The sequence below is a fragment of the Rousettus aegyptiacus genome, unplaced genomic scaffold (assembly GCF_014176215.1).
Source record: "Rousettus aegyptiacus isolate mRouAeg1 unplaced genomic scaffold, mRouAeg1.p scaffold_m13_p_1, whole genome shotgun sequence".
NCBI classification, from domain to species: domain Eukaryota; kingdom Metazoa; phylum Chordata; class Mammalia; order Chiroptera; family Pteropodidae; genus Rousettus; species Rousettus aegyptiacus.
Window position 1 is genome coordinate 15,087,086 of NW_023416284.1, and position 72,089 is coordinate 15,159,174.

The 72,089-nt window shown below is 37.3% G+C and overlaps 1 protein-coding gene across 1 annotated transcript; it reads left to right on the forward strand.

Annotated features, from left to right (window-relative positions):
• The first annotated feature begins 1,141 nt into the window (after positions 1-1,141).
• CLIC4 (chloride intracellular channel 4) lies at positions 1,142-59,371 on the forward strand. The gene is made up of 6 exons (XM_016124582.2): positions 1,142-1,384; positions 31,871-31,980; positions 39,747-39,872; positions 45,622-45,728; positions 54,970-55,151; positions 55,922-59,371. The coding sequence occupies exons 1-6, from the start codon at positions 1,313-1,315 to the stop codon at positions 56,084-56,086; spliced, it is 762 nt and encodes a 253-aa protein (XP_015980068.1). The 5' UTR covers positions 1,142-1,312; the 3' UTR covers positions 56,087-59,371.
• Positions 59,372-72,089: the final 12,718 nt, after the last annotated feature.

Below are 72,089 nucleotides of genomic sequence, written 5' to 3' on the forward strand. Positions count from 1 at the left end.
TCAACCTAACGCAGGAAGTGGGAGAAGCTGAGGCAAGTATTAAAGAAAATCAGAAGAGGGAACAAATAACTGTTTCCAGAGGGGGTGACACGTGCCTAGGCACGCAACAGCAAACCGGGACATGGTGTACCAGGTTCTTGGCTCAAAGAACCACGGCCCCTGTTCTCAGTGCAGTTTTTCTGGTTTGAGGACCCCTACATCAAAATTGTCCTGGTGTTGTTAAAATGTGCATTTCTCCTTTCTCTCGAGGAGAATCGGAGAATTGGATGAAGCAGGTCTGGGTGTCCCACCCAGGTGAATCTGATGCACACTCAAGTGTGTCAGGTGAATGGGGGAAGCAAATTGGTCCGGGCAGGAGGAACATTGACAGTAGTTTGGGAGTCCCATGACCTGCAGACAATGAGGTTGCAGTTCAAGACTAGGCTCTAGGAGCAGAGGGATCTTGTCCCTACTGTTTATCACTCCAGCTGGGAACACAGTAGGGCCTCATAAATATGTTAATACGCTAGCTTCCAAAATAGAAAGAAAGTCAAAGGGAAAAACGAAGACATCAGAGGAGGGAAAACAATGTGTTTCTAAGGGGATGAAAACGTTCCAAAAAGTTGTTCCGGAAAAGGCAGCTGCGTCTAACAGAGTCGGGGAAGAAACTTCAGTAAAGGGCGATGAATCCTGGGGGCTGCAGCTGGGGAGAGGTCAGAAGGCGCCTTCTCGCCTCTCCAGGCCCGCTGAAGGCATGAGGTCACCTGGTGCAGCGCCAGCAGCAGCTGCGTGGCCGCGCCCGCGCTGCCGCGGGAGGCGGTGTCAGGCTCCGGCCCCCGGGGGAATGTTCCCTCCCGCGCCCTCGGGAGTCGTGGCTCCGAGTCCTCCCTCTGTCCGCGTCAAGGCCTCGTCCCAGGGCCTGGGTCACGCCCCCTGAGCTGCCTCCAGGTGGTCTGTCCTCCGCCCCTGCCCGAGGCCTCGCCCCCCCACCCCCGCCCCGCGAGGTCGGGCTGTCGGGTTTCCTCTCTAGAGTTAAGGGACGCCGGCCTTGGCCCCGCCCCCAACGAGGTCCCGGCCCCGGGCCCCGCCCCCGCCCCGCCCCCGGGCCCCCGCCCCCGGGCCCCGCCCCGCGGCTTGAAGCGGCTCGGGCTGCAGCCGCCTCGGAGTCGCGCGCGAGGCGTGGGGTGGTGCTGAGCGGCCGACGCCGAGGCGAGCTCGACGCTGGGACTGTCCGGGGAGGCGCAGCGCAGCGCAGCGGGAGCCCACAGCAGAGCAGCCCCGGAGCAGAAGCAGCCGCCGCTACCACCGGTTGTAGAGCCTAGCCGAGCCGGCCATGGCGTTGTCGATGCCGCTGAACGGGCTGAAGGAGGAGGACAAAGAGCCCATCATCGAGCTCTTCGTCAAGGTGAGCGCTCGCCGCCGTCCCGCCCGGCTTAGTCCCCGGCGCCTGCCCGGCTGCCCGGGGCGGCGTCCCTGGGTGCTCCTCGGCTCCTGCGCCCCCGCGCGGCGCCCCGCACCCGGGGCGGAGGGAAGCGCTGCTCCTGCGCCCCCGACCCATTGTCTCGGGCCAACCCGCGCCTTCCTGTCGCCGAGGCCTGTCTAGGGAGCAGGGGTGGGACCGGGACCCCCGAAAGCCAGCACTCCGGAGTGGCGGTCACCTCCTCCAACAGCGCGGGCTCCGGCGGACGCCAGACAGTGGTCCCGCGCCTGGGTGGAACGAGCCGCTCCCGCTCGGGCCCCGGAGTTCCCCGGGACCGGGCGGAGGGTGGGTCCATCACCCCCTATCACCCACCCCCGCCCCGATCCTCCGTCCCACCTCTCCGCCCTCCGAGTCCCAGCCGGAGCCTCCAAGTCAGCGGTGAGGTGATGAACTGAACTTCTTTGAAAGGTTTCCGAAAGAACATTTCTCTCTCCGCTCGTATGAAACTGTAACTTTAATTTTTAATGCAGTTTTACTTTTTTTTTTTTTTTTTTAAAAAAGGAGCAGACATTCCTGGGCTTCCGGAAAAGCCCGAGATTCCCAACTTGGGTTTTCTTGTCTTAGGTATTTTACCACCATCTGGTTTTCTTGTTTCTCAAGTGCAGAGTGTTTTGCATGATGCAACATTTTGGCTGCTCCCCTCCGTGTTGCTGCTTCGGGAAAGATTGTGTGTGCCCTTTTGTTAAAAAAAAAAAAAAAAGCGACGAGGGAAAGAATTCATAACTGGCTTGGGCCTTAAAGGGTTGATTTCCCCTCTAGTCTCTTCAGTTTTTATATCCTGGAAGTACCTTATTTGCTTACAAAGACTACCTCTGTCCCTTTTTTTCTGTAATAATTTCCGTTTTAGCAAAGGAGAGTAGAAGTTACTAACATCTGGATCCAGCTGCCTCCCTCAAAACTTCTTTAAAATTCTCGAGATTCTCTTAGTTACTTTTAAGCAGGCTCATTCAAAGCTGGGCTCTGAATTGGAAAGCTAACAGAAATCCAGAACAATTTTGTTCTGTTTTTCCTGAGTTTTTATTTTCAAGAAGGGAAGACATTGAAGGGTGTTTTTGAGACATGGAGCGGTCGAATCTGCGAGTGATCAAAACTGTGCTTGTTTTAGGATTTTCTTTCAGTTATCTGTTTCAGGAACATTTTGGTCTGGGGAACTGAAGCAAGAGACTGGTGTAGAACCTCCAGAATATCTTCAAAGAGTCTCACTAACTTCAGATGGCAGATATATTACTCTGAGGTGCAGGGAATGTGGGAAGGAGCTGAAATAAAAGGAAAGGGAGAGGATGGGAAGGCAGCATGGAGAAGGGCTAAGGGTGGGTCAGAGATCTGTATTCAAAATGTTTTACTGAGCTAGGGATAAAAAGGAATTTCCATAAGCTCAGAAACAGTATGTCTACTAAAAATCTAAAAAACCCATGATAATTGGTGAAACTTCAGAAGGAGCATAAATTTAAAATCTGATAAGGATACTATCAGTAATAGTTTCTTTTTAGTATTGTACTGGCAGTCCTAGCCAAAACAATAAGACAAGAAAAAATGAAGTGTATGAATTAGGAAGAGATCAATGCTTAATGCCCTGCTTACTATATTAACCCTTAAATTAGGAAGGGTGTGGCTCATTGTTTCCCAGATTTGAGTCACTTGCATACCCTTTCCCAGTTTTTCATATTTGTGTTAGATGGGTATTACTATTTACTAAATACAACCTTCTTTTTTTAAAAAAACATAGCTTTGCCTTAATACTTGTGAAACTATGAATTAGGTATGAGGATTCTATTTCTTATAAATATATGATAGAAAAATGTTTGTGAACCAGCTAAAAGCATCCTATTTACCACTTGTAAGCCTTTCTCATGGGCCTTGGTGGCAAAGAACCAGAGTTCGGGTCACAGTTCTTTTCTCACTGGTTGGGTTATACTCTTGAGTGAGTTGTTTTTTTTCTCTCTGAGACTTATTTTTCAGTTTGTGAAGAGGTGAAATGTTTTCAGCTGCTCTGTATTGGCAAAAATTTGTACCAATATAAACTAGGGTAGTTGTTTCAAAGGGCAAAAAAAGTGCCAGATAAATTGTGGTAAAGAGTATTTTTCATTTCTTCTGAAAACCTATGTGTGGAAAATGCAAATGGGAGGGAAATACCCTAATAAATATAGTTATTTTGAAAGCAGTGAGGGGACAGAGGCCTGGGTTCTCCAGTGAGGTGTGTTGAACAGTGTTATTTACTTTGCTAAAAGGTATCTGTTTGTAGTAGAACACTATTATCTAGACTTCAAGCACAGGAGTGAAAAGATATTGAGCCTACCTGTTTAAGTATCTTTAAATTTAAGGGAAATCCGCTAGGGCCTTCCTTCCCAACTAGCGTGACTGGACTCAAAGCTGTAATTTTTTCTTTGTGAATATTGTTTTTGGAATTTGCCTATGAGCCCAGTGACTTCTCATCACCTGTATAACAGCATTTGTTCATTTTCGTGTGTTTACCCTAACACCGAGAGGATAGGACACATTTCCAAATAATAAAAGAAGCTTATAAAGACAGTCATCCACAACAGTTGGGGATGCCCAGTTTCCCATTCTGAGGGACCTGGTAGGTGTATATATTTTGGTAACACCAGCCCCAGTGGGGAATGACCAACAATAGGGTGAAGTTTAAACCCTTTAGCAAGGGCATAAGGTCTTACCTGACCGCTGCCTGGATCTGTAATCCAATTTGTCAACTTAACTAATTGTGTGTTCCAAGACACATTACTTAAACCTCTCTGTGCCTCATCTGCACAGTTGAAATATTAATAGCCAACCTCGTGGGATTAAATTAGTTAATATATGTGGCAAGTAATAAGCTTAGAAAAGTGTCTAGTACACAGTATATAAATAAATGCTAATTGTGTGTTATCTTGTATGTACATATTTATACAGTTGCCCCTACTAGATAGACAGTAAGTTCCTTGAGGGTAAAGTCTATATTGTTCTGAGTGCCTGGAATAGAAGAGAGTACCAAATAGTTGAAATGAGATTGTTTCCTCCTTTCTGACCATTTGCTATGAATGTGTGTTTGCCGTGCTTTGGAGTCGGGAACTACTATACTTAGATCCTGATGGTCTGAGTCTCAAACCTTGGCCCTTTCAACTTTGCCTAGACTCCAGTCTCCAAAACTCCATGTGGTTTTATCTACTCATCTTGTTTCCCACCTCCATTATTTATTACTTCTAGTATTTTCATGTATTTACCATAATTTCCACCAATATTTCTTCTTGGTTATGTTCAGAATTTGGAAACCAAGATTTCTGTATTGGATAAAAGTAAATATTAACTGTTGAACCACAAAACGAGAAGTTGAAAAGAGACTGGAGTTTTGAATTTTCCTTTTGCTTGTATAAACCCAACTCTACGGACACTGCTGCCTTCCCCACCCCCCACTAGTAGCTTTGGTATATTGCGATGATATTCCTGATCTTTGTTTAGGAAGAGTCTCTCTGCAGGTTTCACTTTTATTAGCTGGAATTTAAACTCGTTGGTGTGCCATTTTGAATTGGGGCAATCACTGTTGATAACAGTAACTAAGCTGCTAGGATTGGGGTTGTGGGTAAACAAAAAAAAAAGAAAAATCTTGTGCAAAGTGACTTACCACATAATAATAGCTATTTCTTTTGAGTGATTTGACAGGATTTTTAATGTGCTTGGACCCTGGAGCCAGACTACTTGGCTTGGATCTGGCTTCCAGTAGTGTGTCAGGCAAGTTCATAAATTCTCAGTATCTTAGTTTTTTGACTCTAATATCAGGATAATAATAATAATTTTATAGAGGTACTGAGGGGATTAACTGGTAATCTGTGTGGATTAATCAGGGTGTTCTAAGCTGCGGTTATAATCCACCCCAAACAATGGTTTAAATAAGATTGAAGTTTATTTTCTTTCTCACCTAGCAGTTCAGTTGAGGTGTCCTAGATGTTGGTGTGGCTTTCCTTCTTAGAGTTATACAGGGATTAGGGCTCTTTCCAGCTCCTTTTTCACCAGTCCCCAGAGTATAGCCCTCTGAGTAGTCAAAGCTGGCGGCAGAGAAGTCTTGGTTGTGGCCAGTGGGGGGTGGAGAGTATAGAGGAGGCACATTTCTCTAAAGGGCCCCAACCAAGTTCTGCCTGTCACTTCCTTTCGTATTCCACCAGGGAGAACTTAATCACATGGTTTCATCTAACTGCAAGGAATGCTGGGAAATGTGATCTAGCCATATTCCACCCTATGCAAAGCATTAGAAATAGTGCCTGGTACACAATAAACACCTATTTTTTTGTTGTTGACGATAGTATATTCTTAAATGTATGCTTCAGTAGTAAGATTCAGGGGATTCTCTAAATCCTTAAAATTACATAAAATAGTCTATATGAGTCTTTTAATTCCCTGCAGATTCCTATATAGCCCAAAGGTTAAGAATTATTATTCTAGGAATATAAATGTTGGCATTCTGATTGTCAAGCATAATTCATATAAGCAAGGTATAGAAGAAAGGTTTGGGCTAGATGATCATTAAAGTCACTTCTATATGATTATCTGTGACTTTTAAAGCATTTACTGGCATAAACTAAATGCCTAATACTGAGTTAAGTACTATGGTAGATACCAGAAATTATTAAATATTTCCTATCTTTAGGTTTATAAATTTTATTGGAAAGAAAACAATACAAGATGGTATATGCTTAAGGAGTCAAGTGTGGTTCACATTAAGCTGGGTCTCGAGATATGGGGAAAGATGGAAGTAGGCTTGAACTTTACCTTGAAAAAGTGGGAGAAATAAGTGGATCAGGAATAGCCAAGAATGGGAATGTTAGTTGTGATACTCCTTTGTAAATTCCTTATGCAAGAAACAATACGTAGATTGATTTTGAAAGTGGAAGGAACCAGGAATGATTCAAATCCATAGGGCCAGGGAGACAAGTTATTTAAAAGTTGAGGATGAGACTTTTAAAACCTAACCTAGATTTTTGCTAATACGATATTCCTACCCTTGTTTATTGTAACAGCACTTCCCTATTTTTTTCAACTGCCGTCTATTCAACAACTTCCAAGTGGCATTTGGGAAGGTGCAAATGGATCATACAGATGGGTAAACTCTCAGCTGTTTTTCTAGCATAAAGTGGGAGTTCTTTATGTTTTGTGTCAAGGGCAGGCTTTAACCTCCTTTTTAAAACACACACACACACACACACACGAACAAATGAAATATATTTTCTATAGGAAACGATGCTGAGAACTTTGTTTTGATAATTGAACAAAAAACTAACTCAACATCAATCCGTACAGTGTTACCTTGGGTGTAATTGCTTTGCCATTTATTTTGAGGTTTCCAGAGGGGAAAATTCAGGAGACAGAAATGAAGGTGAAAACATAAGGTTAGTGGGAACTCTATTGCTCTGTTTTGTCTGAGCTGTTCCTGAAGATCTAACGATGCTACTCTTGGCAAAGGGCAATGTGATAATTTTGGTTAAATGTAAAAATCTAAGAGAAAGGAACCCCAAATGAGGAAGAAACAGACTTCTGAGCCAAGGGGACTGAACACATGAGAAGCCTAACACATTATGAATAATAATAGAGGCAAAGAGGAGGACCTGACTGTCACTAAAAGTCACATTTGGTTTTGAAGGATGCTTACAGAGGTGCCTAGAAACCAGTTAAAGGGTGATGAGCAAGACTTTCCCACTTCCTGTTTCTCAGTGTTCTGGTGTCTCCTGAATGGGGAATTAGTGAGTCCATCCATAAAAGGGAAATGTGTTAGGCAGGATGGGAAGTGTGATTAAGACTTGAATTAAGATTTCAGTCAAGTAAGGGAGTAAGTTAAGATGGGTTTGCCCATTTAAGAGGCTGTAGTACAGAATGGAAAGGGAGTTTCTGATGAAAATAACATTTAAGTCATGATTACAAACCATCCAAGTATGATTAAACAGAAATCTAAATTTAATTCAGGGCATCAGTTTGTGAATTCTCTTGGAACTTTTAATCCTGTTGTCTTTTTGAGACTTGGCTTTTATCCCTCAGTGCTCAGTACCAAGTATTGCTACAAGGAATATCAATTAGCCTTATTTGGTTTCTGTCATTTTCTTTTATTTAAAATATAAAACCAAGAGACTGTATTAGTCTAAATTTATTAAAATAACAACTTACTGTAGATCAATAAGACTATATTTGACAGTTATACCAAAGATGGGCTAGGAGCATCTTAAGTATTAACGTAGATATTTTGAAGACGTAACAATATTAAAACCAGGGTTAGGTTCATCATGCATACGTTGTGTTGCATAGATACCCCCCGACCCCCTGCTTTTCTTAAAGCTGAATATAGTGCGATTGTAAGCAAGGAGAAAAACAGGTTTTCTTCCCCTTTTTTTGTAATAAAATTGTTATTTTCAACTTTACATGTGAAATAATTCATTATTATGAAAAGCATTTAGTTTTCGTTATAATACAATTGTGAAAATGTCAATCATCTGTAACTGAAGTATTGAAATTTACCACCATGTAGCATAGCTATTTATTGGTATGCATGAGAGAAGAAAAAAAGAGAATCTGAGCAAATATTGGAGAATCCAACATCAAACAATTAGATGAAGGCTGCAGTAATTAAGAACTTTTAAGGGTATGTAAGTTCTATGCATGTTTTCCTCCTTTAACAACCAGTTACTTTATTGTGGATGTGGAAACCAGGTGGTAGATTATTGGGGCGAAGTTCATTAAAAAGTAAAGACAACCAAATTAGCTTGTTGTGCCACTTAGGAAAGTGGAAGAGTGGTAGCCACGAGACTGGACTGCATAGACTAATCAAGAGAAAAAGAAGGTGGTTAGACGTAAATGAAATTTTGGCCTTGAATATACCCAAGATTGAACGGAAAGTTTTCAAAGACATAAACTTATGAAGAGTGTGAAGTTTTATATTACTCGATGTTCTATGTTATAGCGTATCTTAGGTTACACAGGAATCTAAAATTTTGATTAAGAAATGTTTAGGGCTTATTGATTCTTAATTAAATCATGTCAAAAGTATTGTTAGCCATCAATATCTTAGATGTTATTTTTAACATTTATAATTGTCAGCAGGACTGTTGATTGCGAATATACTTGAAAAAAAAGCTTACCATAAGTAATAGCTAACCTCCAAATTCGAGAGGTAATTTTCTTTCTGCTTTCTAGTATAGTCATTTGTATGTATGATGCTCTTTTAAAAATATTTTTTTCATTTATAAAAAAAAAACTACACATTTACTGTAGACAACTTAGAAAACCGAAAAACACAAATAAAAATCACTGATCCTTCCTTCTAGAAAGGTGGCTGATGTTACTATTTCGTCATATGTCCCTGTCTTTTTTTAAATAAACTTTCGTGAATTATTGATGAGAATTTATGTGTAATATTTAATGTTCCTCATGACAGCAGAATACTTGGATAAATGAAAAACAGAAGTCCACTTTAATGTGATACATGTATTTAGTGAGTTGGTTTTCATAAAGAAAATTTAAGTTTCATCAAAGAAATTCAGATTGTATCTGGATTTATCTTTTTGAAAGGCACTAAAAGAACATTTACCCTGTTTGATCTTTGCTGGAGGAAAACAAGCTTTTATGTTGTGAAATCTGCCAACACTTAAAATTGTTCATAGTATCTTTAAATGGTTTGAAGTTACACCCTCCCTTTGTGCTCTTTAGGAGAAATATGTTCTGAAAATTTAAATTAATTTTTTTAGTGTTAATTTTCCCCTTGAATTATCTTTGTAGTAGGTAAGATATGCCCATTTTATAGTTGGAGGATATAAGACACAATTTTTGCCTTGAATAGTATAGGGATCATGATAGAAACAAACAGTTGAATACTTTCTAGACACTGAGTGCTGCAGAGAGAAAGGACTAAGAACAGGTCCCTGTCTTCAGGGACCTCACAATAGCCTAGTGGACAGTCAGGAGAGAAGATAAGCCATGGTATATGATAGCTTTTTCTATAGAATACAGTGACTTTTTGTCCCATATGCTTTTTAAAAATCTAATTGTTGTAAGACTTTAAGAATCGATTTATGTGGCAACCTAAATGAGATTTTTGACTTAGAAATGAGGGCAATGTTTATGTATGCTAACAGATGAAAGGTAGTTTGTTTACTGAATCTACTAAGTATGATATAGTAGCAATTGTTCAAAGAAACTTTCATCCTTTTACTCAATAATTGTGTTATATGCTATCATTTTAATCTATCTAAAGTAAAACTGTTACTTCTTGTCTCAAATCTTAAATGGATCCTACTTTCTCTGGTTGTTTATTAGTTACAAACTCCTTGATCTGGAATTCGGAGTCTTTCAGAGCATCTCAATTTGTGTTTCTAGTCTTACTTCCCACTGTAGCAGCAGATTTACCTCATAATCTAGCAGGATTCGTCCTGAACATGCCCTGTACTTCTCTGCCTTCAGGGAAGATTTTTGCTCGTGTTTCTTCATCTGAAATATTTTTGGCTTCTTCAACCTCTCCCTCTGCCTCCAATTTCTGTCTGCCAGAATAATATTCTTTCCTGCAGTAATTTAACAAATGTTGAGACACTGGTCTGGTGGCGTGGATACATCAATAATCACTGTAGCATTTATGTTTAGTTGGGGGAGGCTAACGATAAACATATGTCTACTAAGTGATAAATGCTATGAAGAAAAACGAAGTAAGGTAAGGAGTATAGAGAATGATAGGGGGCGTTATTTTCTCTTTAACAGGACATTCTGGTGGCCATGCAGAGAATAGCATCTATATAGGAAGGCAAGGGCAGAAGCAGGGAGACTAGGAGATCATTTAGTAATTTAGGCAAGAGATGATGGTGACTTGGGACTAAGGTGAAAAGTAGCCTGTTTCTGGATCGATTTCTAAGGTGGAGATAAAAGGATTTCCTGATGGATTGGATGTAAAATGTGAGAGAGAGGAATCGAAGATGATTCTGAGATTTTTGTTCCTAATAACTAGAATGATGGAATTACCATTGAGATGGGAAGGCTAGGGAGAGCTGTTTTTGATGAGGAGATCAGAAGTTTAGTTTTTGACACAAATTTAAATGTGTTAAGACCTCATCGAACCTATTTATTGTTTAGTGGGAGAAGCTATATTACAGAAATACACAAAGACAGTATGTACTTACATTAAGGACACAGGAACAGGATGTCTTGAGAAAGAATGACAGGAAACTCAATTTAGATGGAAACTCAGTGGGGACTTCTCTGAGAAATGGCATGTAGGATGAATAGTAATTAGGAGAATGAGGGATAGAGCCTTCCAGGCTGGAGGACTCAGCATAGGTAAAAGCTGGACATAAATTCAAGTTGAGAGTGCGCCTGGAATAGAGAGAAGAAAAATGAGATGTAGAGTAGGGAATAGATGGGCCACATCATGGAGGTCCTTGTACATCGTGAATTTTGCCTTTAGTAAAAAGAGTAGTTCTCAAAAGGTGTAAATAAGCAAGGGAATGTTATGGTTCTATTTGCATTTTTAAGGTGAATCGTCTGGCCACTCTGAAACGTGAAGAGAGGCAAGAGCAGAAGCAAGGAAGACCAGTTGGAAGCCATTGAAGTCAGGAAAGATGATGGTGGCTTGAATTAGAGTGATGATAGAGAGAAGAGAATGGATTTGAGATAAATTTTTGAGGTGGAGTCAGGAAGATATTGAAGAAGGAATTGTGTAAGAGAAGTGTGAGATTGACATGGGTTTCCAGTTAGAAGCACTGGTTGATAAAGGTGCCTTTTATTGATATGGAGAGGGAGCAGACAGTATTCAGTTTTTGACTTGAGTTTGAGATGACTGAGATGTCAAGTGTGTGTGTGTGTGTGTGTGTGTGTGTGTGTGTGTGTGTGTGTGTGATATTTATGTGTTTCTTAAATGTGTGAGATCATTCCGTGGATGAGTAAAGAGTAGGGAAATGCCTAGGACCAAATTCTGAGGAAATACTTTTAGGGACTTAAGAAACTGGAAAAAGGGAACAGGGAAGAATTGCAATAGAGCAGTAGTGGGAAGAGGAAAACGCCGAGAATGAGGTACCAAAGGATCTGGAAGAGGGTTTTAAGGAGTGGCCAGTTGTGTCCGGTAAGGAGAGCATTTGATTTATCAGCCTGGAAGTCATTGATAACCTTACTAGTAACAGCTTTGGGGAAGTGGTGCTGGGGAAGCCATAACAGAGTGGGTGGAAGAGTGAATAGGAAAGTAAGAGTAGATTCAACATGTAAAGCCAACTCTGTGAGGAAACTTGGCTTGTTCGGAGAGACGCGTTGGTAGCTGAAGGGGATTTATGTCAAGGAAAGGCATTTTTTTTTTTTTAATGTGAGCCATAAGAGCTATGATGTTGGAAGGAACAGTATACACCATCATGTTAGAGGGGAAGATGTTTCCCACGAGTCGTCATAATTCACTGATCGGAGGCCTTTTTCACTGCTAGGAAAATCTGGTTCGTGTATGTTTAGAATTGATGCTGATTCCCACTGACTTATTTTTTTGTTGCGTTTCCCAAATGCAAGAGATAGAAGAAATATATAGAAGAGTATTTTATACTTAATGGAAATAATATAAACATTTATGGGGTGCTCGCTATGTGCCAGGCACTATGTTAACTGCATGACGTGTATTAATGTATTTGATTATTCAATAAACTGTTTGCTGAAAGAGTATACAGAAGCCCCCCCGCCCCGCCTTTTTTTTTCTTGCACAGTGTTGATTCCAGAGGAAGGTGGTGTGAAAAGAAGTAAAATATGGTATGACTGGGGAAAATCAATTAAATTCACAGAGCTATTTATACAAGAAACCAGAGACTAGGCTGAAAGGGCGATGCAGGTCACTGGGTTCAGTTCATATTTGCCGTTTTGATTTAGTGCCTCAAAATGACTCTTATTTTAGATCGAAATGAACAGATTTATTTATTTTTTCCTTGCGAAATGGAAACGATTGAAGGAAGAGTCCACGACTGTGTTCTGGCCCGGAGTGTGCGTCTCAGCCACTGAGATGAAGAGTGGCATTCATCGTCCAGCCAGGACGATTATAGTGCTAGATTATAGTGTTGTCTTGGTATTGTTTGTAAAGGTACTTTCTGTATCTTTTCGAGATCTGAGATTCCAAAGTCAGAACCAGGGGATGATTGTTGACTTGAAGTATCATTTTTATTCTCTGTGTAGCACTAAATAGTCTATTTCAGAGTTGAAGATGGTTAGAATCAATATTTCAAGTAGTCAATTGAGCTGTGTTTGAAAGAGTGGATCTTAGTGTTACGTTGTTGTCATAGCGTAGTGGTTTAGAGCATGGTCTGTGGAGTCAGTGTTTTAGTCGAGGTACTACCTTTCGCTAGCTGCCTTAGTGTCTCCACTGGGGTAATAGTATCTGCCTTGGGCTTTTGTAAAGATGAAAGATGTTAATGTAAGAAAAACACTTAGTGTTTGACACATAGTAAGCATTTTCTTCTTAGTCCATGGGCCTTTTGAAATGCTGAGTTAAGACCGTATTGGCCCATGGTTAGTTATATATTCAATATATGTGGTTTCGATCTCCGAGATACTACTAAGAGAAGCATCTTGCCAGGCTGCCACTACGAACAGGTGGGGGAACTTTCCATTCTTTACCAGAACGGCAGGCTTAGTGCAAAAACAGTTTAAGATTAGACTTAAATTTATTCCTGAATTAACTTCAGTGAACCATGATCCAGTTGACACATACTAGGTAATAGATAACTAAAGGACAGTCAGATTGGACTCTGCCATCTTAGACCATCTGCCTCAGCAGCTCTTTCTGGACTTGTAGCTAAAGCTGAGAGTCCATTATTAGTAAGAATATTTTTTTCTCTTTCTTTTTTGTGAGAGCACAAAAGAAGTATAGAATGATCTATGGCATATAGGATCTAGTGGTTCTACAGAAGTTCTTTTGAATTATGAATTTTTCCATATATATATTTTGTTAGCTCCCTCTGTTAACTAAATTTCACTATTCCTTGCTTTTTATGCTCTTCGCTTATAAAGTTGAACTGGTCATATATATCACCTGGCATTTATCTAATGCTTTCTTTAGGGGATATGCAGAGGAAATACAGGAGAGATTAGGTTCTTTCTATTTAATTTGTAGCAAAAGAAATTGAATTAGTGTCTGTATACAGGTTTTATACTTACTAATTTTAAGGGGTAAGGGTCGAAAGAGTTCAGGTTTCCTAATTCCTCATTTATTTCTAGATTCTAAGATTATTGTAATTTTTAATTTTTTTTTTTTTTTTTTTTTTTTTTTTTTTTTTACCTTATCCCACAGTGGGATGATGATAAAACTTTAGAAATTTAGCATGGCTGTAATCGATAGATGATCATAAATGATCATCTTTAAAATTCTTTCTTTTATAATAATGTTGTAAGTTTCTTGAAACTACTTAATTTATTCCTATATAAGATAGAATACACTGATACATAAAAATGAAAAGTAGGTGTTTGTTTTTCTGATAATGTCAGAATAATAACCATAAATTAAATAGATAGTATTGAGTGTTCACTGTGGTCCAGGCAAAGTATGCCAAGCCCTTTACATATGTTAGCTATTTAATCCTCATATAAACTCTGAAATAGGTGCTATTAATACTATTTTACACATGAGGCCTAGAGAGGTCATTGTTTGCGTGTGGTTGCAGGGCTAGTAAGTAGCAATACTGGGATTTGTACCAAGGTTTTTGTGATCTGGAGCCTAATTCTTAACCACTCAGCTTTTTTATTTATGTTCTTTTTCTCTATTTGAAACTTGAATTTTTTACCTACCAGAATTTTGTTTTCACTATTTGCTGTTTTCAGTCACTCTGAAAAATAAAAAATAAAAAAATTATGAGACTATTTAAGGATATTTCTAAAACACAAACAGTGAGCCAGCCTAGTTGGTTCATTAAATGAGTTTGGTTGCTTTCAGTTCTGTCGGTTAAATTTGAAAGGAAACTGTGAAATTTCCATTACCTCATTTCTGTGCATTTTTGGGGCTTGGTTAATTAGTATTTTGTAAAGGACTTTAAAGGAGTTATTTATAGACTTGTAAAAGAATTTAACTTGAACATCACATATTTGATTTCAGGATTATTTACCAATTTAGAAGTGTCAAACCGATCCAAGTTTAACAAAAAGAACATACTAAATTTTTAATATTTTTCAGTGTATGTGTGTTTTTCTTAACCTCTCCCTTCAGAGGAGCCTACACTAATCTTTGCATTGTTGATAGAAAAAAAGCAAGGAAGTTTCTTTTTGTGGAGAGAGGAAATGGCTGTTAGTTCGGGACTTTATCCATATTAGGCATAAACTAAATATAGACGTGTAATCCAGGACTGAAGTCACATCTATAAAGTTTCTTAAGCAGAGCTAATGAGATCAGCCAGTGCTTTGGGATCTGGGTTTTGTTTTTCTTTTTCTATTTTTTTCCTTAACTGTGGTCTCACTTAAACGGTTACCGAACTATTTATTTCTGTGGTCTGCTTTCCTTTGTCCCTCAAAAAAACACAAACCATTTACAAGGAATACTTCTTTAAAATAAATACACAAATAAAAAAAATTCTGCTTTGTGTAGAAAGAGTAGTTGCTTATGTCTCTTTGAGAGAAGTTGTAAATATGTTAGTTTCTTTAGTTTCTTGACCCTGTTATCATTTTCCTTTCAACAAATTTTATTTTAAGTTCGTTTTATTTCTAAGTCTTTTTAATACATATTTTTACTGTGAGGCTAGATTTTTGCTGTCCTGTGTAAGAAACATGATTTACTTATTATCTTCTTGGTTTATTCAGTTTTTAACCAGTAAGTTAAATCTCATTGTGGCTAGGATTCTTCTGATGGTTGGTTTATAGATATTGGAGAAGAGAGAATGAAGGAATAAATCTCCTGTTTATGGCCAGAGCACATCTTGTTCTTGAATAGGGACTTTTAAAAGCTAACATATCATTTCAGGGGTTTTTAGTCCATGAAATCAAATGCCCTCCTAAATTAATGCTAAATGTCTTCTGAATCCTTTGACCCTGTCTGCTCCCTTAGCAGAGCTAATCCTTCCTATTGTCTGGAGTGCTTCGTGCATTTGCCTGTTCTGCCACTCATCTGAATAATTTTTCATCATACCTTTGTCCCAAGCTCGAATGTGAATTCTAGGAAATCAGGGATCAAGGACTATTGTTTTTATCTTTTATATCTTCCGCCTAACACAGATCTTGTATAGGAGAGAGCTCGTTATTAATTCAATAAATATCTCTTAATGTTTGTCTCTGGGCAAATTGGTATGGGTAGTCTGAAACATGTAAAGAGCATTTTCTGTATTCTGTATTACCTCATAGTAAAACACCAGAGATAAAAATAGTATTCAGTTATTGAACATGAGACATGTAATTTGGGTTTTTTGACTAGCTGCTCACAAGAGAAATAGTCATTGACCTAAATTTAATAACAGATTGGGTTAGAAGTCTAGAGTTTTCAAATGATATAAGTGGAAGACCAGATTTAAGTTGTTCTCATCTGTAAAGTGGGTGTGTTTCTTAGAAATGATGTCCTGTCTAGTCAGGATTAATTTCATGTATTAAAGTAGTCTTAGTCTCCGTTGTTTAGGCCCAGATGGAAAGTTGGGACCTGAGATTTCGAAGTCAGATCCAGGTAATTCAGTTCTCATAATTAGAAGCAGTTTATTAGAAAACAAATAAAAATGGAGCCAATAAAAAAATCTCAGTGATAGTGGGGGCAGTTTGCCAAATAAACTATTTTGAGTGAATTCTTTTACTAGAAAGAATATAGTATAGTTTCGAATGAACCACCTGAAAGACAAAGGGAAGATTTTGTTTTGTCTAAAGTAAAATAGATACAAAACTATTCTAAGTTAGAATTTGCTTTTATCATATTTAAGACACCTGTGCATTGAAATGGTAAGTAAAAATTTCAGTAATAAATAAGCTATCTTATACTATTCAGATATTTAAAATTTATTTTAGGTCAACCACGATGATAGACAAGAATTCTGAATGTTAACTTTCCACAGGTGTAATATGTTGTTGAGTATATAATTTTAAAATACACTTCTTTTGTAATATATTTTAATGAAAATTTTAAACATGGATAATTCAAAATAAAAAGCCAGAGATTTATACTTTCATGTTTATTGAGTGTTAATATTTTACATTAAAATATTCTGTAGCATTTTTATGACTACAGTTTTTCATCATTTGCTTTTATCTTTATTAATTCACTATTCATGGTCATTTAGAGGTCCAAAATTTAGCTGTTAAACAATACTGTGTTGTAAATATAGACAGTTTTCTGTGTATAATCATATTATGTAATTCTGTTTTTAAAGTTCCTCACATATCTCATTTATCCTCTGAATTCTTTATTATCCTTTGTCCACCTAAAGGGAACTCTCTTAGAAAAAAGAACTTTCTGGGAAATTTAGATTTTTTCAAAGGGAAAAATTTGATTTTTGATTCCGTTGCTGAACTCTTGGTGAAATTTCTAGGTCTGGGAACTCGTTGATAAAGAGATAGGGCTCTTACCCACTAAAGTTAGGTAGCTGCCATAGCACAAATTGGGGACGGAGGAGTATTTTTCAAAGACTTTATTGTTTTCTTTCTCTCCCAGGACTCTTTGAGTCTAGTTTATAGTACTGCATATATATTTTTAAACTACCCTTAGGGAAAGTGGCCTGCTGGGTTTTGACTTGCATAAAATTTTTACTCTCCGCTCCCCCAATGTATTTGGCTTCAGCTGATAAAAAAGGGAAGCCTCTGGCAGTTAGTGAATTTATCTTTGGTTAAAAGATGTTAAAAGAATGAGGCTTTAGACAGTGAAAACATTCGAAGTAACTTTTTTTATGTGACCGAAGGGAGAATTGTAAAGGATGTATTTTTTTTTAAGTAAAATACTTATGCCTTAATATAGTAAACACATATTAGTTTTCTATATTCCTGAAGTGAACTCTTTTAAATGTCAAACATTTAAATTCTACTTGGTTTAACTGAAAATGTCTTGATTTCACCTAAATTCTTTAAAGGTGTTTTTATTGGATATAATACTTTGTAGTGATTTTTGTCATTTCGTTATTTTTATTTCAGTACCTGAAAAATGTTCTTCATGTTTTCTTCCTCTAGTATTTCTGATAAGAATTCACCTGTCATTCAAATTATTCCTTTGTATGTGGTATGTAGTTTTTATATAGCTGCTTCAATTTTTTATTTTTCTTTGCTTTTTAGCATCTTAATTATGCTATACATAGGTATGACTTTCTTTGTATTACTCCTACTAGATGTTCATGAAACTTCTTGAATCTGTAAATTTGTCTTTATTTGGCCATTATTTCTTGAAAAATTTCTCTGCCTCATTCTCTCTTTCTGAGACTTTAGAAATACAGACATTTTGATATTTTCCAATTAGTCTTTGATGCTCTGTTGATTTTTTTTACTTGTTTTTTCTATTCTTCAAATTGAGTAATTTCTTAGACTTGTCTTCACATTAATAGACTACTTTCTTTCTCTTCTCTGTTCTACTGTTAAGACCATCTAGTGATTTTTAAAAGTTTCAGATAGTGCATATATTTTTAGTTCTAGAATTTACATTTCGTTCCTTTTGTGGGCTCTTTCTACTGAGATTTCCTATCTTTATCATGAGCATATTTTCCTTTATGTCATTGAACACAGTTACAAAAATTACCTTAAAAACCCTTGTCTGCAAATTGCAGCATCTGAGTCAGTTTAGGGGTGTGTCTCTATATTTTTCTCTAGACAGTGAGTCATGTTTTCCTGTTTCTTCCTATGGAGAATAATTTTTGGATTGTATTTTGGTTATTGCAAATGATAAGTTGTAGAAACTTCGGATTGTGTTATGTTTCTCTGAAGAGTGTTGATTGTTTTTTTTTCTCTTCTAAAGCAGGTAGTTAATTTAGCTCAACTCAGACTGCAAAACTGTCTCCCCTGTGGTGGGTGGCAGCTTAAATTTGAGTTCAGTTCTTTTAGCTGGCCTACTTGGAGTCCACCCTGTGCATGTCTGTGACAAGGGTCAGCCAGAGATCTGGACAGTTTTATGCAGATTTTAGCCCCCCTCTCCCCCCTTTTTTTATGGTGTTCTACCTTATTTTCCTGTGACAATGTGGCTCTGAACTCTGTCCTTTAGTTCTTTGAGCCAGCAGGATTGTGAATTTTCCATTAGAGTTTTAGCTGCTCTGCATGACACAAGATTACAAGATAAAAATTGCGGAAACTTGTCCAGCGTATTTCCCTTCTTCCAAGTGTTCACTCCCCCTCCAACATCTGTCTGCTTTTTTGGTTTACTCTCCAGTGCCATCAGCTGGTTGTTTGGTCTAGAAGTTATCATTGTTATGTGGGCAGAGGGTTGATCCTGTGGAATCCACTTGCTCATACCAGAAGCCTCAAATTGATTTTTAAAAATTAACTTTATAATTTTAGAATAGTTTTAGATTTATAGAAAAAAATGTGAAAATAGAGAGTTCTCAAATTTTAAAAGAAAATATTTCTAAAATATTAATGCTTCTTTAACTTCTTTTTTTATTTAATACATTTTTTATTTTTTTCATTTTTTATGGTGACATTGGTTAACGAAATCCAATAAGTTTCAGCTGTATACTTCAACAGTAAGGCATATATATATGTACACTGTGTGTTCACCTCCCATAGTTAGATTTCTTTCTGTCACCACATATTTGACCCCCTTGACCCTGTCTACCTACCCCCTCCCCTCTGGAAACCACTAGTCTATTGTCTATGTCCATGAGTCTCTGCCCTGTTCATTTGTTGTTTTTAGGTTTATATCCCACATATAAGTGATATACGATTTTCAACTTTTTCTGTCTGGGTTATTTCGCTTAGCATAATTATCTCGAGGTCCATCCATGTTGTCGCAAATGGCAGTATTTCATCTCTTCTTATGGCTGCCTTCTTAAAATGCTGAATTTAACTGCCTATTAATGTCAGCATTCTGAATACACACTCAATAATGCAGCACTGGCCTAGGGAACTACTGAGCTGTGTAAGACTGTTTTTGCTTTTCTGCTTAATGGTCTCGGCCGTTACGCTTTTTGAACAGAGATCTTCTTTGTGTGTGTGCATACATGGGTGCGTGTGTGATTTTGTGTGTGTTTTCTATTCCTTTGCCATCTTAGCTCTATTGATGGAACCAATTTCCTTTCCTTTTCTGTTTCAAACTGTTGTGGTTTGCTAGTCAGATAAACTTGTTAAAATGTGTTTGAAATAATAAGTGATTTTTGAGAGCTTGAATATTGAGTTGATGAGTCAGGTATGTGACTTTTAGCACATGGACTCGGTGACCTTAGTATTGGTTGTTCAGATGCTTTTTCTCTAGACACATACTGTTCAGTATGGTAGCCATTAGTCGTATGTGGCTATTGAGCGCTTGCAGTGTGTCTTGTTTGAGTTGAGATGTACTATAACTAGGGGTCCCATTGGTCTGTGGCCTGTTAGGAATGGGGCCACATAGCAGGAGGTGACCGGCAGGCCAGTGACCAAGCTTCGTCTGTATCTGCAGCCGCTCCCCCGCGCTGGCATCACTGTCTCAGCTCCGCCTCAGATCATCAGGCATTAGATTCTCATAAGAGCACTGGTCGCTGGTGCCAAAAAGGTTGGGGACCACTGCTACGAGTATAGAATATACACAAGATTTTAAAGATTTGGTACAAAAAAAAAGACCGTAACAACATTTTTGTTGATTACATGTTGAAACGATAGTATTTTAGCTATATTGAAGTAAATATTTAAATAATTTCACCTGTTTTTCTTTAAATTTTTAAAAATAAGGCTATTAGAAAATTTAAAACAACCTCTGTGGATTACATTATAATGGCGGTAGTTCAGGTAATTTATCTTGATAGGTAATGTCCATATGAGTGAGATGGTGGTTGCAGCATAGGAATCATTAGACTAAGCAGGTGAGGTTCCAGCATCTCTCTTACCTTGGTGTAAAAAACTGCAACAGTGGTTAATAGCATGGACCTCAGAGTTCAAACTTCACTTCTGCCACTCCTCAGTTGTGTAACCTATGGCACGTTACTTAGTTTTCTAAATCTCAGTTTAGTTTCCTTATCTGAAATATGAGGAGAACAATAACCTAACTTAATATGGTTATTGTGAGGATTAATATATATATAACTCACTTTCATATAACACATATCAAGTGAGAGATAAATTGCTAAATGAAATGGTAAGCTATTAACTTGTTTGTGGGCAGTTTCAGTGACATTTTTATTTATTGTAGTTGATTCTTATAGGGAGTAGAATCAAGGTTGATCCGAACAGGAAAAAGGTATACCTTTGGCCATCTTTTTTTCTTTCTTTCTTGTCATTCAGTATTTTCAATTTAATTGCTTATAATTTGTTCCAAAGAGATAATAGACTTTGTACCTCCTATTTTAGGCTTCTGATAAGTGAATGTAAACATTCTAGCAGAACTTGTTTTCATCATGGTTCTGTTATGCTTAGATGAAAAGTCTGGTCATTGTATATCTGACACTTTGTTTTAACAAACAATATTGGCTGAGACGGTTCAGATTTGATTTTAGTATAGATTAGAGCCTTTGTTTTCATTTTCAGCATATGCCTCGAATATGTAGCAGAACAAAAGTACTCAGTAGAATTTTTCTCAACTGTCATTTCAGTTAGTAGTTTCGGAATGGCTGCTTTGCATTCAGCATTTTTTCAAGCAATCCTTTTTCAAGGATTCAGAAGCAGTTCTATTGTATTAAGTAATTTAATATTTTGGCAGTGATTAGGGACAAAATAAAATTATCATTTGTAAACATTTGGAACATTGTCCTTTAAAAATTTTTTAAATTTAAAGAGAAGAAAAACAACATTACAGAAGTATATAAAATTAATTCCCTTTGTCCCTTTCTTCCACAAGTTTGTCCTGAGGTGTAAACAGTGTTAATTTTGGTTTGTAGGCTTCCACACCTAGAAATATATTCAAGCCAAGGCTGCAAGCTCTATGGTTGTTACCTCTGGAAGGGATTTCCCTTTCTGTTCTCCAGCAGAGTATAGGCACACTCGCCCCCACCGTGAGGCTTTCTTCTACCCAGTTGCTCAAACCAGAAATCTGTGATTTATTTCACTTTCCACATCCAAACCATGCACAAGTCTTTAGGACTGTACCTTCCTAATTCAATTCAATCCATGCATTTTATTTCAGACTGCATTCCTTCTACCTAATCCAAGCCATATTCCACTGGAACCACTACAATAGGTCTCCCAGCTTCCATTCTCTATCAGCTCGATGCCCCCAGCACTGTTTTCCATGTATAACAAGTGTTATTTATGATCATAAAATGGAAATTCGATTTTACCCTCATATGCCCCCACCCAGCAAAATCTTTCAGTGGTATCTCATCACCCCATTCTCTGACACCCTCCATGAAGTCAGGATGTGTTTTCTACTTGGCACCTAGTTTGTTACTGAGCACTTACCACATGCTGGGCATATTTTAAGAGATTTTCATATATTAACTTATTTAATCTCATAATAACGCTATGATATTCCCCATTTTACATGCAAGGACACGGAGTCCCTGCTTGGTGAAGTAACATGCCTAATGTATCACATGGTAGAAGAACCTGTATATCAAATCAGGCGCCCTGCTTCCAGAGCCCTTGCTGTTAACCATTTTGTTAAATAATTTCTTTCTACACAGTAGGTACTTGGTAAACATTAGTTAAATGAATGAATAAATTGTTCCCTCTATAAGCATAAAATTCAAACTCCTTAATTTGGTCTAGAAAGTCTTTCGTGATCTGGCGCCTGCCAACATCGCTTTCCCTGGTACGGCAGTGTAGGTACGCTGGTTGTTTTCATGGCAGGCTCCTCATTCTTTAAGTCTTAAGAGATCTTCGATGACCGTCTTACCTAAAGCAGGTGCTCCTTGTCTTCGCTCTTAGTACTTTGTTTCCCTTTAGGCACTTATTGCAGTTTACAGTTTTATCTAGATATATTTATCATCTGTTTCTTCCACAAATAACCTTTCATGAGGTCAGGTCTGTCTGTCACCTTCACAGCTGTTTTCCTCAGTGCCAACTCTTAGTGCTGAGGAGAGGGTAGGTCCTCAGTGAATATGTGTTACATATTGAATAAATATCTCTGAGTCCTAATACAAGGAGGTATTCTGTAAGATATTCTGTGAATGGGAGAGAGCCTGTAGCTTCAGCCTCAGTGGCAAATGCTACTCAGACCACTGAAATTCTTGAGCAATGTATATAAATGGCAGCCTATGGAAAAGAGAATGAATTGTAAATAAACCAGAGCCCTGGTATGGCTATTATCTCTCCTTTAACTTATATTGAAGTTTTCGTATTTTCATTCTTCCCGATAGTCTTAATTGGAGCTAAGTGGCAATACTGGTTTGGATGCTTATGATTGTAATAGAAAGCTCCACCTCAAATCGTCTTTCACCACTAAGGAAATGCAGCTAACGGAAGGAGTCTAGGAGGATTGCTCCATGGATAGTATGTCAGGTTCTGGCTCCCTTATTCGTGATTCTCTTGGCTTTGTCATCTTTGGTGTTGGTTGTAGCCTCAGGCTACTATTAAGTTGGCCACAGCAGCCATAGCTTTCATGTCCAAGGGTTTCCTATGCTGGTGTCTTTGACTTAAGAGCAAGAAACTTTTCTCTGGAGACTCTTATCGTGTTGTTGAACTGGGTCCCATGATAACACCTAAGTCAATGGCAGAGGAATGGAATTATTATGACTGGTTTAGAATCCATCAGGATTTACCCCTAGAATTGGGGATTGGGTCATCATCTCCCGTGTCCTTTATGGGAGAGAGGAATGAATGCCTGATCTAAAATAGGACTTATATCAGAAAAAAAAAAAGTGGGAGAATGAATATTGGGTAGGCACCTATCAGAGTTTGCTGCAGCGGTTTCTGCGATTTGTTAGCTCTGTCCAACAATGATTTTGAAGACCTAATTTTTGAGAAAAAATATTAATTAGGAAGGTTTGACTTAATGAGTTTTTTCTGTACTAATAACCAGGAACACATTTTCTATAGCTCTAGGGCTTTCATTGTTTGCAATCAATAAAATGCTAATAAATAGTAAAGGAACTGCAGCAGAAATTGTCCTATGGAAAGATTAAACAAAAGTATTTTATCTCAATGAGTTTACAGTTTGCTCAGGAGATACTATGAATAGTAAAGTAATAACACATAGTAACAGTGTAAGAAATTACAAGGCAAGTCATTAATTGTTAAATAGGTGACATAGACTTGTTACTTCCTGGGAGTCTGTAAGAGATGCAGAATTTTGGGTCCCACCCCTGATCTACTGAATCGGAATCCGTGTTCTAACAAGATCCTCTGATGATTTTTGTTGACATCAGAGTTTGAGAAGCTGGAGTAGAAGTGGAGAGGACCAGGTAACTGGTTTGGGCTAGAGTGATCTAGAAAAGTTTCTTGGAGGTTAGGTTTGAGCTTGACCTGAAGGATAGGTATGGCAGTGGACATTTCAGGTGGAGTTTGATAATGCAATTTTAATCACATAACTGTCCAGACTCATGCGGCCTTATTGTACAGAATGAGTGGAGGGCACAATGATATGAGTCCTCAAGAACATTGGTGAGAGTCATCCTGGGAAGGGAGGAGAGAGAACTTTTGCAAAACCTCACTTATAAAAACTATTGTGTGTGTTTACAGATTAAAAAAAAATAAACTATCTGCTTTATGAGGTAATTGAATCATAATTTGGTCATTTACTAAAGGAAACAAAACTTTTAAAACTACTGGGAGATGAATAATTTCTCCTATTAGAAAAGTGTAACTATGGATAGTTGTGGGTGAAGGAAAGTGCATTAAAAACTTATTTTACAAAACCATGACATTTTGTTACAACAGTTGGCTAAAATGCATATTGTAGCTATTACTTTCAACAATGTCAAATGTTCAGATAGGTAAGCATGATAAACTTTGGCCATACTTTTAGTCGCTCCCTCCTTTTTTTAATTTAAAAATAAAGTGAAAAGACATTTTTTTATAGTTTTGAATGATTTCTCAATTTACAGTGATTTAGGCTAATGCAAGAGAACATCAAGTCTCAGAAGTTAAATCACCAGCTCAGGAGGAGCCATGGCAAGATCAAAAAACAAACTCACGAAATTATGAAACTCACAATTTTGTGACACTTTTGAGGAAATGTTTAACAGGTGTTATTTCAATTGTGATAAGGTGTGTATGTGTGTGCGTGGGGGGATATTTTGAGTTTCGTTTTATCCTGTATTGAAATTTTTCACTTTTACCATGTTCTCAGATTGTTAGATTATTCAGATTAAACTTTGTAGACCATTTAATGCAAAGGTAGGAACCACGTCTTCTTTTGTTCATCACTGTTGTTTAATGTAGGTCCTCACGTGGTTGATGAGTGAGTAAAAAAATATTTTTTTAATTTTAAAAGATTGTTTTTTTATCTGCTCTTGGAGATAATACATAAATTGTATAATAAAAGTGAGTTATAATATAATTAGAAATCATTAGGGTGGAAATGGAAACTAGATTAATAATTTTAAAAAATTATTTGGAAATAATTTCAAATTAACAGACAAGTAGCAAGAGTAAGAACAAAGAACGCCCTTTACCCAGGTTTACCTGTTAATATTTTACTCCATTTGCTTTATTATTTTTCTTGTCCGTTGCATACAGAGTAGCCCTTTACCCCTAAATACTTCAGTGTGTATTCCCGAAGAGTGATGATATATCCTGCATAATATTAATTATCAACTTCTGTAAATCAGTCTCCATCCTTCCCCACATTCCTCCCCTTTCCAAAATAGAAAATGAAAACCCAGAGAGGTTAAGAGACTTACCCGTGGTTATATAGCTTCAAAGTGGAAAGTCTAGCTTATTTTGCAAGTCAGGCATTGGTCTTTGTCCCTAATATCACAGCAGAACCTTTTCTTCTTTTCTCCTGACAAGTCTGCTTATTTAGTAGTATAATATAGTAACTAAAATTTGTATTTGTTCTTCTAAACCACATACAACGACCCCAAAACGTAAAGGACTTGATTTATAAAGGACTGTAGGTCACCATAACTGTCCTTGACACAAGCTCTTAGAAACATTAACGTTGTACTGTTTTGTACTGAAAGGTACTTGCCTCTGCTTCTTAGTGTGTGTGGAATAATAATGTTCTTGTGTTTGCATGTTCAGGTTTTAAGGGGCTTTAGGCTGGCTTGGTTTAAGTCTAGATATGCCTAAGTTTGAGGTAGGATAGTGAGGCATTCCTTTAAAGTGTGGGAGACTTGTTATTTACCAAATCTGACTCTAACAAACTGGTGACCAGATTGCTGGCCTATGAATAGCAGACTCAGAAAAGCATTATGAGGAATTCAGAGTTTAACCACAGAGTAAACTTCTTTCCAGTCTTTATTTTTTGGCATGTTTTCTTCTATGTCAGTGTTTACCAAAATATGGCCTACCCACCAAATGTATCAGAATTAAAATTGCTTGAAGTGCTTGTTAAAAATTGGAAATTTCTGGACCCTATCATAAACATACTGAATCGGAGCGTCTGGAGGTGACACCTGGTAATCTGTGTTTTAAACTCACTTCCTTGTGGATTTTTATGTATCTTGAGATTTGAGATCTTGTGCCTAATTACATGTCTTTCATCTTCAGAGCTTTTCTACATTCATTTTATAACATGTGTTTTACTTCATTTTTATATGTTTAGAGTGAAAAGGTTTTTATCTGCTTGCCTTTCCTTTAAATGAAAGATTCATGTGCATAATACACATACTAAAAAATGTGAAAAGGTAAACAACGAACCACTCCTTCATTCCCTGGTTTTAGAGTATCGTGATGTTCTAAGACCTTTAATGTACAAACTCATTTATTTCCGCCCAACGATCCAATGAGGCAGGTCATGTTATCGTCTCCATTTTGTAGAAGAGGCTTGGAAGATGAAATCACTTTTTCAAATTCAGACAGCTAGGAAGTGGTGGAGTTGTTCGGGAGTTTGGCTCTTAACCACCATCTGCCGAGCGAGAGGATATAAGAATTAACTAGAATAATACATGCAAAGAGATAGTTTGGGGAGAGTTCACCTTCATTAAGGTAAAATGTTTTATGTGAATTCTAACAACCTGGCCTGGAGTTTTATCTAACCATAGTATTTGGGTATCTGCATGAATTTTCAAACTAATCAGTTCCCCTCTACATCGCACAGGCTCTTGCTGGAGAGTAGAGTTCATGAGTTGGTGATACTGAGCAAGACTATGGTAGCAACTGAGATCTTTCCAGTGTCCTGCCATTGGCTGTGTCTTATTTACATAGGCAGAGCTTGGAATAGAGTAGTTCTTCCATTACATATCCTTTGATTTTATTTATAGAATTAGCGATACAATGCGATTGTGCTGGAAAACGATATAATCTTTGCATGGCCAGAGACTTTTTACACCTCCTTGAGTAAAGGATATTTTGCTTCACTCCATTTAGTGGATTATTTAAACTTTGTATAGAAAATATTTCTTAAAGCATAGGGCCATAATATACGTCATGTGAAAGAACTTAATGTGGAGGATTATTAGATTCTTTCCCTTCTCATTTTCTGGAAAAAAAAAAAAAAGTACTGTAGGGATTCTAATGACTAAGTGCTTCAACTGAAGAACAGATTGTTAGGCCTTGAATTCTGTGTATGACATCTTTAAAGTTAGGTAACATTTACTAAACTCTTACCATCTGCCAGGAACTGTGTGTATACCCTGACTGATTTGATTCCCATAATAACAAGGTGTAGGAAGTTAAGTTTCACAGATATTAAGTAATTTGCTGAAGATGACACAGCTAATAAGTAGTGAAGTCAGGATTCAAATCCAGGTATGTCTGATTCTAAACCTTGTTATTTGCCATATACTCTGCAGACTTTGTATAAGAAAAACAGCTTTTAAACCTTTAGACCCTAGACCTTGGTTCCAGCATATTTGTGTGTAGCAAAAACCGAAGGAATAGACAATACGAGCCAGGTGACTGGCCATTTATCATTTTGTTTTGTGACTTTTAAGTTAGTTTAAATTAAAGCAAGCCATCTTGCGTATTCATACAGCTAATTTAGAATCTACACTAAAGGTAAACGAGGTCTTTTGAGTTCATTCTTTTGGTAACACATTGTTCTATATATTCCCTAGAAAATGTGTCGGGAAATGATTTAATGTTCAGGAGCCCATTCTTATCTTCAGGGGAAGTTTCTCTTTCCCATAGTCATCACCACCCCTCGCTCACAGACTCATAAACACAAAGAAACAGAAGAATGAAGCTCTTATGTGTTTTAAGATCCGACTTTCTATAAACTGATTAAACTAGATTTTCTAACTGAGCAGTTCCTTAACCTTGCTTTAGTAAAACATTAAAAAATTTACGGCATCTACCACTGACCCCTATTCTGCAATGTAGGAGTTAATCCAGCAGTTTCTGATTAAAGAAATACTGGTATTGGGCAATTCAGGAATTACAATAGAAGTCCAGAGGGAAGAGGGTGGGGAATAGCTGAGTGTGTGAGAAGAACCCCAGATAACAAGTTAAACAAAACTACCCCTTTTATAGGAACAAAACCTAAAAGCATGCTACCTCGTCCTTTACCTGGAAATTAGTGGTTATTTCTGTGTTAGTGGATGTATTCAAATTTTTGCTTCATTTGGGTTTTCTGACTTTAGAAATAGGAAATATTATAGACACGTATATTTATAATATGAAATCTTAATTTTAAAACTATATATTCTAAATTAAAATCTCGCCCAGTATGTGTGTATTTTACTTGTAATCTGTGTCTATATATTTTTGAATCAGCTTTACTGAAATTCATATGCCATACAATGATCTTATTTAAAGCGTACAGTCATTGATTTTTTTAGTATATTCCCAAAGTTGTACAGCCATCACCAATCTAATTTTACCATTTCAAAAAGAAACTCTGTACCTGTTATCAGTTACTCCCCAACCCTTTTTCCCTCCTTCCCTCCCCACTACAAGCTCTAGGCAACCAGTAATCTACTTTCTGTCTGTGGGTTTTTCTATTTTGGACATTTCACATATGGACACATATACTATGTGGTCTTTTGGGACCGGCTTCTTTCATTCAGCATGATTTTTCAAAGTTCACTCAAGTCATAATGGCAGGTATCAATACTTCATTGCTTTTTATTGTCAAATAGTATTCCATTTCAATCTTGCTTTTCAAATATAATACTTCTGAGAGACTTTTGCTTCTAGTAAGGTAGTGAGTTTCCTCTTTTATTGTTTTTTGTTTTTCCCTGCCTCATACATCACAGACTTGGAGCTATAGAAACACCAACCTGGATACTAACAAGCGCAGACAAGAAAAGTTTCAACAAAAGTCGGCTCTTTTTAGTCAAAGAATCAGGAAGGGGGGCTGCCTAAGCAAGACAAAACTTTTAGCCAATAGCTGCTCTACTCCAAACACCTCGGAAAAAAAGCTGTGACCCTTTTACTTACCCACGTCAGCAAAGGCCAGATGGTTAGCCTAGACTTCCACTCTGTGGAGGTGGTCTGTAACTTAGATCCTTTACTGTTGGACATTGGGTGGTCTCCAGTGTTTTTTGCTGTTAACAAACAATGCTTCAGTATTCTTCCCTCTTACTTATCTTTGGGTATCTGTATAAGTCTCTTAACAGAATAAATATCTAGTTGTTAGATTGTCGAGTCAATAGAATGCAATAAAACCTTCAAAAATGACTGTTGGATCACATAAAAATATGGAAGTATATAGGAAGGATTACATTTTCAGTAAACCTTTTTCTGTGTTCAAATCGGGTACTTGCTATTCTGTCTTCTAGTTCAGTGACTCTTTCCTCTGTCATCTCCTTTGGGCTATTGAGCCTATCCTCTGAACTTTCGATTTCAGTTATTATATTTTTCATTTCTATAATTTCCACCTGGTTCTTGTTTACATCTTCTCTTTGCTGAGGCTTTCCATGTTTTCATTTGTTTCAAGATTGCTCATTGAAGTATTTTTATTATGGCTACTTTAAAATCTTTGTTAGATAAGTCTAACATCTCTGTCATCTTGATGTTGACATCTGTCAATTGGCTTTTTTTTTCATTTAGTTTCAATTGAAACCTGGATATTTTCATAGTATGTTATGAAACTCAGTCTCGTTTGAACCTTCTGTTTAAACTTTTCGGACACTCAAATAAGACTTCTCTGACAATACTCTCTCTGGAGGGGCTTGGGAGGAGAGAAGGGCAGTGATACTGCCTTGTTAAGGCCAGGGGAGATGGAAGTCCAGATGACTCACCTGGCCTCCATTGATACCCAAGGTAGAGAGCCTCCTCAGTACTGCTGCGCTGGGGTGTAAGTTCCAGTTTCCTCTGTGGTCTCCATTGACTCCCCAGTTGAGGTGATCTCATTACCATCAGCCCCTCTGGTTGATGGAGACAGTCCTAACTACTCACTACTAGACCTCCTCTGACCCCCACCCTAGCAGCAAGGGAGAGGAATTCTTTGTTCTGGCTGGCAGGGTTGTACACCCTGGCTTCCGTGCTGGTGGGGAGCATTACAGCCTCCAGAGGACTGATTACATTAAATTGGGGTTAAAATACAAATAGTAGAAAAGATATAGTGTGATCACATTTTTAAAAAGAAAGAAAGTGGTATGTATATAGAGAAAAAATCTAGACGAATAAGTAAATTATTTGAATGGTTCAAGGGTAGGGGAAAGGAACTCTGACTTTCTATAGTGTTTCAGTTTTTATTTATTTTTAAAATAAATGTTTATATTGCTGTTAGAAGCAGTAAGAAGCAGTTCTTTTAAAATTGATAGTTTTGTTAGATAATATTTATTGTTAGACATACTTACGTGTTAATTTTTATTAGTTATCAATAAAAAACTGAGTGTAGAGTAAAGGTGTTCTGATCTCCAGTGTGTAATGCTTTATGCTATGCCATGATACCCTCCTCAGTCAGTTGTACCAATAGGTGGTATTCAATGCAGTTCATACTAGAGAGAGTAATTTTTATCCTTAAACTTGAAAGGAATTTTATTGAAATGTTGAAATGGGATTTTATTAGTATGACATGGATTAAAGGAGGAAATTTTTGACTTATGACTTAAGGAAATCCAAATTTTTCCAATCTCTCTGGAAAAATTTACAAAAACATCATCTAGTAGCTCCAAGTTTCTAATGCTATTAAACCTTTGGAAAAAACTTGTACATCCAGAATTTATCTGAATTGTGAGTTTTGGGAGTAGTTAATAAGAAGGTGGTTTTTCAGTTTTATCTTGAATAGTACCCACGCTTTTATTTTTGTGTGCATAAAGGGAAGTAGTTTTATAAGGAGTTTAAGGTGTGTAACAGCTTATGATGCACCTGAAAGAGAAGTAAATTGGTAACATTTGCTAGAAAATCATAGACAGAGGAGGTGAAAGCAAAGGGGCATTTGTATTTTGACCAGGTCTTCTTGAAAGCAGTGTATGTACTGAGATCCTTCCGTCGTACTATAGGGATATGCTCTTCAGACCACTGTAAGAAATTACGGTGTGTTTTTCATCTATGGCCCGTCACTTTTTACCTGAAGCTTGCCTTTGGTTTAATGTGTTTCCAAGTGCCTACATGTAACATCTTTGTTACATCTCTTTAGCAATTTAATTATTTTAACATTCCTATGACAAGCAGTTTGGGAAATAATTTTACAGACTGAATAAATGGAATAGGATGAGGACCTTGAGTCAGACTTGTTCTTTGTCTATCAAACTTAATTGCTTTTTAGTAAGTCTCAAATTTGGCTTATGATAAAGATACGTTTTATTATTTTCTTTTCTCCCTGAAGGAATGTATAAAACAGGATATGTAATTTTTATAGTGACTATTTTTTAGAATGTGGTGGGGAGGTTGGCGATTATTTAACTCTTCGGAGACAGGGACACCTACAAGTTCCCCTTTTTATGTTCCCTATAAACATTATCTCATAGAACAAGAAATGACTTACATTTCACAAAATGTACCATAGACTGTCTTCGCCTTGAGTCAGGATGTATCCCCTAGGGATTGATCAGACCTATGCTGTCCTATATGATAGCCATTAGCCATGTGTGACTATTTAATTAAAAATAAGATAAAAAATTCGGTTGAACTAGCCACATTTTAAGTACTCATTATTTATATGATACAAATGATTACCATATTGGACAGTGTTAATATTAGATAATATCTATCATTGCAGAAAGTTCTCTTGGACAGTGCCATGCTAGCCTGGCAAGTCTTAAGAAGAGAAAGAGGCAAATGAAACAGCAAAATAATAAAGACCCAAACTTCCACCCTTCCTTTCACAAGGCAACTTTCCATGTCTTCTTGCACCCTTGATTAAATTCAGAAAAAAAGATCTATCGTTTGGAGTGTCATCACTTGGACCTTGTTTTTTTAATGTTTATTTCTGTTTCCCAGGCTGGCAGTGATGGCGAAAGCATAGGAAACTGCCCCTTTTCCCAGAGGCTCTTCATGATTCTTTGGCTCAAAGGAGTTGTATTTAGTGTCACGACTGTCGACCTGAAAAGGTGAGTCTCGGTTGCAGTTCGGGATCCACTTGAGTATATGTCTTACTGTTCAGTTTGATCTTCTCTCCCTCCCTCATTTTGCTTGCATATGTTCTCTAAAAATATGTCATATTAAAGTTCAGATTTGTAGAAAAATTTAGCTCGTATTAGTATTACATGGCAACTCTCAGTGTCAGTAAATTGCGTATGGCCACTCAGTCTTTTTGGGAACTTATTGTCTATTTGCCTTAAATTTCAAGAGCCGCACCGGGAGCTAAGTTTTACTGTGGATGCAGTGAAATCTTCGACTTTCCAGTATAAACACGGAGCTATGAAGAACTGCTTAAGCAGACAGCTTTTTAGTCTCAGTGTGCTATATGGCCTGTATAATCTCTGAACCCTTACAGACAAGAATGGGATTTTAGGAGGATAAATACTGCTGCAGTTTATTTCATTTAATCTACTTTTCAGGGAATAATAGGATTTTTTTTTTTTTAATAATAAGATCTTAATTATATTTGGTTAAATCTAATTGTAAAATAAGAGCCGTCGGCCATGGCCCCGTGATTGTTTTTGCTAGTTGAAGCATTGCTTTCCACAGACCCCGGTGGAGAAGGCCGAGGAGAGCGCCAATAAGTAGTAAGCTCCTTTTACTCAGGCACTTCTATTGTTTCTTAGCAAACAAGTCTGAGGTGAAGAACATTCACACTTTAAAAAGAAAAAAAGACTTAATTCAAGGGTTAAGAGCAATTATACCAACAGAAAATCTAGGATTCAGCAGTGGAAATATATTCTTCTTGACACAAATGCCACCATATGGTTTGCTGCTTATTTGTTAAGTGTATCAGACACGAACAGTGCTCAAGAAAAAAAGTATTGACAGGCTGTCACTTGCTGGGTGGAAGAATTCATTTGTTATCTCTCTGGGCATCATAAAGTGAGTTTTTTGAGAGCTGTAATCCCATTCCTAGTTCTAGGTTAGCATTCCCTGAGTCCTCTGCCAGTTCCCTAAAATGTATTCTTACTTACTGCTAGTGCACTTATTTGAGATTTTGCAGACTTAAAATTTATTTATTGAAAATAAACCATGAAGTCTTCCAGGAACATCTTTAGTTATGTATATGAATGTAGAGGTAAATCTTTGGGAGTAGTAAGAGTTTAAACTACAGGCTCTTTCAAAGACATATTTAGTTTATATTGGACAGAGAGCTATTGTATGAAATAATTCATGTAGTTTCTCTTCTATTACTGTTTTTTTCCTACATGCATTCACAAAGTTTCACAATATAACTCCTAAAAATAGACCATGGCACCAGGCACACACCCTTACTGTGTCTTAAAATACATGGGTTTCTCCTATTCCATTTTTGGGTTGGAGCAAGTGAGTTGACTGTCATGCTTCCAGAAATCCTTTGAACAGCTCAGTGCAGTGTTTGATTGTGGTACATACCAGTAATGGTGTCATCTGGCTCAGAAAAGGAAGTGAACACATAATGGCCATTTTAGTCATCAGTTTCACTTTTCATTTACAAACTTTTAAAGACATTATTCTTGTAAGTCGATTGATATTTCATGATTTATATGTGTTTCAGAGTAATGTACCCTACATGTCAAAAGTGACACATGGGAAAATGAAAGATTCAGGGCTTCCTATTATAAAAATACTACCACTCAAAGAAAATGTATGTTTATTTTTGTAAAATCAGCAGAGACCACTTAAAATTAGAGTCTATATATTTTAGTTTTCTTTCGACATCTTTGGTCTACAGTACATTAAAAAAAGTGTTTCTTAAGGGCAATTGAAAATATACAAGCAATACTTGATAATGAGTCCCCTAGTTCCTTGTCCCCCACTTCCTCTTCACAGATATTGCATTTAGATTTGGTCTTTATCCTTCCAATTCTTTTCTGTGAGTTTACACACTTATAGTCTTGAGTTAGATTTCAAAGAGAAGATACCCCAAGAAAGTGAACATTGGCTTAAAAAGCCAATGTAAAATAAAGTCATGGAGGAATAAAACATCCTGTAGTAAGAAATACCTTTCATAATATATTCTTAACTTTAAAACTTTAAATATAACTTTTTAGAAAACTGGGGTGGGGGGAGGAAATGCCTACGGTGCTTATTTTCCTGATAATTGCCCAATTCCTTGGTGAAAAGTACTGATCTGAGAACAAACTGTTGGAAAGTAATAGAGCTCTCCTAAGAGCTATTTCGAAACCCACTCTACGCTCTGAAAAAATTATTGTGACATGACATTTTATCCATAGAAACAAGCCAGTTTCTAGTTCTGGCACTGTGTGACACATTCTCTTTGAATCTCAATTGGTATTAATGAGTATGCTGGTGGTATTCATGTGCCCCTGTGAAACTTGGAACAATATCCCATTGCTTGCCTGCCAGCCAGTGCCGCCTTAATGCTTTAGTGGGAGTCATTTCTAAACCTAATTTTCTGTTCATGCTGCAGTTATATTACAGAATTTTAGATTAAAAAAAGTGCCCAGGTTTCAAGAGGAATTTAAATTTACATCAGTCACCATTTGAACAAAAGCTTAAGTTTATATTCAGATAAATATAAGTAGAAATATTAAAATTTGGGGTACATATTTAAAGATGTTATCACATGTTGTCAAAGGGGAGCAACTGTGGCATGGTAGAAAGTATTAGGGGTATAGACCTGTTTGGAGGGAGCCGTGGCACCAACTTCCCGAGACGTTGGGCAAGCTACCTCATCTTGGAGGTCAGTTACCGTGTTTTTAAATTCAGGAAAAAGGAAGAGAAAAATAAACTAACATTTCTTCGGTGTCTACAATGTGCCAAACACTGTTCAGTACTTGTACTGTTCTTATCAAACCACTTTCAGACCTGTTGTTGAATAGAATTCATTGTTCTATCACCGTGATATCATAGGGCCTTTCTGGCTAATAGCAACAGTCAAGATCTTTATTTGAAGACTTTCACCATCTTCATTATGACCAGAAGTTCCTAAATCAGAGATTAGCATCTCTAGAGCAGACAGAGAGAGGGAGACTGACTGACTGAGTGACTTACTGACTGACTTACTTGGATATAGCTAAGTGTGGCCATATTTTTGTCATACTTGCTGGAGTAAACTCTTCTGGTTTTCAGAAATGAAAGTAGAAACGATAACTTTAAGAAATTAACTTTTTATTGTATAAGCAGTGATATCTGCTCTATCACCAGTAAATAAAACCCCTTTTCCATGATAACTCTCTGAGGAAAAAAAAAGTGTAATTTGCAGAAGGCCACTTTTTAAAAGTCTGGTAAATGTATGTTTCCATTTTCCCATTCCCACCTTAAACAACACTGAAACAGTCTCCTCCTTTGCACTGTCATTACTTATTTTCTTTTTCAAATGTTAACGTAACTATTTGTAACATATTGTGTGAGTCAGACCCACATGAAGGTTGCCATAATGCATACATTTTGGGGAGATTATTATGATAGTTTAAACTTTAACAATTTTGTAATAGTTTAAAATGTTACAGTGAAATGATAAAACAGTTCTGCATATCTTAAAAGATGCTTATAAACTCAGAACAAAATCTGATTTCCAGATAGATTCTTCATATAGTTTGTTTTCGTTATCAAGTCTCTGGTTCCACCCTTCTGAAAACAGCCTTCAGGAAGTTGAGAGATCAGTTTGATTTTCAGGTAGATCTTCAGTAACAGCAGTGTGAACGATAAATGTAAAGGCCCTTTCCCTTCTATTTCCTGCTGCCGGCCAGTCAGGAAAGTACAGACTCTGTTCTTCCCCTTTGGAAATTTGACTTGAGTTCTCTGAAGCCCTGTTAGAATAAGTACTACAATTCCAGATATGTCTCATGAATGCATTGTGAATCACTTGTATGTCGTGTGTGTGTAAGAGAGATACATAAAGACAGAGAAGGAAAACTTTGCTGACATGTCTGTATGTTCTTTTTCAAGATGATTTTAAAGGTGATAATTCCTGTTGAGATCACTAAGAGCTGAATTAGAAATATGTTAGTGAATATTTTTCTAAACCTGTTATTTTTATAAACTCTGCTTATAAACTGTGTTAATAAAATCTGTTAAGAATTACTGAAGCTGTGTTTGAAACCTTTTCATGGTGGGGGGGTGCTGTTTTGTTTTAAAGTGCTTGCTTCACAAATTGACATTAAAGTAGACAAAAATTAACAGTATATCACATTTAATGAAAATAAATAAAATCTCTTAACTGGTTGAACTGGTACAGATAGATGATTGCTTAGCAACTGGGATCTTGCATATATTTTGGTGAGTCCACAATTCATTGACTCAGCGACTTCGGAATATAGCACATCTAGTGAAGAATAATTAATTGGAGTAAATCGAAACAAACTAGGGATTCGAGGTGTTGACTTGTTTTGCTTATTTGCTGTATAGTGTCCAATATCCTCTGGGTTTGGGTGAATTAATGTTACGCCTTGAAAATCATCATCTTCAAAAGGGAAATCCTTAGCATTTTTTTTCTTCCACTCAGTGAGTCAGCTAGTTCCAAACAGGTCATCTTTAAGAACCAGCTTCAGTGTCCTACGGTTATGTCGTACTCATTTTACACCAAGCAGCTGGAACTGAGCCACCAGGCCGATGTCCTCCAATTATTGCAAGTGTACCACATCAAATTTTAATTGCACTTAAGCCACTTAAGTTGCTTAAAGTATTAGCTCCTATAAGGTTCCTCCTCATTTCTTTCTTTCCCTTTCTTCCTGTTGTCTTGTTTTAGTTTGTTTTTCTTTATTTCATTTTCTTCATCTGGAAACAGGGAGAGAACAGAATATATATATATATTTTTAATCTAAAAGACAACTATGAAAAAAAGGACTACTTTTTATAAGTAACGTTAAAAATAAAAAACCCCAAATATTGAAGAATACTTGTGTTCTTAAGGCATGAATTCCATGTACTTTGTTCTTTCTAGCTATCACTCATGGGAAACATTTGAATGAGTTTGAAGGAATTGTTGAATATTTATTGAAGGCCTTTTGTGATGTAAACCAAAGATGTCCTGAAAGTTTTAGCCATTGCCTGTTGGTTCAGTTTCATTTACCTTATACTGCAGTTCCCGAAATGTTAGTTTCTGTAAAGCATCTGTAAATTGAGCCTGTGTGTCAAACAAAACACCTAAGGCCTCAGTGCCAGGTGAGGACTAGAGGTTGAAGAATCTTAGATTCTGTTGGCTTGATAACTTGATACAGCTTCTGAGTCATCTCAGTACTGGCCCATTTATTTGAAGTCTTCTAATCTATTCCATTTAGAGGCATTAAAATTTCTTCTCAAGCCTACTTTCACTTGGAGTCAGGACCTAACATGGTTGTCCTTCATCTCAGCAGTTAATCCTGGAAAATAGTTTTTATCACCTTTATTATTTAAAAATCTATATAGCCTTTCAGTAGAAACAAGATGGATTATTCAGTAGTCACTGATATTAATGGAAAATTGGTAATCATATGCCTGGTTTTACTTCACTTAGACACCTCTATATTAATCAGATTTCTTATTACCAATCAGTTAATGCTGGATAACCAGTTTTAAACCATCGGAGTCAAATAGAGTTTAAGATGACCAGTCTCATCTCCTGCATAATGCTTTGTTAATGTGATAATTGAAAGCAGTAATGACTTTCATTTGCATACTTTGGTTTAGTTCACTTTCACATGCATCATTTGGTTTGATCTTTACAGGCAAAGCAGGTCTTATAGCCACAGTACAGATGACGAAATCCAGAGCTAACGAGATTGTGACTGACTCAGTCATTTAGCTGGTAGTTGAGCGGCAGATCTATTTATTCAGTTTGGGATTTTAACCAGGTGCTTTTTATTCAGTCTTTTTATTCAACCTTTTTGGCAGCAGGGACCAGTGTTCCTATGAGAATCTAATGCCTGATGTTCTGAGGTGGAGCTGAGGTCGCGCTGCTAGCTCTGGGGAGCGGCTGCAAATACAGATGAAGCTTTGCTTGCCCGCTGCTCATCTCCTGCTGAGCAGTCCAGTTCCTAACAGGTCACGGACTGATACCAGTCCATGGCCTGGGGGTTGGGGACCCCTGCTTTAAATGTTAGGGTTTCTGGACTCCTGAGTTGAGGAGGAAATAAATTATAAGTGGAAACAAATGTGAGTCTATGAATGAAAATGTGAGTTGAGTGACTTGAAGACTGACAGTGACTATGGTTTTGGACATGCTGGACCCTTCAGTGATCAAAGAACAGATGGTCAGGAAGATGAGTGAAAAGGAATAACCAGAAGAATCCAAGGGCATGAAAAATAGAAAAAGATTAGTATTTCTATAAATTACTGGAATCTATTTAAATAGGTAGACCTATTTAAATAAATGTGGATCTGAAATACTTAAGTTTCATGTATCTCTATTATTTTGTGCTCACTTTACCTTAGCAGACTAAAGAATGCTCATTGAAAGAATCAAATTTAAAAATCAAATCAGATTTTGACTTAAAAGTCTTTTTTTGGAGCTTTGGTTTTTATAGAAGTTGATAGAAAACATGTCTTATTCCCCTTTGCCTTGGGAGGGAGCTAGGCTCTAGAACTTGGGTAGAGAGAGTCTCTAAAATTATGACTAATTGGATAATTAATAGGTCTTTGTGTCTTCGATTAGAGTATAGTCATAGGAAGATGAGGGACTCTCCAAACCTAAATTGAGAGACTGGTTGGGGTAAGGAATGGGGGCGGGAGGAGGGAAAGAAAAGAAGAGAGAGACGAGGAAAAGGAAAGACAGAGAATGAAATGAATAAGACCAGGGGAAATGGATAAGTTGGGCTGAGTATAGATTGTAGAGTACCTTCTATTTTAAAATTCTTTTTAATGACAAAGTATTTCACCTCTATGATACACTTAGAGATATCCTTTATTTTATGCATTTGTGGTAAGGAAGGAGGAAGGGAGGGCTTAATAAGAGGGGGAAAGTTCTTTGAAGGAATCAGTATATTATATATTTTTAAGTTACCCTTTGTAATTATGAAAGTTTTCAAACATACACAAGAATAGAATAAACTTCCCTGTAACCTCAATTCAGTTACCAAGATTTTGCCCATTTGGTTTTGGTTTTTTTTTTCTTCTATTTCTCCTCTTCCTAAAATGAATTTGGATGAAAATCTTTATTTCATATATATTTTAAGGCTTTCTTACTCACTATAATATTTTTTTCCATTCTAGTTGCCTGTTACCTTTGTTATGCTGTCTTTGTATATTGAAGTAATTTCAATTTTAGATAGTCAAATCTAGTGATCTTTTTCTTCATTAAGTCTAGACTTCTAGGAAAATGGAAGAGAGGTAGCACCTGAATTTGGAATCATAGTTAAAAAGGACTGTAGGAATCAGCTGCTCTTCTCCCTTATTTTACAAAAAAAGAGGAGGGACAGCCTAGATGTAAATTATGGTTTACCCATCTTTATACAATGAATTGGTACCAAAGTTGACACTAGATAGTGACTTTCCCAATTCCCAAGTCTTTTTTTCCCCTCATTCTACCACCATTTCTAATAAGCACCTCAGTTAAACTTGGAATGAGAATAAAGGACTTTGTTTTTTGGTTAAAGTCAAAGACTCCTAATTTTTTTTTAATCATAAATTATGTGCTTTGTGGAAGTTTGCTTATCAGAGTACTATTACAGCTGTTATACTTAGTGGGAAAATACTATTATTCATTTTTACATACTATAAAAAGTAGAACCACTCTGAGAATTTAAAGTATTGTTTCTTTCTCAATTAGAGTAAAAAATGATCCAATTTTGACCACTATTTTGCCTAACAGGAAGCCTGTAGACCTGCAGAACTTGGCTCCCGGGACCCACCCACCATTTATAACTTTCAACAATGAAGTCAAAACGGATGTAAATAAGATTGAAGAATTTCTTGAAGAAGTCTTATGCCCTCCCAAGTAAGTATCACAGAAAACATGCAAGGAAATAATTGCCATCTCTTTAAAGCTTTGTGTTATCTGGCCCTTGGAGACGTTTCTCCTGGTAGTACTTGAGTTAAATTCTCACAGTATTAAGTTGGAATGACTAGGACTTCATTCGTTATAATTAATGCTACACAGATATGAGAAGTGGCCTCTGGCTAGGCCAGTAGCCATACTGCAAAAGGTAGGAATCTGATTAAGCCATGTAGAATATATGCTTAAAGTAAGTTTGGGACATGTGAGATAGGTCAGGAAAGACTTGTAATTTGAGGAATATAGGTTCCAAACTGAGAGAGAAGTTTAGCAAGGAGAAAAGATGAGAAAAGACCGGTTCAGACTGAACGCAGCCAGAATGTCTTAAGCAGATGTGTGGTACAGGTTGCTGGGGGATTTTCTGTCAGCCATTTTAAAGGTAAGTTTCCGAAGCTACCACTCAAAGGAATTAACTTTTTAGACTTGTGTCCCTGGGATTCAGTTTCTGTTTATATATTTCTTTGAGGTGTTCTAGATCCTCAGATCCTACATGGTTAACGATTTTAGAGTACCATTTCCTGCAATGTGAGGTACCTTTGAGGAATAGATGAACTCTAATGACAATATCTAACAATTGCAGTTTTGCCTCATACTGTCATCTTGGAATAGGTTCAGAGAGTTTTTTATTTCTTTTAAGCTTTTCCAGTTTCATTATCCTGAAAACTGAAATGTTTCTTTTGGCTCATGCCTTTCCTGCTGGTTAATTCGACTTCTATATCCAGATAAATTTCCCAGGAATGGGATCATTGGGTCAGAGGGTTCTAAAATAATTTCTCCATATTCATTCATTCGTTCAGTCATTCATTCTGCAAAATAGCTATTGGGCAGCAAAGCTCTGTGGACACGATAGCGAATAAGACACAGTTCCCACAATACAGTCGACTACGGATGGTGGAGGTGCTGTTATGGGAAAGTGAGCGGAATCAGGAAGGGCTTTCGAGAAGAGACGACATGAATTAAACTTTAAATTTAAAAAAGTGGCCTTCGGCAGGTGAGCAAAGGAGTGAGGGTTATTCCAGGCAGAAGTATAATGTCGAATCAATAGTGTTTCTTTTGGAGACCTGATGTTACCACTGGAGCGCAGAGTGCAGGATTGGAGATGGTAGGTTGGAAGGCTGCTAGAGAAGTATGAATAGTGAGTGATACTTCTGTCTACAACTGACCCGTCTCTTATTATGAATAGACTTGCCCTCTGTTTATCAGTCTTCTACTAAGCTTAAAATGTCATTTTCTTAATCCTTTATTACAAAAGCCTATCTTCTGCCTTCCGTCCTGTCTTTCTAAGAGCCTCAAACTTCTTTTATCTCTGCTAAGCAGGAGTTCAAACCTTCCTTCCATTCCCAGTAAAGTTTCTCCAAACCAACATTAATAAAACCATATCTTGACTATTCCTCCAGACCTTGTATGTAAGTAGAATACCAATAAAGTCTCTAAGGGCCAATACATCAAAACTGGGATCTTTGTAAAATATAAATTCAAGCTATATACATACCAGTAAGAAACTACTATGAACATGTGTTCAACTTAGTGGAAATAATTTTTGAAAGATTGTTGCATCATAAAATCTACTAGATAGATCCCTTTTTATTCTTAAAAGTTGTCAGCCTTGAGGGAACTTTCATATTTGTTAGGTTGTCCTCAGACACTAATGAAAGCAGTCTTCCTCTCATGTAACTATAGATCATTGTACCAACATTAAATTATAAATAGAGAACAGTTTGAATGACTTGTCATTCTCTATGAAGAAAACCGTATTTTGTTTTAAAGCATTGCCTGAAGTGTTTAATGTGTAAATTCTTTCAAGGATATTTAAGTTAAGTTTTTGAAATCAGTATGCTGATAACATTATATACCATTTCAGTCAAATGGACATTTTCTCATATCATCTTCTAGTCTTCTTCAACAGCAACAACAAAAATAATTTTTATTATCTCTTGTTATTTTTCTTAGAGGGAATGAATAGACATTTGGAGAAATAACAGAGCAAATATCAAATTATTCTGATTTCTTGACATCCAGTGCTCTTATGGACATTACGGCTTTTTGAATTGGACCTCGAAAATAATTTCACTTTGCTTTTTATATATCGAAATTTCAGCCCCATTTTGTTTGAACATATTTGTAGAGATAACTCTAACCAGAGATGGTCTTTTCTTTCAGTTTAAATAATTTAATTTAAATCTTAGATCTTTCTGTTACAAAGTTTTCACAGTAAGCTAAATTCTCTCTAAGGGTAATTTCCTTTTTTATGTGTTTTAGTTTATATTTTGAAGAGAGTTTCTAAAGAGCTTTTATAATTCACTTTTTTTTTAGAAGAAAGCATTTTTTATGTTGCTAATGCCTCTGCTGTTATTAACTAACATTCAAGTGCTAGTTATGTGCCATGCAGAGTGCATTGTGGATTATTTTCTGGGTTGTCTCAGTCCTCTCAAAGACTTTATGAAGAAGTAAGAATGAGTAATCCAAATAATTTGTCCAAGGTTAATTGACAGTTGACATACCTACTTTCAAAGCCAGGTCTGTATGACTTCAGAAACCTATGTGTCTTCTTTCTATTTCTCATTTCGTTGAGTTTGACTTTTATGAAAGAGGCGAAATGTAAGTCTTCAGATGGGATTGAGTTTTCGTGAGTACCAAATTGAAGGCTAGCTCAAGCTTAAGAGAGGAAGGGTAGGAGAGAAGTCCAAGATAGTCTACTTTCCTGTGATGAGCAAGGCGGTGCCAAACTGAATTGAAAAAAAGTAGGTGAGGTTTAACTTCTGATGCATTTAACTTAAATCAAGCAGCTTTTGCTGGTCTGTGTACCTGTAGGTCTTAAAGAAGAAACTTTCTTTGAGGGAAGTGTTTATGTGTATGTCATTGTTCTGTGTGTGTCAGTTTCCTTTGCTTGAACGAAAGAACCACTTTGCCTCCTCCAATCCCCCCCACTCCCTAAAAAGGCTTTCAGAAAAGCTTCGAAATTTGGATTTTTAACGGAAGTGGGCCTGTATACTTGGCTAACTTACTAATCAAAGAGATGCATAAAGTTAGATAATTTTGGAGAATAGCTCTATAAAAATGAGAAATAGAGACAAAGTTGAATTTATAAGGATAAAGACTATATAACTAGACTTTACTCTGACATCCGCACAAGAAAGGAGAAAATATCTTGAGATCTTTCCTAAAAGAGTGGAAATATTCTTAGCTAGTCTACCACTCATAGTTTGTGATATAATACAGAAAAAAGGGACTAATCGGAAAGTCTAAATACCAGGAATGCTCATGTCTGTTCTCTTGTTGACACATAGCTTTTATTAATTATTTGCCTTCCTTTGTTAAATGTTTATATGAATGTTCACAATAATTGAAAATTATTGCTTTATCAAGCTATTTGCTAAAATTAATGATGAATTATTAAAATCTAGTGTGTGCGAGAGGGAATACAAAAAGAGTTGACAACTGATTTTGGACCAATTGGTTTAGTGTTTGATTTATATTTTAGAACCTGACTTGTCATAAAACAAAAACAACACTAGACTAGGGACAGGAAATCTGAGTTTTCGTTTGGTGATACTTTTAACTAATCCAGTGACTTGGGGCCAAGAATGTTAACTTTCTGGAATATAGTTTTTTAGCAAAATGAAAGATTGAGATGAATGGTCCCTTGTAGCTATAGTATTTTATATGTTAAATTAATAATAGAAATTTAATGGTTTGTTTTAGAAGGGAAGAACAGGGCATGTTTAACCTATTTAGAGGTCAGTGTTTTTAAAGAATTTTAATAACATCTCTTTCCATATTAATAGGGATGTGCTGATTGAAAGCCTTTTATTCTTACCTGTTCATTAAAATAGGTCTCTAGTAAGTATGCTTCTCTGTGCTCATCATTACAACCCCAGCACTTAGTACAATGCCTGACACATAGTAGATACTTAATTATTAGAATAAATGAGTATATGTATGAATAATGAACATATAAATGATCTGTAATCCAAACATGCCTTCCTCTTAAGTTATTTTGAGAATTTTGAAGTTTACTTCATTAGAAAATGTTGGCACAGCTAATTATTGGTTGAGGAAAAGAAGACTAATTTTGGAAACTTGGCTAGAGGCAGACATAGATGTATTGAAGAGGCACTTAAGTTCCTTGTGCTATTTTTTGTTTGAAACAAGTCAGTGAAGGTACTGTATTACCAGCGGTGAAAACATTTAAATTAGAGGTTGGTTGTTTTTATAGTCAAGAGAAACCCAGGGTATGTTGAAGCAGGGATTAACTGTTACAGCTCATGCAGGAAAAATAAACTCAGGTGAAATTCATTTACTATAATTGTTCGCTGAAAACCTTGTTATGTAAATAATTTTGTTTATACGAGAAATCTTTAAGCTTAAAAATTGAGATATTAAAAAGATAACTTGAGCATATAGGTGTTCAATAGATAGTTTATATTCTTCTTACCAATTTAGTACTATGTCCACTTTTTAGAAGATATAATTCTTGAATTCAAGATAGTGTAAAAGATATGAATATAAACTAATCCAAACTGTATCTTGCAACTGAACTAAATTTCTATAGAAAAATACTTCATCATCATTTTTAATTAAAATAGCAAGACAGCATAAAATATATGAATAAATCTAAATTATTAACTTAAGATTTTTTTTCCCAAAGTCTGCCCATTTCCTAGTAAAATTTTGTAGGACTTTTTAGCTGATGTTATATTCCCTAAAATGGACCCGAGAATCCAGGTTCCTCCGGCCCTGCCCTTCTTCCCTGGAGCTGATGCTGCCTCTGCTGAAGGAAGCAGCAACGTGTTGAGCTTTTTCACATGTATTTTCCAATTTGAGGAAGAAATACATGGATGTGTGTTTGAAATTTAAATTTGTAAAATACACACTTGTGTGATTTAAAGGAAAAAAAAAACTTGTGACACAAGTGTCTCTTCTCAAAGTAGAAAAACTTTGTAACAACATAACAGAGCAGTTGTTAGGAAAATTCCCAGCCTCCTGTTTCTCTGTTGCTCAGTGCCACCCTTACAAAATTTAATATGTGGAATGTTTCGGAAAATCCCGAGCGTTGTGTAATCTGAAGTGAGTGATCTGCCTCCTGCTGTTTTGGTCCCTAACCTACTGTGGATGTGCTTGAGCAGCCTAGACTCTTTTTCTGTCAAGGTTCTCTGGTGCTGCTGCACGGGCTGGCTCAGTGCATGGGACCCTGCGGGTTTGATTAGCATTCCTATTTAAGAAAGTTCTGCAGTTTAAATGTGGCTAGCACAACTGAGAAAGCGAATTTTAAACTTTAATTTTGATTAATTTAAATTCATATTCAAACAGCCACATGTCACTAATGGGTTACTGACTTGGACAATTCAGATATAGAATATTTCCATCATCACAGAAAGATTTCTTAGAGTTTTCTAAGACTCCCATTGGCTTTGAACAAGTAGACTGTTTACCCAGTATTTTAGTTTATAAAATGGATGCCTTTTTGTTGCCAAGAATATTAATATGTGAAAAACACTGTGCAGAGCTTTGCTTCTTAAGAAAAAATAAATAAATCTTTAAAATATCACAGAAAGTAGATGATGGCATTTCTTGGAGTAATAACAGTTAAAAGCTGTCTAGTAACTGCTAGCACAATGGTTTGTTGATTGAGAGAATTTACGCTAATGTATCTTTGGAGGACCTATAATCCATTATCACTTTTTCCATTTAGGTACTTAAAGCTTTCACCAAAACACCCAGAATCAAATACTGCTGGAATGGACATCTTTGCCAAATTCTCTGCCTATATTAAGAATTCAAGGCCAGAGGCTAATGAAGGTAAAAAAGAAATGATTTCTATGTTTCTAGCTTGTGGGACAAGTGCCTAACAAGAAGGCGTGTGATAAAATGTTTATTGAATGAATTTGTTCTTATATTCTTAATAGTGCATCAAAAACAGTGGGAGTTGGGTGGTTAAGTTATAGATTGATATAGTTTAAAACATTACTAAATCTTTATTGTTGTGTGCCAGCTTTCTAAAGTCAGCCTCTGTTGATTTTTGTGCTAATTACCTTTAAAAAGCAATTTTTGGAATTGCTCTAATAGAGCCGTTAGTCACCAGCCTTCCAAATTTCTCTGCATCCTAAAACAAGGATTTTGGTTTCAAGTCATATTTTGATGGTGACAATATTTTAGGTAGTATGGATATGATTTTCTTTTTTATTAAAGGGCACTCTCATTATTTCATTTATCAAACTTACATTTGATATGCTGAAGGGGAAGCCCCTTTAAAAGAGGTCCCCTTTAATGAACTTTGTTTTAACCACATCGTCCAGTAACTTCTCTTTTTCTTCTCTTTGGGATATTAAAATTGTTCTCTCTGGAGAAAACTACAGAGAGAGCATTCATGTTTAATTAACAGTAGCAGCAATAACCAAAAAGCCAGCTCCTAAAGATGCTGTAATTCATCATCATTTTAGACAGTTGAGTTTTTTCATATGTATTTTCCAATTTGAAGAAGAAATATATGAGTGTGTATGTTTGAAATTGAAATGTGTGAATCACACGTTTGTGTGTGTGCGTTTTAAAGCTGTTGTGTCATGAATGTCTCTCTCAAAGTAGAAAAACTTTGTAACAACACAATAGAGTCCTTGCTAGCAAAATTCCTGACATCTTCTGTTGCCCAGTGCCACCTTTACAAAATTTAATATATGCTAGGTTCTGGAAATTCTGAGTGTAGGGTGATCTGAAGTGAGTGACCTGCCTCTTCCTATTTTTGTCCCTAACCTACTGTGGATGAGCAAGGTTCTTGGCCAGCCTAGTGGGGTTCTTTTGGGTAGAAATTTATGGTAGCAAATGAACAAGGAATACCAAAGCAGGGAAAATATGAGTTCTGGTTAAAGAAGAATAAACATATTTTTTAAAATCGAAACACTTGCTTATTTCAGTAGGCAGATTTCCAAGTTATTCAGGTTTTTTTTTATTATCATTAAATTTTAAAATTGCAGCACTTTATAATTTAGTATTGAATTTCAGTGGTTCCTGGAATAATAGTCAATGCATGAAATGCCTTTTTTTTTTTTTTTTTTTTTTTGCAGTGAAGGCAGAAAAGGGAAGAACATTAGTGCTCAGTGCTCAGGCCTGGCTTACATACATCTATTAAATATGTTCCATAGCTACGTTGGTTTGGGAGCAGTTTTTCTTAGTAATTGGCTTTTTTCCTAATGTTTCTGTCTAAGCATTTTAATATACTAAGTAAACTGTCACAGTGGAGCCTTTCCTATCCACACATAGTATCTTCTCTGTTCTCCCATTTCCTTTATGTAGGTGACTGTTTTTTTCATAAAACTCTTTTGTACCCAGATGCTCTTGCTGCATAGTTCTTTGAACTGTTAAAGTCATAATATTTTTATTTCTCTATGTGGCTTTTGGAAGTTGGAGGGTGGTTGAAATTTCTTTTGACACTTGGTACAGAGGAGAGGGGAATAAAATGTGTTTACTTTAAAAAAAAATTGTTTTGGTAGATAGCGTTGAGGGGAGAGAATGGGGACAAAGTGAGTCATTTAAGTATAACTTTGTATTCTATTTTTTCCCTATCAATTTGTTACTGTCTGAAGTAGCCACCAACGCTTACTGTCCTTAGAATTCTGTACCCAATAAGAACAAACAACTTAGTCGATTACACAGTGCATAACTTAGAAGGCTTTATATTAAATTACCTATTGGTAAGTAAGAATTCCAGTTGCCAAGCAACTTCCCCCCACAGGGGCCTGTCACTGCCATGAGACTATAGAAAACAATGTTCCAAATTATTTTGGAGCTTAATGGCTCTCCCTTATGTTTATTTGATGCAGCTCTCTTATTTTTCTATTTCATGCAATCGAATGCTTTAAATAAGCCTAGGAAATCAATGCTCTAGCTCCTACTTCCCCTAAACAGCAGACAATTGGCATAAAGATGGATTTGTCATTTTACATGGAAAATCAGAGTAGGCAAGTCTTTTGATTAGTTTTATCAGTCTTTAAAATGTTTTACAAAATCGAATATATTTGGACAGTTTTAAGACTTAATTCCAAGTAAGGGATGCTTAGATGCTACAGTATTGCGCTAGTGCAAGTGAAAACAGAAAGGCCAATGCTTGGATCGGGGTGTATAGTAAACAGATTTAAAGAATAAAATAAAGGTAAAAACTGATAATAGATAGGTAGGTAGATAGATAGATAGATAGATAGATAGATAGATAGATAGATAGATAGAATATATAATTCTTTTGGTAACATGTCCAAGTTGGTTGGGAGTAAGGGTTTGTGTAATCTTTTGAAACATCAAGAGAAATTAGTGAATAATAGATTTTACAGGGATGGGTTAGGGACGACCTGTCCCAGATCTCCTAAGTCTTTTTCAGTCTGCGATTTCATTAATTTATATAATTTATTAAGCTCCCCAGTGTAACTAATAGATCATTTATTAGTCTGTTTGGTATTTATAATATTCCTGAGAGATCCACAAATTTAGTAGTGGTGAAATCTGGCATTATGTGTTCTGAGGCCTATTCTATAATGTCCAAATTCCTGTTTTTAAATGGAGACAAGGAGTCTATAGGTTCTGATTGGTTCCTTTTTATTTAAGATTCATTTTCCCTTCTCTCTCTTCCTCCCCCCCCACTCCCTACCTCCCCTTTCTGGAAAAGTGTTTGGAATCAGAGGATGATTGATTATTCTTTATGGTAGCTATGAAGCCGCATTGTATATTTAGTCATCTTTAAATACTCATTATCTCTTCATGTTTCCTTCTGATGTGTTACCTGGCCTTTAACAATTGTTCGTGTAAGATTATCTTTGATTAAAACTAGCAGTAGCTTTGAAATACAGTTTTATCCATGTAAGTACTCATAATTTTTCTTCATTGTGAATTGTGTTGTTTTTCTACAACAGATAGGGACTTCTTACATATAATGCTTTCTGTCTTACATTATATTAATTCAAACTATACAGGTAATAAAGTAATGCATGCTTATTGAAAAAGTTAAAGTAGTTTAGAAATAAATGTAAATGAAATTTCAGTGCCCCTTAATCACATTACAAAACCTCTTCCTCAACAGTTAGTATGTATCCTTTTATTCTATATAATTTTGCAAACATTGTACATAAACATGTGTATGTGTATTTGCATCATGCAGTTGTATTTTTCCCATATTATGTGGTGGGAATCCTTCACCTCATTATAGTTCTAATAGATCTGCCTCATTTTTTATAAATGCTGCTTAATATTCCATAATATGGATTTTTATTTAACTATTTCTCTGTTGGTAGACATTTAGGCTGTCTCAAGTATTTTTTTTTTTTATTATGACAGACAATTCTGCCAATGAATATCTTTGTGCTAGATTCCAAATAGGTCAAAGGTTTAATTCTTCAAAAATCTACACCGGTTAATATTCTCACTAATGTGAAAGTATTCATTTCCCCACACTGGTCTTGGGGGCTGTGTATGTGTGTGTGTTTGAATTTTGCTGTATTCTCATAGGCAAAAAAGTGTTTTGATTTTTAGAATTCATTTAAAACTGACTGTATGGCCTCTATTGCACTTACTAAATTTTTTTTTTTTTTTTGAGGGCTTTTGAAAGACCTTAGAGATGCCAGTGTTACTATAGCAGGGATACTGGAGAATAATAGCGCTACTTATTAAAAGACAAGGAGCCACTCTCTGATGGCCTGCTACTGCCGTCTAGTGGTTAATCCTGACGTTTTCTTTATTTTAATTTGGTGATGGTTTGTCTTCAAAACTTTGTTTATTAGTACTTTAGAACTTTTGGAACTTCTATTTTTCTCTGTGTCAAACTAATTTAGCATTCTTTTTACTAATATACCCTTTGTTCTGATATTCTTAAATATGAAAAATCACCTAACATACTAGTCAGGTACAGAAATTCAGCTTCATTGCAGGTGCTGTGCTAAGTCCAAAATTATAGAAGGAAAAAATAATCGTAATGTTTTATTAGCTTAATTTTAGTTTCTGCCGTACATCTAAGATTATAAACATTGTATGTTATAAACTTTGTAAATTTAGGATATTTTATTTTCTTATCGATGTATTTCAGAATTCAGGAAAAGGACTAATTTAGAGCAGGTAAAAAATTATTAACTTGCTCAAACTACCATACCACTTAAGTATAATTTGGGACAGTATTATTATTATTATTATTATTATTATTTTTAATGCCTACAGCACCTGGTCTTCCTAGGTGGTCTCCATCCAAGTACTAACCAGGCACGTTCAGGGTGGCATGGCTGTAGACTAGGAAGGACATGATTTCAGTGTTGAATTCAGGCAATATTATTTTCCTTAGAGGCAATGATTCTGTTCATTGTAATTAGATTAAAGACCAAGTCTTTATATCTAATGTGTATTTATTTGTATTCACTGATTTTTTTTTTTTTATATTCACTGTTTTTGATAGGGAGCATATTGAATCTTGTAAACTACATCAGCTAACTGTATGCATTATCAATAGGTTATATTTATTGCCTTTGCATTTTCGATCTTTTATTTTTAAACGTCTTGATTCTCTGTTACTTTTCTAGTTACAGTTGAACTCTCCTAATTCCTCCACTTCGTTTTCCTGAGTTCCAGTACCCTACTGCTTAACTATTTTCTCTAAGAAATAAACTAGCTTGATCCTGGCCAGAGTAACCGTTTAGTAATAAAATAAGTAGTTCTTTCATCTTGATATTGTTGTCTGTCACTTGATATAACACATTTAACTGGTTTGATATTTACCTAGTAAAAAATATTACCAGTTCTTCTTTACGTTTTTTAAATGGCTGTTATGTTCTATAGCGACACGTGGTGCCTGCCTCATTTTCAGCTTCGCACAAAGATACAGTAGTCAAGTACCATATCGTCACTCAACAATAATTAGAAGGAAGAAGTTCATGATTCAGCACACTGTTAGTTTAATGTAAATCAGCCCTGAGTTTAAAAATTTAATGGCTTAAAAAATCTTAGTAATAGAGAGTGCCCATATCAAAGACTGAACATAACTAGTAAATTTTTTAAAAGCATATTAAAAACTATGAGATATTTAGTTATCAGATACTAACTTTTTAAAAATTTTCATGCAATTTAAATTTTTATCCATCATGGCAATTTAGACAATTATAATCATTACCTCCAATTTTTTTAAATTGTGGTAAAATTAGTATATAACATGACATTAGTTTCAGGTGTATAACGTAATAATTAGATCTTCGTATATACTATAAAGCGATCACCGCAGTAAGTCTGGTGTATAATCTGTCACCGTACAGTTCACCCCTTTTATCCATTTTGCTCACTCCTCAACCTCCTTCTCCTCTGATAACCAACAATTGATTCTCCGTATCTATGAGTTCTGTTGTTTCTTTTGTTTTTAGATTCTACCTATAAGTTAAATAATACGGTGCAGGCATACCTCAAGATATTGCAGATTCTGTTCCAGAGCACTGCAGTAAAGTGAACATCTCAGTAAAGCGAGTCACACAAATTTTATGGTTTCCTAGTGCATATAAAAGTTATGTTTATACTATAGTCTACTAAGTGTACAAGTCTTTTATGAGTCATCATCTTTTTGCTGGTAGAGAGCCTTGCCTTGATGTTGACGGCTGCTAACTGATCAGGGTGGTGGTTTCTGAAGGTTGGGGCAGCTGCGGCAATTTCTTAAAATAAGACGACAATGAAGTTTCCTTCATCAATTGACTCTTCCTTTCACAAATGATTTTCCTGTAGCATGTGATGCTGTTTGATAGCATTTTACCCACAGTAGAACTTCTTTCAAAATTGGAGTCAGTGCTTGCAAACCCAGCTGCTGGGTTTATCAACTAAGTTTATGTAATATTCTAAATCCTTTGATGTCATTTCATCAATCTTCACAGCCTCTTTGTCAGGAGTAGATTTCATCTCAGGAAACCACTTTCTTTGCTCATCCATGTGGAGCAGGCTCTAATCCTAGTTCTCGAGCCGTTTCCACCGCATCTGCGGTTACATCCTCCACTGACGTCCTGAACTCCTCAAAGTCATCCATGAGGACTGAAGTCAGCTTCTTCCAAATTCCTGTTAATGGTGCTGTTTTGACCTCTTCCTACGAATCAATGTTCTTAATGGCATCTAGAATGGGGAATCCTTTCCAGAGGTTGTCAATTTACTTGGCCCAGATCCATCAGAGGAATCACAATTTATGGTAGCTATAGCCTTACGAAGTATATTTCTTAAATCGCAAGGCTTCAGGTTGAAATCACTCCTTGACTAACGGGCTGCAGTACTTCCACACATTTTCCTTTGCATTCACAACTTGGCTAATGGTTTGGCGCAAGGAGCCCAGCTTTTGGCCTACGTCAGCTTTTGACATGGCTTCCTCACTAAGTTTAATCATTCCAGCTTTTGATGTAAAAGATGTGCAGCTCTTCCTTTCTCTTAAACACTTAGAGGCTATTGCGGGTTCTTAATTGGGCTAATTTCAGTATCTTTGTGTCTCAAAGAATAGGGAGGGCCGCAGAGAGGGAAAGAGATGGGGTAGTTGCCCATCAGTGGAACAATCAGAACACACACAGTTATCGATTAAATTCCCTGTTCGATATGGGCACTGTTTGTGGCACCCCTAAACAATTACAATAGTTACATCAAAGATCACTGATTACAGATCACCGTAAAAATATAATAACGAAAAAGTTTGAAATATTGCAAGAACTACCAAAATGTGATACAGACATGAAATGAGCAAGTCTTTTGGCACTGACAGACTTGTGACACAGGCCACAAACCTTCAGTTAGTAAAAAGCATGGTAAAGCAAAGTGCAGTAAAATGAAGTGTGCCTATATTTGTCGTTGTCCGACTTATCTCACTTAGCAAAATACCCTCAAGGTACATCCATGTTTTCACAAGCAGCAAGACATCATTCCTTTTTATGGCTGAGTAATATTACTCTGTGCGTGTGATATACACATCCATCGATGGACACCTAGGTTGTTTTCATACCTCGGCTATTATAAATAATACTGCAGTGAACACAGGGTGCATATATCTTTCTGAGTTAGTGTTCTAGCCAGAGGCAGAATTGCTGGATCATATGATAGTTCTGTTTTTAATTTTTTGAGGAAGCACTCTACCATTTTCCTCAGTGGCTGCACCAATTTTACATTCCTACCTACAGTGCACAAGTGTTCCAGTTTTTCCACAGTCTTCTGACACCGTTCATGCCTTGTGTTTTTGATAATAAACATTCTAACAGGAGTGAAGTGATAGCCACACTCCATTTTTGAGTGTAATATGAACAAATATGCACCTGAGATTTGTATAAGAATGTTCGTTACACAGTCATAAGCCCATAACTGGAAACAACACATACTCCGTTAACAGTAAAATGGATAAATACTTACGTAATCATAGGACAGAATGCTGTATAACAATGAACGTGCATTATCTGCCTCCCACAACATCACTGATGATGTTTCTTAGGGCTCTGCCCCAGGCCCTCTGCCTCTCCTTCACTTCTGCGGCTTCAACATTTATCTGTGTTCTCAAGACTTTTCAGATATAGTGCTCCAGCCCAATCTCTGTTCCAGACACTGAAACTCAACTGTCTATTGGACATCTCTACTCAGATGTCTTACAGATAGACACCTTAAAGTCAGCGTATACTGAAGTCATCTCCACATCCCCTGAATCTGCTCCTCTAGGAAGGTAAACGTCTCAGCAAGTGGCATCAGCATTCACCTTGGGGATCATTTATTTGTTGACCAGCTTCTCTGACTACTTCCACTCCCCAAAGTGTGAACTCTAGAGAGTCGGAATCTTTTGTGTTTTATTCAGTAGTGAATTTAACAATGCTTAGAACAAGACCTGGCACGTAGATATATGTTGTTGAATATATCTTTCCTCCTATTTTTATATTCAGTTTGGTTTCTGAGCTCTATAGGTTTTTATCTCCTAAATACCTCTAAAATGCATTAATTCCTTCTGATGCATACAGCCCCTTACCTAGCTAAGACCATCATCTACTGTCTGGACTACTGTGAAAGTACCAAGGAATGAGCAGGTGGGAGCAATATGGAAGAAGAGGTGTTAGGTTAGGCTATATTTATGTTGCTGGTGAAATAACCTAGTAGGCAGCGTGTAAAACTGCCTTTTCCCATAATGGATCCAACTTTAATCATGCTTATAACTATATTGATTGTTACCTCATGATATTTAACTTTTCTATGGCCAAGTACTATAATCATCTATGTGAGCTCATTTATTCTGGGAGTGGGAGCTGAAGTGGATTGGAAAGGTAAAGGATAGGAAAGGATAATAGAAGATCTGTCTATTTTTAGCTCATATTTCTTTCTAATGGTCCCACCCCCTCTCTGCCGAGGGTCACTAACTTGACTTTCCAGATATACAGGAATGGCTCTGTCCCACTTCTCTCTGAATCATAGCAGTTATAGCATCTTAACCTATTTGGCTAAAGTAGCCCTCAGTTCACTATTGTACATTGAACTCTTTAATTTGACTTCTGTGTTTTTCATGTTATACAATAGTGCAATTGTTGGCTTCTTGTGTAATATAAGACAGTGCAAAAACTCCAGGTTTTCTGCTTGGATTGTTGGTATTTAGGTTTCTTAACACATTTTTGGTAAAAAAATTGCAATAGTCTCAGGGGAGCAGGACTTAAAATTGGGGGCCAATATCGCTGTTTCAACAGGGCTTTCTTCCCTAGATTTGAAATAATAGGTTTGCTTTTTCTTACCGATTTTTCCAGTTTAAGCATCAACTAGGCTGAGTTATAATGTGTTCATATGTGGGATATTCAGTTAACACGTTTTTACAGACACCGCTCTGTGAAACTGTTAGGCTTGTTTTTATATTTATCTGAACAAATCGATTCGTCGCATCCTCTGCCCCATATAAATAAGCTCTAGGAGAGCTGGAACGTCATCTGCTTTGCTCAGTATCAGATGCTTAATGTTACGAGCATGTGACAGTTATCGACTGAAAGAGAAAGCCTTCTGCTTTGGGGCTTGGGTGGTTTTTTTTCTTACAGTATTTCCGTCTTTCTTTCAGCATTGGAGAGGGGACTCTTGAAAACACTGCAGAAACTGGATGAATACCTGAATTCTCCCCTCCCTGATGAAATCGATGAGAATAGTATGGAGGACATTAAGTTTTCTACACGTAAATTTCTGGATGGCAATGAAATGACGTTGGCTGATTGCAACCTGCTGCCCAAACTGCACATTGTCAAGGTAGGCCTGTAGGATGTGGTGTCTCATTGCCGTTAGGCCTAGTATTCTATTTATTAAGGTAGTACTTTATTTGTGCGTAAAACTTTTCTGATCTGACATACCACTGGGAACCCTCCAAATCGTGTATTGTAATGATGTTCAGGCAATAGTTGAAATACTCTAAAGTTAATTAAATGGAAAATTATGTCTTAAAATTGAGGCATATGAGAAAGAGGAATATTATTTACTTTTTCTGTGATTGCATAAAAATTCAAAGATGTAACAGGTAACATTGAATAGGACTTATATCATCAAATCCTGTTCTGTGAACACCTGGCTTTTTCTGTTCAAGGCGAAAGATATTTATTGAGCATTTATTGTGTGATGTACTGCTAAATGAAACAGTAATAAACGCTAGTTACGCAATAAAGATCAAGAAAAACAGGTCTCAAATAGTGTGTGTATTTTAAAGTATCAAATGATTACACTTGGCTGGCTCTCTGCATGGTCAAGACAGTCATTTGTAATCACTGTTATACTTCGGAATCTCTGGTGTAGTTTGCAGTCCTTATCATTATTTAAAATTCTAGTTAGAATGGAAGTGACTTCTAAGTTCATTCTCCCTCTTTCTGATGAAATCGATGAGAACAGTATGAAGACATTAAGGTCCCAACCCCCAAATAGAAGCGGTTCTCAGAGATTCACAAAATTAATTGCCTTAAAATCAGAGCTGTGTCTCGTTTACAAGACATGGAAAGTAAATGTTAACTTCGGATCTCTTTGTATTTCAGGTGGTGGCCAAAAAATATCGCAACTTCGATATTCCAAAAGGAATGACTGGCATCTGGAGATACTTAACTAATGCTTATAGTAGGGATGAGTTCACCAATACCTGTCCCAGTGATAAGGAGGTTGAAATAGCATATAGTGATGTAGCCAAAAGACTCACCAAGTAAAACAGCACTTAGAAGAGAGATGTCTTCGCATCTTTCTCTGATTAAGAATACGCTTTTCCTAACAGACTGCTCCTCTTCCTTTAAAGTAGAAATTTTATTTTGCATGAACATGGCAGTTATTCAAGATTAAGGTAAAGGATAGATAAGATATAGTAGCTATCTTTAAATATACACTCCTAAGCAGTATTATTTTAAAGTCCTTTTGACCCTGCCTACCTTCCCGACCTCATACCCTCCCCTCCTCTAATTTGGAGACTCTTCTTCACAGACTTTTCACTTTAGAGGTAGTTCGCCATCGTTTTGGAGCCCTCACCGCCGCGTGCATTCACTGTGTGTAGGTGGCAGGACTTCTGAGGTGCAGTGTTCAGCTGTTAACAGAGGGACTATGACCTCATCAGTCAGCCCCAAACTGGTGCATAATGCATGGTACAAGGAATATTTATGTATTTTTGGAATTTTGTAATATTTAGTAAGAGTATATGAAAGGATTGCTACTGTATCAAAATACTCTGTTTCAAATTAGTCTGTCCTGGGTGTGTACTAAAGGGCGTTAGCGCTGGAGGAGAGAGCCTTCCGCAGAAAGTCACTACAGGTTTTGCTATACTTTGTACATGGAATTTTACTTTTCCTAAGAGCATTTATCCTTTATACCAAGTATAACATCTGACACTGTGCAGAAGCTAAAAGTTTAGAGGGAGGAATGATATTCTCAAGATCTTCTCTAGCATTTTATCTATGTAAGAGAAACCTTTGGGCACCTGATACTCTCGATGCGGTGTTCGTTGTATATTTTGCCCAGTGCCATTCATTTGGAACATAATTGCTTTCTTCATTTATTTTAAAAAGTTCCTTTTTAGTTAAGCATAGACTTCGCTGTTGTAGATCTTTTGAGCAACACTACATAATCTATTTAGTTCATTTAGCAAAATTAACAGTTACAGACATTAACCTAAGGAATGTAGGGTGGGTTTGTCAAAATATCAAGTAGAATTTTGTCTCTAAAGCATATTTAATGTGGTAATCTAAAGACCGCATTATCCAACCTATATTAAAAAACAGATAAAACATTCAGATTACCAGCTTTCCCTTTCTGCCCCCATTTACTGTTAGACTTTGGGTAGTAGATGGGTCACTCCTTTTGGACTAAATTATAGTTGTTATGGTGAGTATGTATTTACCACAGCTTTGCCTAATCTCAATCATTGTGTTTCCTTCAATTACATTTTTCTATAGCCACACTGAGGAATAGCACTCTGCATGTTTGTTTTTTAAATTGAAGTCATAAACCAGGAATTATTTGTGCTCTAACAAGGCAAGATGAACTTGGTGAAAATAGAACAAAAGTTTGCTATGTATTTATTCATTTTTTTAAAATTGGACTTTCTAAGGACTACTCCAAAGACGGGGTTGTGATTATATTACATTTTTTGGTAATTTTTTATACCTAGCTTGTTTAAGAAGTGCTATTTCTCATAGGCTGTTTTTGGAAATTTTGAGTATATTGCTTTAAATCAGCAACAGTTTTCCTCCTTTGATATGCTAACATTTAGTAAGCACTGGCTTTATGGAAACAGCCTGATTTTTATAAGCATACTGCATTTTTTAACTTATCAGTAATTACCTTAGTATAGAAAGATAAGAAAAGCTCCATAATGTATCCATTTGGCTCAGGGAGATGTTTTTGCTTTGCCTTTCTTAGAACTCCTTGTTGCTGATCAAAGAGTTTGGGCACCCACCTTTTTGTAATTAAATATTGGATGATGATTTATCTGGTGTCAGGAAGAAGCACTATAAAGTTATCTGTCGAGAAATTCTATAGCAGCAGCTTCAATGGGTGAAAATGTCACATTGTACCAGTATACAGATAGTCATCATCGCTTTTCACCTATTTTTTAAATAGTGGTAACTTGGCATTCGGGTGATATTGAACCTTGTCTCAAAGCTTTAAGTATGAAAAAGATCGAAAAGAAGGGGTGTCTGTTTTTTCAAGCGAATGGTGGACTAAGTGGTGCATAGCAGAGGGCAACTGAGGAAAGAACAATATTCCTTAAAACAGAGTGATGAAAAATGCATTCTAAGACCTAGTTGTGAAGAATTTTTTTTTTTTTTTTAATTTACCCCATGATTACCCTTGGCTGTCTCAATGATCAAGGAAGGCAGGTCTGTCTATCTGTTATGATTTTGATAAGGACAGAATTATTTTCTTCCATAGAAAGATCTTATTACTTTATCAGGGGAATTAGTCAAATGAAATCGAGATTGGCAAATGGAGAAAAGCTAATAAAAGATGATTCTAGAATATGCTCTCCACTCCATCTTATATTTGTGGAAAGACCATAGCTTAAAATCTTAGGAGATTTGGGATAAAAGTTTTCATGGTAATTTATGTAGTGTGTGGGTTGACATAATGGAAATCATCTGATATTATTTCTGCAACTACTGAATCATTTCCCTTTTCATTTAAACTAACAAGGAGATTAGAGTCTGAACGGAAGCTCTCACTATTTCCCAAGGGATTCTGAGAATGTTTTGTGTTCAGTAGTTGGAAAGCTCTCTACCATTTCAGTTGATATGACTTCCTTTAAAAAAAAAAAAAAAAAAAAGTTAATGCAGATTTTCTATACAGTTCTGCTATCTTTTACTAAGATTGTTGACTTGTGATAAAATCATGTAAGATTTTATTTCTTGGTAACTTTGGCTTATACAACTTATCTTTAAACCCTTGAGCAACCTGTATACAATTAAGAAATTTCTGATGTTTATTCTTACCTTAAGTTGATCAACTCTAGAATTTAGACGTTTTCACTTTCATTGAGTTTTGAATCTCTCCAGACATGCATGTAGATATCTTTTATTTCTGTGCATTTAAAATATCCATTTAGAAAATACCTACAAGGTAAAATGATGAAAAATAGACATGTATTTTTTCACGAACATTTTGATACAAATTTCATCAAGTTTATGGATTAGCCAATTTCTTACACTGGTATAATAGTATTTGATTCAAAGAGAAGGAAGCATTCATTATTGATATATGGGCTTTTTTTTATTCCCTTCTTTACAAATTATCAAGGTTGGGGCTGTCAAATTATATTTTTATCATGGGAAAAAATTCAACTCCTCAAGTCATAATGTTGAACAGAATTGGAGTATTTTCTTTAGAATTACTTGAAAGGCAAATGAAAGCTTGTTATAGAATGCTCGTATTTTCTTTCGTCTCTCCAGAACCAGTATATTGCTGGCAGCTATTGTATTAAAATAAAGTATATTTTCACTATCATAAAAGGGTCTTTTTTTCTTTTTTCTTTTTTACCCTCATGAAAATAAATAGGAACTTGGAATAAAGTGTTTTATTTGAGATTTTTTCCACAAGTGGGTGATTCAGGACAATTAATAGATTAAGGGAGAAAAACCATATCACCTCAATAGGTGCATAAAATATTTCATAAAAATTTTCATGATACTCATTCTTAGCAACATAGATCAGAAGCAAACAATTTTTTTTAACCTGATAAAGACATCTGCTAGGAATTACAGCAAATTTCATATGTGACTGTGAAATAAAAGGAATAAAACAGGAGCGCCCTCTATCGTCACTACTACCCAGCTACTTTTCCATAGTTTATCAGAAGCATCCTAGCCAACACAGTACAATCAGTAAAAAGGATAAGGAATGAAAAAGTATTGACCAAATGATTACTCTTTGCAGATGAATGCATATATATAACATAAGTCCAAAATAACCTACTATTAGAAATAATACATTTCAGCCAGAATACTAGATACAAGATTGAGGAACAAAAATCAATATAACTACTATATACTAATATTCACCATATTAAAAATGAATAGGTAACAACATTGCTATGAAAATGGCGTAGGTGATAGAGGCTTTGTTCCTACCTCTTGCGACCACATCAAATTTGTGATAAACACAGAGCAAACAGCAAGCAAAGTCGCTTGGGATCTGGATGACCAGAAGCACTACAAGTAGGGAGAGAAATAAATCACCCTGCAATGGTAGAAGGTAGGAGGGGGTGAAGATGCGAGGCTGCCTGGTCCCCAGTAGCTGACTGGGACACAGGGTGCATTAGCATCAGCAGGTAGCTGTAGACGCCTCTTAGAGGAGCTGTGTCAGCGAGTGGATTTTCATGGTGATGGACCTGCTTGCTCTGAGCACCAGCACTGGGTCAGCTGCTCAGGGGTCACCAGGGACTTACAGGGGACACTGGGTTGTTGGAGTGAGGGCTGGAGGCAAGACCTCCCAGGTAGAAGTGCTGGCGGTATCCATTGCTCCTCTGTTGAGCTCTCCCCACTCCCAGTGTGTGGGTGCGGCACGGCCATAGCTAATACGTCATCAAACTGGCAAGAGATCACTCAGCCCACAGGATTCCCTGAAACTCCGCCTCCCCCAGCTCGCAGCCCCACCCAAGCCACAACCAGTTATGTCTTGGGGGAGTCCGGTGCTCCTTGCTGAGCCAACTCCAAGACTCACACTGGTGGCAGCTGACCTCGGTTTCTGGTGTGGCCTCTTGAGGAAGCTATAAGCGCAGCATCTGTGGATTGCTTGTGGAGTCTGAATAGCTGGCTTTGGAGGGGCACAGGCTGGGGCTAAACTTAGCTTGCAGTTGAACCCCTCGCAGGGCTGTGTCACTGGACACCTACTACACAAAGACACACTAATAAGACTGCGAGACTTAGGAGCTTTGCTTAGTACGTAGAGACAGACACAGAAAGGCAGCCAAAATGGAAAGACAAGCAGGAACCATATGAGAGAACAGAATAGAGATCCAGGAATGATGGAGTCAAGCATTCTAACAGATACAGAGTTCAAAACACTGGTTATAAAGATGCTCAGTGAACTTAGGGGAAGAGTAGATGAACTCAGAATTTTAACATAAAAAACAATGGAAATAGAAATTAGAAAAGGGAACCAGTCAGAAATGAACACATCAGAGATGAAGAGTATATTAGAGGGCGTCAACAGAGTGGATGAAGAAGAGGATCGAACCACTGATACAGAGGATGGAGAAGCCAAGGATGCTCAATCAGAATGGCAAGGAAAAAGCCAATACTATAATTTAAGGACCCTATGGGATACAAATGTAAAAATATCCATGTCATAGGATACCTGAAGGAAAAGAAGTTGAAAAGCTATTTGAAGAAATGATGGAAAACTTCCCTAACCTGGTAAAGGAAATAGACATACAACCCCAGGAAGCTCAGAGTCCCAAAAAAGATGAACCCAAAGAGGCCCACACCAAGACATAATTAAAATGCCAAAGGTTAAATACAAAGAGAATCTTAAAAGAAGCAAGAGAAAAGCTGTTACCTACAAGGGAGCACCCATGAGCCTGGTAGCTGACTTCTCAAACTATGCAGGGCAGAAGGGCTTGGCACAAAATAAATTCAACATGATGAAAGCTCAGGATCTACAACCAAGAATATTTTATCCAGCAAAGCTACCGTTTAGAGGTGGCAGATAAAGAGCTTCCCAGACAAAAACAAGCTAAAGGAATTGATCAACACTAAGCCAGTATTACAGGAAATGTTGGCAGGACTTCTTTAAAAATAAAAATTAAAAAAAAAAAACATATCAAAAACAGGAATAAAGAATGGTAATAACTACATTCTTATCAACAAGTACCTCAAATGGAAAAGAATTAAGTGCTCCAACCAAAAGATAGGGTGGCTGAATGGATAAGAAAACAAGATCCCCTTCTACATATGCTGCCAACAAGAGACTTCAGATTAAAAGACACACACAGACTAAAAGGGAATAGAAAAAGATACTGCTTTGATGTACCTAGAGGGTATTGTGCTGAATGAAATAAATCAGAAAGACAAATATCATGATTTCACGTGCATAGATTCCTCTAAAGAACAAAACAAATGGAAATAAAACTAGTAACATTGGTAGGAAAACAGGGTGACTGAGGAAAATGGGTGAGAAATTGTCGATATATAATTTTTTGAGCTTTTAAAATGTGTTAAATATATTACCTATTCTAAAATAAAGTGCTTTAAAAGATAAACTAAGATATTTTGGTTCAAATCTAATAAAGACTAAATAATTTCTTTACTACAAAATATTAAGGGACCTAATAGAAATCTAGTCAATAGATAGGTATACCATGTTCATGGATGGAGAACTTAAAAGCATAGGATTTCAATTGTTTCAAGTCAGTTATAAATTCAATATATTTTCCAACAAACTCAGCAGGTTTTTGGTGGGGGGTGGGGACTAGATAAATGGATTTAAGAAATTCGTATGAAAGAATTATGGCCCCCAAATAGCCAACATATATCTGGAGTGGGGAGGGAAAGAAAGGAAACTTGCCTGAAGATATAAAGACTTAAAAGCTTATGGAAATTGTTGGATAGGATATAGTAGGTCACAGCAACACAATACTCTTGTTGAAACTACCAGAAGAAAAGATGATTTAAAGTGCCAAAATAATAGTTTTAAACATTGAAACTGTGGAAGGAACAAAGACTAAACGAATTGGAATTTCAGAGGAGTAAGTCTTTCTGAGGCAAATTGATGGTTTGGCCATTTTCTCTCCTGGGGGTATATGCTGATTCTGGGCCTGGACCGGAGGTTTGGGTTTAGTCCATGCAGAGGGGCTCTACTGGAGAAAAAAATCGTAACATTCTCGATTATAGAGCGCACTGGAAACTTGAGAACTCAGATACATGCTTCGTTTTCTAACAGGACATTTGCCAAACTCTAGAGTTATATACAGCATGTTAGAAGCTAAGCCAGGGGTTTCCAAAAGGCAGAGTGAAATCTCCCATTTTCTCACAATATTGAGACAAAATTTCACTAGAAGGAGGGGCTTCCCAGTAACACAAATCAGCTTTTTGGTTTCCTGACTCTGGGGGTTGGAGGGGGGATTGGTTACAAACAGGCGTAAGGGATCTTTTTTGGATGATGAAACTTTTCTAAATATGGACTATAGATAAGGGTCTAGTATCCAGTTATATAAAAAATTCTTGCAACTCAGTAATGAAATGACATCCCAATTAATAAATGAGCAAGGATTTGAATAGGCATTTCTCCAATGAAGATATACAAATGGTTAATAAAAGACATTATTAGTCATCAGGGAAATGTAAATCGAAACCACAGAAAATACTTTCTAGGATGGCTGTAATCAAGAAAGCAGACAAGTATAAGTGTTGACAATGACATGAGAAATTACAACTCCTGCATTGCTGGTAGCAGTGTAAAATGGTGCAGCTGATTTGGAAAACAGTTTGGCAATTCCTTAAAAAGTTAAACGTATCCAGCAGTTCCTCTCCTAGGTTTATAACCAAGGGAATTGGAAACTTATGTCTATAGACTTATACATGGATGCTCATGGCATCATCATTCATAATAGCCCCCCCAAGTGGAAACAACCCAAATATCCATTAACTGATGGATAAACAATATGATATATTCATAAAATGGAATACTATTCAGCCATAAAAAAGTAGATACACGCTTCAGTGTGAATGGACCTTGAGAACATTATGCTCAGTGAAAGAAATATATTCAGCCATCAAAAAGTAAATACAAGCTACCATGTAAATGGACCTTGAGATCTTTATGCTCAGTGATAGAAACCAGACACAAAAGGCCATATATCGTATGATTTCATTTATGTGACATGTACAGAATAGTCAAGTGTATAGATACAATAAATTACTGGTTGCTAAGAACTGGGGAGGAGAGAATGGAGAATGACTGCTAGTGAATATGGGATTTCTTTTTAGAGTGCTGAAAATGTTCTGGAGTTAGATAATGGTGATAATTGCACAAGTTTTTGAATATACCTAAAACGAACTTAGCTTTGATGAATTGGATACTTTGAAGGGGAGAACTTTATGGTATATAAATTCTGTCTCAAAAAATTGCAAGGGGGCAGTTATGCCTTGTTAAAGATTTTGGATGATCAGTGTATTGACATGTTGATTTGCAGAGTTAGTAATGTGTTTGAATTAAAGTTCGATTTAAATGTCATTCCAAATATATTCTTAGAAGGGAAAAAGGGAAAAAAAAGAATTGTGCTAATGGCTGCTCAACTCTATAAATTTACCAAAAATAAAAATCACTTCATTTCGTTCACCTGAAATAGGTGAATGCTACAGTTTGTAAATTATACCTCCATAAAGCTTTCTTTTTAAAATAATTAAAAGCACACATCTGAAACTAAGGATTCATTGTATGGATTTAACAGCAGAGTGAACACAGCAGAAGGCGGGGTGAGTGCCTGAAGATAGGTCGACAGACGTACTCCAAAGCGAAGATACCAACAAGGATGCAAAGACAAAAGAACAGCGACTACCAGAAAACGACATAAGAAACATGCGGAGCGTGATCTAAAGATACGTATACTTGAAATCCCAGGCAGAAAGAGAATGGGGCAGAGGCAATCTTTGACGAAATCACGGCTGAGAACTTTCCAAAGTTGTTGACATATCAACTCACAGGTTCATAAAGCTCAGCAAACTCCATATGGAATAAAAACGAAGAAACCAAACCTAAGAATATTGTCAAATTGCTGAACACCAGAGAAAATCCTAAAGACGGAGAGAAAGGACACACATAACCTTCGAAGGAGTAACAATAAAACCAATGGCTGACTTCGCAGCAGACATTTTTGAAGCCAGGGGAATCTTTAAATTGCTGGGATGACTGCCAACCTAGAATTCCATACTTAGCGAAACAGTTTTCAAAAGTAAGAGACTAAATAAAAGGCATTTTCGGACAGACAAAAGCTGCGAGAATTTGGCACCAGCAGACCTGTGCTACAAAAAAAATACAAAAAGAAGTCCTTCAGCCCAAGGGAAAATGACCCCAGACGGAAGTACAGAACTGAAAGGAAGAATGAAGAGCAATGTAAAGGGTAGATATGTAGGCAAATATAAAAGAATATAGACTTTCCTATTTCTATTCTATGTTGTTGTTAAACAATAACAATGTCTTGAAAATATGCTGTTATAAAATATATAATGTGAAATATATAACAGTGGTGGAAGGGTGGAAGGAAGGTAAGTAAAGTAATTCTATGATCCTTACATTATTTGGCAAGTAGTAAAAAAGTACTAATTTAGGAAAACTATAACAAAGCACATAAATAATGTAATCTTTAGGGTAACTACTAAGATAATTACAAGAATAACTTAAAAATCTAAGATTCGAGGGGAAAATGGAATTTAAAAAACTAATGAATCCAAAAGAGCAAGAGGACTAAAGGAACAAAGGATAGGACAAGTTAGAAAAATAGCAAAGGTTCGCTATAAACCCTACACCATTAGTAATTATGTTAAATGTAAGTGGACCAAACAAGCAGACCATATTGGATAAAAAGAGTGTCAAACTGGATTAAAAAAAAAAAAAACCCAACATGACATTCACAAGAAACAAACTCTATAAGGACACAATAAGGTTGAAATAGTCACCTTATGACAGTAAACAAAAGAAAGCAGTTGTAATCGTTTATTATACAAAGCAGGCTTTGAGGCAGGAAGTATTACTAGGGAGGAAGAAGGACATTTTATAGGATGTTTATAATGTCCTTTTATAATGAAGGAAGTTTTATTCACTAGGAAGATAAAACAGCCCTAAATTTATATGCATCTAGTAACACAACCTTAAATATACAGCAAAAGTTAATTAAGCTAAAAGGAGAATTACACAAATACATCGTAATTGGAGATTTTAACGTAGCTCTCTCAGTAACCGATAGAACTGGCAGGACCATCTCGCCTCCCCCTTTCCCGTAAGAAATAGCAGATTGACTAATTGACATTGGAACACTATATCTAACAACTGCAGAATGCACATACTTTGCAACTGCACATGGAAATTTTAGCAAGCAGACCATATGCTGGCCCATAAAGCAAGCGTCAACAAATTTCAAAGGAGTGAAATCATACAAAATATGTTCTCTGACCACAGTGAAATTAGAAATATATGATTGAAAGACAGCAAGAAAATCCCGAGAATAAGGAACTAGTCACAGCAACTGTAACAGTCTTCAACCTCAACAGAAATTTAAAAATTTTAATTTAACAAATACGTGCGAAAGCCAGAAACTATTCTAAGTACTTTACATGTATTAACTCGGTCTCCCTAACAACCCTAAGATAGAAACTATAATGCATGAGGAAACGGAGGCATGGGAGGTTAAGAAACTTTCTCAGGGTCACACAGCTAGTAAGTGACAGCCAAAATTAGAGCCCAGGAACGTAGCAACGTGCAGATGGTGCTGTGCAATGTCTAGAAATGCTTCTGCTTTGCTCAGTAGGGTGGACTTGGCTCCCGGACTCCTGACAGCCAAGGTAATTGGGTCGCCAGGTAAGCAGAGCTCTAGCTGGAGCAAACCTATCCTCGTGTTTGTTCTCTGGGGCAGATCTCTTGCAAGGAACAGAAAGTAGAGGGGCCCAGGCCCACCCAAGTCCTGCGTTTCCCAGGCCGGCTTACTACTTTCTCCAGCCGGCCCTTATCCCTAAAGCCCTTGCTTTCACTTCACCAGACGATTGCCGTTCCACAATGACCAGCAGGGGGCGCAGGCTCCATTTTTTTCGGCCCCGCGGCTGCAAACTGGGTGGTGACAGCTGCAAGGCCTCGTCAGTTTGGGGAGCTGTCAGTTCGGTTCCGCGGAGTCGCGAGCTTCCTTCCTCTTTATCAGATCGGTCAGGGCTGCTGCACGTTGTGAAGGTACCTCCGGCCTCCTTCCCTCCTTCCTGTGTCGAACGGACGCTCTCGCGCGCAGCCACTAATCGACACCTCCGCGCCTGCCTCCGGCCAGAGGCGGGGCCAGGCCTCCCGCTCGCATTCTTTTTTGGGGGGCGAGATCCTGCTTTGAGGTCAGGATGCCCGTGGGCTTTGGCTTCCACCAGCCCCAGAGCCGGGCGTACGCCTGATTCGTGCAGATCTTTCGCACTTCTGCACACCCTTAGTCCTCGCCGGCCAACAAGGCAGCTGGGGGAAGCAAAAGTAACAGGTCTGGGTGGCAGTTGGGTCGTGGGGGAGTAAGGGGCTGTGCTGCGGTTAATCCTGGAGGCTCCTCCCCGCTCCTCTCCTGCCTAGCGGGCGCAGAGGCCCCTTAACGCCCCTGCGACTGAAGGCTGTGTGCCGCGGGCCTGCTGTGTGCGGCCACCGCACCAGGTACTGGGACGCGGAGCTCCAGCAGGTAGACCACGTGGAAGCCCAGCAGGTGCGCAGAGCGAGAGGAGAGCCACCTGGAAATAAGACAGGCAGGGAAAGCCTCTCAGAAGAGGGGCTCTGCGCTAAGAGCTGAATGGTATTGTCTCTAGGAAAAGTAGTATTCCCCTCTGCAGACTTCCTTGGAGTGGCATCAAGGGAGGCGAGCTGGCGTTGGGGGCTTTTGAGGGGAGGGGGAAGGGAAAGCCAGCGACACATTTCTGATCTCATTTCTTGCAGAATAAGAAATGGATATACTTCAGTTTCTTCAGGTGTTTTTTCTTTCTTTGATTCCTCAGTCAAATAAGAATAAACAATTTGCATTAAATATTATGTGCTGGTTACTGTACTGTTTATATACGTATGTTATCTATATAAGTATATAAATTTCAGGTCTTTTAATTTTGTCAACAATCTATTGAGGTAGGGATGATTACTAACTCCCTCCCCCCTTTTTTAAGGTAAGGAAACTTAAGGACTGAGAAGTTCAATAATTCGCCCAAGGTCGCACAGCCAGGATCCAAGAGACGCTGTGCACTGGGTTCTAAGGCCCTCACCACCCGCCCCCTCCCCGCAGCCCCCCCTCCCACTCCCCGTGTTGGGAGGAGCTCAAGTGTGGACTCAGGAAGACTGCTTTCTTGGCCCAGCAGTGGAGCAGCCTGGAACTCCCTAAGTGGACTTTTCTAGTGTGACATTCAGGAGGTACCACGTCCAGCACCCTCGACTGAAGCAGTCAAGTGAGGGCAATGCAAGCCGAGCTAGAAGGTTGCAAAACTATGTACCAAGTGCGCCGGCACTCCACTTTGTATTAAAGGGGGGATCCTGTTCAGTCAGAGAGGATTCTGGGAGGCCAGAAAAAGAAGAAGGGGTCCCTTCACATTCCCGGCTCAGAGATAGACGTGCAACTCCCTGTTGTCTGCAGAGGTCACTGTAAGCCAGTAATATTGTCCAGCTATGGATGAACGGGAGGTTTCTAGATCAAGAAAAGGGCAGGAGAAGAAATACCCAGGGCCCTCTCCATTCCCTTCCTTCATCCGAGACAGTTATTTCAATGATGCTACCTTGTTCTCTTAAATAGTTTACTGTGAAGAAATTGTCCCTAATCTCTACCAATGTTTCAAGAACTCTGTGGTGCTTGCCAGAATCTTAAGGTTGCTGATTTTAATGATTTTTTTTTTTTAAATCAGAGATAAAGACAAAAATGTAAACAAAGAGAAGTGGAGTTCAACACATGGGTGCACAATACTGATTTAATTATCAATAGAGTTTTAGAATTTTTAAGAAAAATTCTGCAAGATTCTAAACATATCTTTCAACTTGATATTCTAAACCAACGTTGATTATTAGATGCTTTTTAGAACACCTGGTGACAGCCAGCTGGAAATACGTCAACACCTTTGGCTCATCAATGAAGGAACTAAGAGTAAGTGACTTGCCTAAGGCCCGCCCTGTAACTGGTGGCAGCGTGCAGACTCCTAGGAGAGTGCTCTCAGGAGTAGTCAGCAGATTTTGCATAAACCATCGATGGCCACCAGGAAGGGGCAGAGTTGCCCCCAGTCTCTCCTTGGCTTTCTGGGAGTTCCCTGACTTCATAAAAAAATGTGTTTAACAAGTAATCCTTGGCATCTGGAATCTTTATCTCATGTTTAAAATATCTTTATCTCATGTCAAAACACACTTAACCATTTGAGATAGTAATTAATTAAAAAAAAAAAACTGTCTAGCACCTCTTGCATGCAGGGCACTGGCTGGAAATATCTGGAGACACATGGTTTCTGCCTTTCAGGAGTGTCTGGGATCGCAAGGGAGAAAAGACGTAAACACTGATAACCAAGCAATAAAAGCAGAAGGTCAAAACAATTCTCAAAAGACTTAAAAGCATTATTTGTTCATTCATTCACGAGTATTTATTGAGACTACCTTGTGCCGATTCACAAAACGAACAATTGATTTGCTTGTCACTGGGAAAATCAACAGTATATCAAGGAGGATGATTTTCTTACAGTTTTCAAAATTGTTATCAAAGTAATTCTGCTCATTGTAAAAATTTTGGAAAGTACGGAAAAGGATAAAGAAGCACATACACAAATTTCACCTGAATTCACCACCCAGAGACAACCCGTTTGTGGTGTGTTTTCCAGCTTATTGTCTAGGATTTTTTTTTTTTTTGACTAGGATTTTTTTCTTTAAGAATTTGAGAGCTTATTTTCCACTGCAAATCTGTTATATCATAATCATTTTCCCCACATCATCTGGAATTGATATTAAAGGCTATTTATCGAATGCTGTCAGCCACATGGATGCATCATAATCGACTCATCTATTCCCCAAATATACAACGTTTAGGTTGTTTCCAGCTTTTTATTATTATATATTTACGTTTCAGTGGACATCTCTGTACATACATCCTCAGCCGTATTTCACCTTCTAGATTTCAGAGGAAATAATCAGAGATGTGAGACAAAAGTATGTGCCAGAAAGTTTCTAAAGAAATGGTTTTAAAAATAAGTGGGCAAAAATTAGGAACATTTTCAGGCTTTTGGCAAATGTCACCAAGTGGCTTGTCAGAAATATTTCGCCAGTTTACCCCGAACCCCAGCATCTGTGTGGACACCGCCTCTCCACGCTTCAGGTGGTAGAGAGCAATATCTTTGCTGACAATGTTACCTTATTGCTACTTGATTTCTTTGGCCCTTAGAGAGACTGAGCACTCTAATCTTTCCCCCAAATGCTTATTGGCCACTTACATTTGCTTTTTATTATGTCCTTTGCCCTTTTATCCATGGGCATCTTTGTGGGGTTTTTTTCTTTTGATTGATTTATGTGGGTTCTTTATAAATTAAGGTTTCTAGCCATCTGTCTGTGGTATTTGCCGCAAACATTTTTTTCCAGTTGTTTGTCTTTTAATTTTGCTTGTATTTTTTAATCACACCGGAATTTTTTGTTTTTCTGTAGCACGAATCTGTCAGACATTTCCTTTGTGGTTTCTTCCAGACCTCTGAAGCTTAGAAAGCCCTTTGCCATGTAAAGATCAGTTGGCGAAGGGGGTTTCCAGGTGAGGGGTCCCATGGGGCCTTGGCCTGGAGGCCAGAGGTGACCCAGTTGTGGGTATGTGGAATGGACTTGTAGTTTACAGTCAGATCAGGGACACCTTTTAAGCCTGTGCTGTGGGGTGGTACAGATTTTGTGTTGGGGGATGGCCTGTGGAAGGGCTGCAAACACATTCTGTGTCCTCAGGACAAGACCCGGGTATCGGAACATTTGATTTCTTCGAGAACGGTGTGGCACCTATTTCTGGTAAGCTTCGTGGGAAATCCAAAGTTCAAAGCTCAGTGAGACTTGAGGATTCTGTCCACATTCTTCTGAGTCTGCAACCGTTTTGGGATCTGAGGGTGACGTTCCTGCTTGGATTCTGTTACTATCAGCACCTCGAAGGATCCTCCGGGCTGCAAATTTCCTTCTTCCTTCACAGCCAATTGATACTTACTGCTGTGTTTGCCGACACCTTCTCTCTCTGCCTGGCACGGCTTCCCTCCAGCCCATTGGGGCCGCGAACCTCGAGAGTAGGCTTCCACTTTTCCGACTTAACGAAACGGTAGTTTAAATAACCGATTCTGCTGAAGAAACTACACTTGAACAATTTGTAAAATCTCCGAAAGGAGTAATTCCGAGTGGCCAAATTTTTGGTGAATAAAAAGCTTATTCCTTAGAACCATATTTTATTTTTTGGTTACAACTCTGTGGATATATATTATACTTCTTGGCCTTTTTTTCCCCTCCATTCTCCTTGACAGGACAGTCTAATACTTCCTTCCTTCCTTCCTTCCTTCCTTCCTTCCTTCCTTCCTTCCTTCCTTCCTCCCTCCTTCCCTCTCTCCCTTCCTCCCTTCCTCCTTCTCTCCCTCCCCTTTTCTCTCTCTTTCTTTCTTTCTTTCTTTCTTTCTTTCTTTCTTTCTTTCTTTCTTTCTTTCTTTCTTTCTTTCTTCCTTCCTTCCTTTCTTTCTTTCTTTCTTTCGTGTTGACATTGGTTAATGAAACCCAGCAAGTTTCAGGTGTATACTTCAACAGTAAGGCATATATATATATATATATATATATATATATATATATATATATATCATTGTGTGTTCACCACCCATAACTATTACCTTCTTAAATAAAATACTTGAAGATTTTAAAATTACCTAGAATCCCTCCCTCCCCACACAAAAATTTCATTTTTTTTCCATTTTGCCTTCCACGTGCCTGCATTTTACAGGCCTGCAAATCATCGTATAAGCTGTCCTGAGGTTCTGCCCTTTTCACAAACCACAGCTTGCTCATAGGTGTCTAGATTTTCTATAGTACATATAAAATGATCATTTAAAAACATTTTGTATTGAAATATAGTATACATTCAGACTAGCATACAAATCACAAATGTATAGCTGGATGAATTTTTGCCCACTAAACATATCCATCATCTAAACCAGGAGTCCCCAGTCCCTGGGCCGTGGACCAGTACCAGTCTTTGGCTCATTAGAATAGGGCCGGGCCGCACAGCAGGAGGTGAGCGGTGGGCTAGCGAGCAAAGCTTCATCTGTATTTGCAGCTGCTCCCCAGTGCTGGCATCATTGCCTCAGCTCCGCCTCAGATCATCAGGCATTAGATTCTCATAGGAACACTGGTCCCTGGTGCCAAAAAAGTTGAGGACCACTGATATAAACTAGATCAAGGAGTAGACTGTTATGGGCACCTGGAGGCCCATCTGATAGCTCCCAGGCACTAACTCCCTGCCTCTAAAGGGAACTACTACCCATAAATTTT

Coding starts and splice junctions, on each gene's coding strand:
- CLIC4 (XM_016124582.2), top strand. CDS start 1,313: ATGGCGTTGTCGATGCCGCTGAACGGGCTGAAGGAGGAGGACAAAGAG. Junction 1,385..31,870: donor TCATCGAGCTCTTCGTCAAG/GTGAGCGCTCGC, acceptor TCTGTTTCCCAG/GCTGGCAGTGATGGCGAAAG. Junction 45,729..54,969: donor AAGGCCAGAGGCTAATGAAG/GTAAAAAAGAAA, acceptor TCTTTCTTTCAG/CATTGGAGAGGGGACTCTTG.